General features: G+C 35.5%; 4 protein-coding genes and 1 long non-coding RNA gene across 6 annotated transcripts; 3 read left to right on the plus strand and 2 right to left on the minus strand.

Annotated features, from left to right (window-relative positions):
* Positions 1-2,115: 2,115 nt before the first annotated feature.
* On the minus strand, positions 2,116-2,640 carry LOC145577998 (uncharacterized). The gene has a single exon (XM_081635409.1). The coding sequence runs from the start codon at positions 2,638-2,640 to the stop codon at positions 2,116-2,118; it is 525 nt and encodes a 174-aa protein (XP_081491535.1).
* An 11,484-nt stretch (positions 2,641-14,124) lies between these two features.
* Positions 14,125-14,622, minus strand: LOC145577999 (uncharacterized). The gene has a single exon (XM_081635410.1). The coding sequence runs from the start codon at positions 14,620-14,622 to the stop codon at positions 14,125-14,127; it is 498 nt and encodes a 165-aa protein (XP_081491536.1).
* A 905-nt stretch (positions 14,623-15,527) lies between these two features.
* Positions 15,528-18,797, plus strand: LOC145579181 (uncharacterized). Of its 2 annotated transcripts, none has more exons than XR_014099080.1 (3): positions 15,528-15,714; positions 16,816-18,161; positions 18,315-18,797. It is a non-coding gene; the product is annotated as an uncharacterized LOC145579181 (long non-coding RNA). The 2 variants fall into 2 exon arrangements; XR_014099081.1 differs by having other exon boundaries at positions 15,554-15,714; positions 17,987-18,161.
* A 16,232-nt stretch (positions 18,798-35,029) lies between these two features.
* On the plus strand, positions 35,030-39,244 carry LOC145579182 (gamma-glutamylcyclotransferase 2-3-like). Its single transcript, XM_081636434.1, has 8 exons — positions 35,030-35,321; positions 35,477-35,553; positions 37,575-37,628; positions 37,736-37,792; positions 37,915-37,955; positions 38,076-38,147; positions 38,626-38,705; positions 38,818-39,244. Exons 1-8 carry the CDS (start codon positions 35,213-35,215, stop codon positions 38,919-38,921), a joined length of 594 nt encoding a protein of 197 aa, XP_081492560.1. The 5' UTR covers positions 35,030-35,212; the 3' UTR covers positions 38,922-39,244.
* Positions 39,245-59,563: 20,319 nt separating this feature from the next.
* On the plus strand, positions 59,564-62,611 carry LOC145578000 (protein FAR1-RELATED SEQUENCE 5-like). Its single transcript, XM_081635411.1, has 2 exons — positions 59,564-59,648; positions 61,920-62,611. The coding sequence occupies exons 1-2, from the start codon at positions 59,564-59,566 to the stop codon at positions 62,609-62,611; spliced, it is 777 nt and encodes a 258-aa protein (XP_081491537.1).
* The last annotated feature ends 9,478 nt before the right edge of the window (positions 62,612-72,089 follow it).

Genomic DNA, 72,089 nt, shown 5'->3' on the forward strand with positions numbered 1-72,089 from the left:
TCAAATTTTTTTTTAGTTCTCAATCGCTGCTAAAAGTTTAGTTAATTTGATGACTTGATTAAGCTACCTAAATCACAAAAAATTGTTTTAACCATAAAATTAATTAATAAAGACTAAAAAGGTATATAAAAAAATTAACAAATGTAAACGATTTATACAGATATAATACTTCCTCGTACTTGAATTTTTCAACCATTTTTGCCCAAATTTAATTCTCTGATTAAATTAGATCTGCATGTAAAAACAAAATTCAGTAAAATAAAACATAAACATATAATCATTAAGTATTCCAAATAAACACAATGTAAGCAATAATCAAAAATAAAAATAAGAATTAAACTAAGAATTACGCAGCCATAGATGACCTAAAACTGACACAAAACTCTCTTTGATTTGGTTTTGTATTGATATGAAATTTTATTGGTGTTGTAGGATGTGTCAATTTATAGTGGTCGGCATAAAAAAATATTAATTTAATTATTATTAAGGAAGATTTTTTTATTTCTTATCATAAACACTGCTGTCAAGATTATCTTAGTTATAAAAATTCTATATCTATAGATGATTTTTTTTTAAAAAAAAAATAGATAATTTTTAATTTTTTAGATAAATTAAATCCTTATAAATCGCTCTTCGTAAAAAGATAATTTTAGTTTTTTTTTAAATAATTTCGTGGGAAAATTCTTTAATCTCATTCGTCAGTTTTACCTAGGTGGCAAGTGAATTTTTTAATTTTAAAATAAAATAGATATCTAAATTTTAATTGGTCAAAAATATACCTTTGCTTATGTGGCGCGCCGAATGCTCTCCAAAAATGCCTACTTTATTTATATATATTAGATTAAGATTAAGTGATACTTTATATAAGTATCGGTATAACATAATGAGCTTATGTCCTTTTTAATCTTTTTTTTTTGTGTTTTGTTGATCTGTGTTTGTTTTATTTTTATTTAATTTTAAGTGCTTAATTCTTTCTTTTTTTTATTACACATGTATCATTATTCATAATGTAATAACTAGTTATTACATTAATTATACTACCTACGATTTTTATTAGTTGTAACTTTGGAATAATTTATATTTCACTAATAATGCCTCAAAGTTACAACTAATTAAAAATCAAAGGTGGTATATATATATATATATATATATATATATATATATATATATATATATATATATATTTCAAAGAATGTAGTATATATTGTTCCTCTAGAAAAAAAGTAAAAACTATATATATTATAAAGGTGCTTATTAATAAAAAAAAAAAAAACGAAATTACTTATTCAAGGGTTACTTATTTAAGGGGTTATTTAGTCGGTCAAGGGTTACTACTATAAGTAACTTATAACCAACCGAGTAACCCATGAATAACTAACTCCTAACTGACCAGATAACCCTTGAATAAATAACCCCATAATAAGTACCCTCGAAATATAAAAGTAATAACTGAAATTTGATTATTGATAAAATATTAATTGTGTTAACTTCCGACAATAAGTACACACAGTACTATGGAGTATATAAATACTATCTATTATTTATTAATGGGTCAAAAATTAAAGTAGTTCGGGACAAAAACACTACATTATCATGTAATTAGAGCGGACAACACGAATGTTTGGGTCAAGTTTAGATCTAGTTAATGTGGGTTACAAGTAACTGATGTAAGACCATGTTAATTACATTAGAAACGTTTGTTTTATATCATTTGATCTTGATAGTTGAGACCAACAAGAACCATATATGTATTAGAACATTTAGAATTGAAGTATAATTATGTTTTCTTACATTTAATAATCAAGTTAAAAAAAAAAACAAAAATTGTGTGAATATCATTTCACTCTATTTCAATTGAGTTCATTTCAGCTCCAATCAGTTTAGTTCAGTTCAGTTCAGCTCTAATCAGTTTAGTTCAGTTCAGCTCCTAATTTCCTTCATTCTCAAAAAAAATCTTCATTTCAACTCAGTTTAGTTTAGTTTAGTTCAGCTCCAATCAGTTCAGTTCAATTCAATTCAACTCCAATCAGTTCAGTTTAGTTAAGCTCAGTTCAGTAAATGTGAATAAGCCCATAGTCTTTTTTTTTTTTTGAGAATAAGTTAAATGCCATGTCATCAATCAATGGACAAAGTGTCCATAAGTACATAAGGAGCAATAGTAGGGGGGCAATGATACTCCCAAATTTGCTCATAATCAAACGGCACTAAATTAGCAACAGCATTCCTATCCCTTCTCACATGTGACCACTTAACAAAATCAAAGAAATTGCAAGACAATAAAACATCATCTAAAATAGAGTCTAAATCTGAAAAATAAGTAACTGCCTTGGAGAGGCGAGAGATAACAATTTGACTATCTGACTTGAGCACAACTTTCTTGAAACCATAGCGACGCGCCAATTTTATCCCAAAAAGAATAGCCTTGAACTCAGCTATCTCAGGGGGCCAGCCACCCCTACAACGTCGAGTACCTGCAAAGAGTGTCTTTCCCTCGCTGTCACGAATAATCGCTCCAAGACCAACCCAGCCACTTTCACTTAAACTTGCATCACAATTCACTTTCACAAAGTCTTCAGGTGGGGGATGCCAAATTTTCGGGCTCCTTGGCTTCTTCTTGCTGGGGAGTGAGTAAGTCTTCATAGCTGTTCCGGCTAGCTCCGGTACAGATAATCTTCGTGGGTTGGTAAAGGTTTACCTTCCAATTACGCACCTGCACAGTCAACACAAATAAGCTAACCCGGGGGTTATCCGGGGATAACCTCTCCGATGCTAAAGTCAGCAATCCGACAAGAAGAAAGAGTGAAGAGAGAGAAAGTGTTTTAGATGTGTAGAGAGAGAGAGAGAGAAAGATTGTACCTTTGGGTGAACATTTGCTTGGGTATATATAGAGAAATAACCAAGCTGGTGCCACCTATAACAATAGGTGGCAAACCGACCTCGTAAGCAGCAGGTGCCTACGTGGTCTCAAGCAGCTCTCCACGTGGCCGTTTGGAAAGGCCGTTATGGATATTCGAGCTTTCTTATTAATCAGTTGTTTCAGTGTTATTATAGGGCATTACCGGCTAATTAAGTATCACTACCGGCATTATCCCGTACAACTAGCCCCCCAAGTGAGGTCGTCGGTGAAACCGGCGTGCTCACTTGTAATTATGAGAAGGATCAAAATAAAATAAGGTACCGATAGTACTTTGAAATTAGAAATGTAAGGTTCGCCCCTTAAGTGAGTAAAGTACCGATAGTACTTTGGTCACTCAAAAACTGATTGAGATTTTGTAAAAAATCTCCGATTCGCCCCTTAAGTGAGAAAAGTACCGATAGTACTTTGGTCACTCAAAAACTGATTGAGACTTTGTAAAAAATCTCCGATTCGCCCCTTATGTGAGCAAAGTACCGATAGTACTTTGGTCATTATTATTTTGATGAAAAATTTAAAAACTTCAAAATCTCGTGGGCGGGAAAACTTTAAAATAAGTGGGGCACGTGTCATTCATCCTGCGTCTTAGGTTGCGAAAAGGCGTTTTTCCCCAGCCGTTGGATTGCATGCACAAACTGTCACTTCAACTGCCACTGTTCATGGGGGTATTTAAGCCTCGAAAATGAGCAATTTTCCTCATTTGCTCTTTGTTTCCAAAAAAATTTTCCGAAGTATTTTCTGCGAACACACTTAGGGTTTCGTTGATCAATTTGCATCATCAAGAGGAGAATAATTTCAATTGCTTGCTTGAAGATCCAAGTCTCTCAACTTTCTCACTTCAGTGTTTCTGTCAGTTCTGTCCTACGAAGTTCATTTGATTCTACGAGGTAAAAAGCCCTAACCTTTCGTTTATTTTGGTAACTTAGAGCGTCAATTGCCTGTTTCGCCTTAGTGTTGTGTCTGTGGTTGTATTTGTTAAGTTTATGCGTAAATTTGTTCAAAACTCGACTTCGGGTAAGGCCGGCGAGGCTGACCCGTTTGCACCCTTGTCCCCAGCTCCAGTGAAAGAAGCTGAAAACTCTTATCAGCCTACCTGGTCTAATATTTTAGAAGACGTTGAGATCATCTCAGTCTCCCCGATAAGCATTTGCCCTCAATTGGACTCTACTTTCGAGATTATTCAATACGGGTCAAACTTAGGCAAGTTAGGTCGTAAAACAACGGCAATGCCGAGAACCAAAAGAATTAGTTATCAACCTGAGGAATGTGAAACCTCTGAACACCGTGAAGGCAAAGAACCTGTGGTTGAGGAAAGCTCTGATGTCGGTGAGGAGCATATACAGTCTGTAGAGAGGTCTTTGGAGGATATGGGTGAGGAGAGTGTAGGCAACAGTGGAAATGAAGGTGTGGGTGAGAGTGGAGATGAGGGATCCGGTGAAGCCGGTAGTGGAGATGGCAGCCAGGATACCGAGGTAAGTGAGCAGAGAGTGAGAGTGAGGGAGGGTGAGGCCGCTGAAAGAAGCGATGCCGTCCTGAAAGAAGAGAATTTAGATGAAGGGTATGACTCTGAGAATGACGATCCAAAATACTGAGAACCTCTTGAACTAAAGGCCGAGTATAAGGTTGTGTCAACGAAAGTTGACCCAGAATGGCTTGCGAAGGTTACCGAGAAAGAGTATTGTCGTATTGGTGCTCACTTCTTCAACCTCCCTGACGGCTATGATTTGAAGTTACCCAAAGAGGGTCAAACTGCTCTTGACTGTCCTAACGGTCACATAGTTGTATATGCAAAACATCTCGAGTATGGCTTACGGTTCCCACTGCATCCTTTTATTGAGAAAATTTTTAGGGCTTGGAATGTATGTGTGGCGCAGCTAACGCCCATTGCTATCCGTAATCTTATCTCACTGGTGTGGGTAATGATATTCATGGACTTCCCTCTTACTTTAAACTTATTTCGCACTCTTAACTGGCTAAAGAGAGATAGTCAGTCACCAGGGTTTTGGTCATTGTTCACGGCCCGGGGTAAATGCACGGTCTGGCCGAAACTGACCAGTTGTAAAGGCTGGATGGAGAATTTCTATTTTCTAAGTGTCCCTGAAGAATACAGAGTTCGCAGGCGTTTCTATCCTGCTCATAGCATGTTTGATACTATTAGGCGTAGGAGGTTAGGTGAGATAGAGAAGTATGCTTGTAAGTTTTTTGATTGTACATATGTAAGGGCCGGTAGTAAGAATAAAGCTGTACCGGGGGTGTGGCTACCCAACTGTAATTATATCTTGGGTAACGCCCCTTTGTCTCATGTCGGTCTCTGCTGGACTGACGAATTTGGTATGGCTCTTCTCATGTTAACAGCTTTGTTTTATTTCCTCATTTTCGTCGTGATTATTACTATTTTTTATGTACATTGTTACCGTCTTCTTCTCTTTTTTTTTATTGTCGTTATTTTATACGTACGCACTTTTATTGAAATATCTCGATGCCTAGAACCAGTTATTTCAAAATAACTGACTGCTATGTCGGTATTTCGATATTTAGTGTATCTAAGTTTCACAATCCTGTTACTCGTATTCATTCCTTGTGTGCTTACTGTGGTGCAGGTATTAACAAGTTAGACTTCGCCAACTTGGGTTTACATCCTGACGGCAGGGTGAAATTTCAGTGCCCTCCTAACCTAAAACACAGTTACGATACACTTCCGGTGTACTGCACGCGTGCTCTTAGAGGGAAAAAAAGAAGACGACAAGATATGACTTCTAACGAGCAACGTAAAACCAGAATTCCTCGGACTCTTCCGGTCAGACGCGGCGGAGCAAACGTCCAAAAAAGATCTAGCGACCTCTCAAGTCATGACCAGAACAAAAAGCAAAAACAAGATGAGGCCGCTAAGAATCAGCAAAAGACGACAGAATCCTTCAAGGATCTGAACATTGTGAATTTGGAGGACGACGCTCCTACCGGTGTCAGAAGATTGAATATCACTCTGCGCAAGCCTATCGAGGCAAGTGTTGGTGCGGCAAAGAAGGTTGTAACGACTGACAAATCGGTAGCGGCCGAGGATTCTTCTCTGAGGGGCCGACAGACTAGGGTGTCGGGCAAGTCCGCTAACAGCAAGAATGCCTTTACAACCTGTGACGGCAGGGGACTATATCAAGGTTCCTCATGTGAAGGTCCCTGCCGAGGTTGTTGAGGAGTTCATAGTTCCTAGCGGCAATGCTGGTGAGCCGTGGCATCCCCGTATTAATGTAAACAGGGGGGAGTCTGTTATCTGTGATGACCCCAATACCGGCGGGAGCATGGGTTGGAGAGTGCTGAAGGACCTGGCCACACCTGCAGATAGGCCTGTTGACAAGCTTATCGCTCCTTGCGGCCAAATGATGAACGACATGCTCCGGGTACGATAGCCTTTATATATATGCATATTTTTATCTTGTTTTTTATTTTTATTATGTATATATGTATTATATATATGTATGTATCTATATTACTTTTATATATATTTTTTATTGTTTTCTTCTCCTCTTTTTTTTATATACGATAATTAACTCTCTTCTCCCTCCCTCTTTTTTATAGACTGTCAACTCGGCGGTGGAGGTGGTACATATGTACCGGTACTACCAACGCTGTCATGACCAGGCCGAGGCGAAATTTAAAAAATGCGAGGATGGCCGACAAGCTGCTATCAAAGAGAAGGATACCCTGACGGCTAAAGTCAAATCGTTGGAGAACAACATGATTGTCTTAAACACCAAGCTAGCCAATCAGGAATCCATGCAAAAAAGGATTACAGACCTCGAGCTGCAGCTAAAGACAGGGAAGGAGGCCAGAACGAAATTGGAGGAGAGCTTGAGAAAAGCTGAGGAGGACAAGCCTGGTATCAGGCGTCGAGCAGTCAACCGGTTCATGCAGTCTGATCATTACCGGAATTTGCTGGTGGACCGATACACTGGCGGATGGGTAGCTGCGCACCGTTGTGTCTGCAAGGCCGAGAGCTGGGATGCAGAAAAATGGCAGGCGGCTGAGAACGCCTATAGTGAAGATATGCACTTGTCCCCTACCAGCTATGAAGCAGACTACTTTGAAAACCCTCCTCCAATTGAAGTGATGAAGAACCTTGACCCACGCGATTTGCCGGAAGAGGAGTTTGCAGATGCTATTATCGCCAGTCTTGTCGGTGAGGACAAGGCTGCCGGCACTTCTGAAGCTGTCCCCCAAAAGGCTCCTGAGACAAAGAAAGATTAACGGGGCGGGCAGCTATCACCAGAATCGTGTGGGTCTTCTCTGTCTGTAATATCCAAGGCTCATTGTTGAGCAATTTACGTTTGTTTTTGTTAAGACAATTTTAAATTTTAGAAAATTTGTATTTTGGCCGATCTGACCCTTGTCTCTTTTTTTTGGGTGATGGCTGTCGAACTCTCATGCGTAAGCTATAACAACTTTTATTTTCTGTTGACTTAATCATTTATCTGCAATATTTGAATTTAGAAACTCGCATATTTTATTTGCGCAGAAGTAAACAGTTCTTCCGTTGCACTTGCCTTCTGAATGAATTTGCCGTTAATTTTGTTTCAAAGAAACTTACACGTTTTCTTTATTGTATTCATTCTAATGCCGTTAAGCACGTCTGTGATTTCTATAACTGTATTACATCTATATTGTAATTGTATTATAGGTGCATACTCGTTTATTTATTTATACACAAAACTTTATTAACGCTTTGCTACTTGAACTATTTCTAGTGTTAACAAATTATCGGCGTTTTCGTTTTGTCGAGATTTTTTCTTTTTTATTTCAACACATTGGCACACATTGGCACCTTAGGCATATGCCCCCGAATTCCGTAATTAATTTCCTTAGAAATTGATTTCGGTATTCCTTATCAGTCCTATATTGTCTGTATTTCATATATATGCAGCCTTTAGCAGGCCGAGTATTGACAGTGGATTAGACCGTCAATTTCAACTCGCCTTGAGGCGCAATAGTTATCCAACCCTCCGCCTCACTTAAATGAAAGAGACAGCTAGCTAGGCTGTTTGTCAAATCATATCGAAAGTAGGGGATGGCTCCATATGCTACAGTACATACTTTTTTATTAACGGCCTTGGCCAAACTTGTCCAAACAAAATACAGGCATGGAGGTTGCCTAAAATAAAAACTAACAGAAAAAAGCTAAACCATGACTACATGTCATGCCTATAACAAACACAAGAAACTAAAACACATTCTAATTGTAGTATTTCTTGAGGACACTTGTATTCCAGACATTTTTTAACGGTACGCCTTCTAAAGTCATCAACCGATATGATCCTTGGCGAACTGTTTCATACACTTGATAGGGCCCTTCCCAGTTTGCGGTGAGCTTGCCATCGGCATTCCCTCTACCCGTTGCGGCCGTTCGACGAAGGACCAAGTCTCCATCTTCCAGATGCCGATAATTTACTCTCTTGTTATATGCTTGACTCATACGATTTTTATATGCTGCCGACCTGATGGCAGCCGTAAGCCGCGTTTCAGGTAAGAAGTCTAGCTGCTGTCTTAGGAGCAAGTCATTCTGATCCTCACAGAAATGTTGAACACGAAAAGTGGGGAGTCCTACTTCAGCCGGAATAACGACTTCTGAGCCGAAAGCAAGGTTGAATGGCGACTCCCCAGTAGTTTCCCTTGTTGTCGTTCTATTTGCCCATAGTATTTCCGGGACCAGATCCGCCCACAAGCCCTTCGCATCTTCTACCTTCTTTTTCAGCGCCGTAAGTATCTGCTTATTTGCAGCTTCCGCTTGTCCATTTGACTGAGGATAGCAGACAGCCGCGTATGCAAATTTTACCTTGTATATGCTGAGGAAGTTCTTAACTGGGCTGCAATCAAATTGGGAGCCGTGATCAAACACCATTGCAACCGGTAGCCCAAATCGAGTGAATATACTCTTCCAGATGAACTTTCTGACTTCACTTGCTGTTATTTTTGCTACCGGTTCTGCCTCTATCCACTTGGTGAAGTAGTCAATCCCTACTATCAGGAATTTTCTGCTTCCTGTTGCTGACGTAAAAGGCCCAATAATGTCCATTCCCCATTGTGCAAACGGTATCGGATTTAGTATAGGCGTCAGATCGTTTGGCGGCTGGTTGATTGCCGGGCCAAATTTTTGACATTTGTCGCACTTTTTTGCGTACGCTAAGGTATCGGCATTCATTGTTGGCCAGTAGTATCCTCTTTTCATTGCTTCCAAGGACATTGACCGGCCTCCAGCATGATTCCCGCAATCCCCTTCATGGATCTCTTCTATCAGCCTAGCTGACTCATAGGCTGATATGCACCTTCGCAATGGTAACGAGAACCCCCTTTTATACAGCATTCCTTTGAACATGACAAACCAGACACTATCCTTCCTTATTTTCTGAGCTTCTATTTTGTCCGCCGGTAAGACATTATGCACCTTGTAGGCCAGTACGCCATCATACCATTCTCTGCCGTTAACCACGCAATTCACTTCCTTTGGAGTGTTGTCGGGGTCAATGCTTTTGCTTTCCAGAAGCTCCCCCATCACAGTGCGTTCTAGGTCATTGAAGCTTGAACTTGTCAGTTTTGCCAAGGCGTCTGCCTCTGTGTTTTTCGCTCTCGGCACCAATTGTATTTCAAATGATTCCAAGTTAGCCATTATCGCTTTCAACTTTGCCAGGTAGGCCATCATTGTTTGTTCCTTGGCCTCATAGGTGCCATCAAACTGACTTGCCACCAACTGTGAGTCAGTCGTGAGTTCTATCCGCTTTGCCTCAGCCGCGACACATAACTGTACTCCCGCAAGTGCTGCCTCATACTCAGCTTCGTTATTGGAGGCTTTAAACTTGAACTTGATAGCATACTCGAATATGTCCCCTTGCGGTGATATCATGACAATACCGGCTCCGGAGCCTGTTGATGCTGAGGAGCCGTCAACGGAAACCTTCCACACTCCATTATCTTCTTCTTCTTCAGTATAGGATGTTTCCACAATGAAATCAGACAACGCCTGAGCCTTTATTGACACTCGTGGCTTGTAAATTATAACATATTCCGACAACTCTACCGCCCATTTGAGCAATCTTCCTGACGTCTCCATTTTCTGTAGAGACTTCTCTAACGGCTGATTTGTCAATACTTCAATGGTATGTGCATCAAAATATGGCCTAAGTTTTCTTGCTGCTATTACCACTGCATATGCAATCTTCTCTATCAGAGGGTATCTTCTCTCGACCGCGTTCAGGACATGGCTCACAAAATAAATTGGCATTTGTGCCTTCTTTCGTTCTACTGTCAACACTGCTGCAACTGTCTTTGGAGATGCCGAGATGTATAATTGCAGGCTCTCTCCCTGTTCCGGCCGTGCTATGGTCGAAAGAGACCTTAGATGGTTTTTTACGACCTCTAACGCTTTTGCTTGCTCTTCCTCCCAAACGAATGTTTTATTTTGCCGGAGGACTACAAAGAATGGTAAGGCCTTATCAGCCGATTTGCTAATAAACCTTGTCAGCGCTGCCATGCGCCCAATAAGCTTCTGTATGTCCTTTATTGACTTGGGTTGTGGTAGGCTAAGTATAAATTCTATTTTGTCGGGATTTGCATCTATCCCCCTTTCACTAACCATAAACCCTAAGAATTTCCCTGAGCGAACTCCAAAGACACACTTTTCTGGATTGAGCTTCATTCGGTACTGACGCAAAGTTGCAAATGTTTCCCTTAAATCTGCGACATGGTCAGTGGCTAACCGGCTTTTTACGATGGAGTCGTCAACATAAACTTCTACGTTTCTTCCTTTCTGGTTTGCAAAGACTTTGTCTACCAGTTTCTGATATGTTACTCCGGCGTTTCGTAACCCAAACGGCATCGCCTTGTAGCAAAATACTCCGGCATCCGTAATAAATGTCGCTTTCGTTCTATCCGGCGCATACAAGCTGACCTGATGGTATCCCGAGAACGCGTCCATAAAGCTGAGCAGAGCATGGCCGGAAGTGGGTTCTACCAGCCTATCTATTCGGGGCAGTGGATAGCAATCCTTTGGGCAGGCTTTATTCAGGTCGGTAAAATCCACGCACATCCTCCATTTTCCTGACGGTTTCCTTACCATGACCACGTTTGCTAACCATTCAGGGTACGTGCAAGGCTCGATAAATCCCGCCGCTAGCAACTTGTTTATTTCTGCCTGTATTGCTTCTATCTTTTCTGTCGAGAAGTTTCGTTTTTTCTGCCTAACTGGCCTGGCATTTCTATCCACATTCAGCTTGTGTACTATAACATCTGGATGAATTCCTGGCATTTCATCTGCCGAGAAAGCAAACACGTCAGCGTTCTCCCGTAAAAGTTCCACCAGATGACAACGGGTATCAACATCCATATCTGACCCAACTCGTACGGTTCTTCCCGATACCCCAGGTTGCAATTCAATTTCTACCGTCTCCCCTCCCGGCGAAGGGCGGGGAACTGCTGCCGGGCGCGTATCAAAATTCTCCATTGCTAAGTCGTGTGCAGATACGGCTCGCCCCCTTTTCTGCGTTTCCTGGTTAGCCTGGGGTTGCTGGTTAGGTTGCTTTAAAGCTGTCACATAGCACTCCCTGGCCATTGTCTGACCTCCTCTAACGCGCTCTGTCTTTCCCAAATTTGAAACGTATACCATCGTCAAATGGTATGTCGAAACTACCCCTTGTACATCGTGGATCAGGGGTCTGCCGACAATAGCGTTGTACGCTGAGGGCACATCAATTATCAAAAATTCCGTCATAACATCTCTGGCCGCCATGCCTTCGCCGATCCTAACTTGTAAGGCTATACTTCCTTCCGGCCTAACTGTGGATCCGTTGAAACCGATAACAGGATATGATACCGGAGTGAGGTACTTCCGGCCTATTCTCATTGCATCAAATGCTTCTGCAAACAAGATGTTAGCGGAGCTCCCTCCATCGACCAACACTCGCTTGATGTTAGCTCCATTGACTGTCAGAATTAAAACCAATGGATCATTGTGAGGAAAAACCAAACCCTTGGCGTCTGCCTCCGAGAAGGTTACTGACGGCATGGAGGCAGGCCTTGGCCGTTCGTCTACACCCAGTGCATTCACTGTGTGCCGGTGCTCAGACAAACTCTTTTTCGCCCCGCTAACTGATCCCCCGTGCACCGGACCACCGGTAATAACCTCTACGGTGATCTTGTGTCCTGGCGCATTATTCCCTTGACGGTATTCTCCGTTGTGGTTGCGCCGGTAGGTGTCTTCTTGCATGGACGAGTCACTCTGCCTTCGATATTCACTTTGCCTGGGTTGCGGGGCTTGCTGCCGACTTGGGCCTGCTTGAGCCCGATACTGGGACAGGTGGCCCTTTCTAATGAGCTCTCAGCTGAGTACATTCTTCCGTATAATGGCCAATATCCCTGTGAAACATGCAATACTTTTTCGTGTCCCGTCCTTTGGTTATCATTGGTGCCGGTCGTGTCCATTCCTCTCTGTGCTGATTTATTGAGTATATTACGGCCCTAGGTGTGTTCAGTTGCGTGTAGCTGTTGTACCGGCCAAGACCTCTGGATGGCCTACCGACCCTTGGCTGGCTTGGTTGCTGTTGTGGTCTATTTATTCCGCCGGTATAGGCACTAGGCGCAACCCCATCATTCTGCCTTCGGGAGGGCTCTGGTGCCGCTATTTGACTACTGGTTTTCAACAACTCCTCGCTTTTGATGTATTCATAGGCCTTGCCAAAGGCCACGCCTAAATTTGGGAACGACTTCCTTGCCATGTATTTTTTGAAGTCACTATCCCCTAGACCGTTCATTAAGGCCATTACCGCTATTTCTTGCTGTAATTTCGGTATCGTGTTAGCCTCACCGTTAAATCTCCTTATGAAATCCCTAAGGGATTCATCCCTTCTTTGTCTGACCGACATAAGCTCTCCAGAAGTTCTCTGCCTTGCACTATTGCTAATATATTGGCCGGTAAACAGTTCGACCAAGGTATCGAAGCAATCAATCGATCCATTCTCCAGATTGGAAAACCAATCCGAGGCTGGCCCCGTAAGCGTTGTCGGGAACACCTTGCACCACACCGCATCGGTGTCGGTATAAAGCAACATATGGCTTTCAAACGCCGCTACATATCGCTTGGGATCTCCTTTGCCATCAAAGGTGCATGTCGGCATTTTTATCCTTTCCATTTGCTGATCTAGTACCTCCTGGGTGAAAGGTGATACTCTCGGCCTGACTATAGTCCTGGTCGTTCGTCTTAGCGGCCCACTATTGGTCTCGTGCTGCCGGGACCCTGAGTCCTCTATCTGCGTTCCATGAGTTGGTTGGCGCTCACTTGGAACAATTATTCCCCGATTTTGGGGCTGTGGCGGCGGTTGCTCGTCTGCCTGGTTGAATTGGCTCTCCAGATTCACAATCACGGGAATGGCCGGTGTATCGACTTGCCCCCTATTGGCTGCAGCTTCAGCCTCCTTTCTTTTCTGGGACATCGCCTTCATTACCCTTGTCGTTACCTTTAACTCTTCAGGGGTAAATTCCTCCATGGGGTCCGGTATCCGCGCGGGGCTTCGTTCAGGTGTTACCGGTGTGTTCACAGTATTCCTGTGGAGAAGATGAGTTTCATCCTCCACTTCAATCTCGAGTACTCTATTGACAGTTTTGTTCGCATTGACATTCAGAGTGTTACTATCATACTGACGGTTTTCGGTTTCTGCCGTCGGTATTATGTGTTCCTGGTTTTCTTCCATGACTGGCGAAGGTTATTTGGACGATAGAAGTTATTACTATCCCCTCCTTCTAGCGCCAACTGTTCCGGCTAGCTCCGGTACAGATAATCTTCGTGGGTTGGTAAAGGTTTACCGTCCAATTACGCACCTGCACAGTCAACACAGATAAGCTAACCCGGGGGTTATCCGGGGATAACCTCTCCGATGCTAAAGTCAGCAATCCGACAAGAAGAAAGAGTGAAGAGAGAGAAAGTGTTTTAGATGTGTAGAGAGAGAGAGAGAGAAAGATTGTACCTTTGGGTGAACATTTGCTTGGGTATATATAGAGAAATAACCAAGCTGGTGCCACCTATAACAATAGGTGGCAAACCGACCTCGTAAGCAGCAGGTGCCTACGTGGTCTCAAGCAGCTCTCCACGTGGCTGTTTGGAAAGGCCGTTATGGATATTCGAGCTTTCTTATTAATCAGTTGTTTCAGTGTTATTATAGGGCATTACCGGCTAATTAAGTATCACTACCGGCATTATCCCGTACAATAGCATACTTGTTGCAATCTTCCACAAGTCTCAAGACTCTATCACAAACAACCATATGAGGCACGACCTTATTGTTAAAAATAAAATCATTGCGCCTGCCCCATATATACCAAAGCAGAGCAGCTCCTCTCAAGACTTTCTTTTGATCCTTCGATTTCCAACTTGCCACCACATCCAGCGGGTCATCTTGCTCATCAGTGCACACAAGGTCTTCACAATCCCACTCGGTCCACAAATCCCTCACTGCTGATGTAAACAATGCGTGAGCAGCAGTTTCAGGGGCTGAAGTACACCACGGACAGTTCTCGAATTCGAGCATATGGCGCCTATGCAGCAGCGTCCTTGTGGGTAAAGAGTTCGTACAGACCCTCCAAAGGAAGTGTTTAACCTTTGGAGTTGTATCAATATTCCAGATGTCCACCCAAACATGATGAAAAGACTCAAAATTGCAAGATTTACCTAGCATATATGCAGTTTTGACCGAGTATACGCCATCTTTTGTGAAGGCCCAAGTCAATTTATCTTCCCGAGCTCGTTCACTCAGAGGGATTGCAAGAATGCAGGAACAAGCCCTTAGTCTAAGAAAGAGTTAAAGAGTAATTTAACTTTAATAATAGAGTTCATTGATCCAATACTATTTTAATAATCCCATAAAATTGATTAACAATATTGTTAGTGTAATATTAGGTTATTGTTGATCCATGTTTTAACAACCCCATTCTAATTATTTCATATAATAGTATAGTCTTCCGTCTAGCTTAATTTATATATATAGGTGCTTGTATTATCATTGTAATGTAATTTTGAAACTATGCTCATATCTATTACGGAGCACTAAATTATTTCAGATTATACTTACATTTATAAAATAGAACATTTAGATTTATTCATGTGTAGTGATCGAATGCTATTTTTGTTGTACACTATCTTTTTTTTTTTTTGATATAAAATTGTTCATAAATAAAAGTCATACGACATCTACAAAGAGATTTAGATCTACCAAATACATAATAATTGAATCAAATAAAAACATTCGTAAGCAAATTAAAGGTATGATCGTTGTTGCATATCGTACTATCTTATATTTATTCAGGGAGCAATTCGGATATAAAATTATAATTTTGCAAATAAAGTTCTAATCAAAAAAAATAAAATTAATTTTACAAAGCTACAAGTAAAATGTAGGAGGGAAATTTACTTCCATAATCAATAAAGAGTTTAACTTCGTTGAAAATTTTGTGTGAAATTCCACCTTCTAAAAGTAAAACTCATCAGACATTAGGCGGTAAAACTCCCTCCAAATCAATACTCAGTATAACTAATTTATAATCAAAATTAAAAACAAAAAACATTAAGAAAAGGGTGGTGAAGGGTGTAAAACACTTAAACACTAACAGCTTCCTCATCATGCGTTCTTCATCCTTCACTCCAATTTTTTTTTTTTTTTTCTTTTTTTTGGAAAGCCAGTTCTTCACTCCATCCTCTATTCTCTACCAATTTCAAGCTTTTAATCCAATTACTCTCTTTTAGACTCAAGTGGGAAATCTCAAATTCTCAGGTAAGTTCCTTCTCTCCTATATCAATTAGCGGTATTTATTTATTTATTTATTTATTTTTATTTTCTTATATATGTGTGATATCAAAATATCATTTCGGGTTTCAATGGGTTGTGAAATTTGTTTTCAATCTATCATCATCTGCCAATTAGCTGATTTCATAATGTAACTCGAGTTTCAATGGGTTTCAAATTATCATTTCGGGTTTCAATGGGTTTCAATGGACTATGCTGAATGTTGCGCTATTTATTGATAGTTATTTAATTTAGTTGGTGTTCAATATATTTTGCATTTTTTTGTGAGATTTGAGTTCGGATCTGATTTGGGTTTAATATTTGATTTTTTAAAAAAAATTATTATTATTATTATTTTTTCTGGGGCTATATATTGTTTATGCTAGCAACTGATTGTGTCCAATTGGTTGGAACGTCATATACCCTCTAATTTCTTCTTAGTATTTCAACCATCGATAAAAGTTCTAGTGAGAGCTGTGCAGCAGCTTATCATATAAGAGACCTATACATTGATTGAACCATGATGTGATAATTGGAAATTGTGTTGAATCTGTGAAGTTAACAGGATATACATACCCTTTCTTGAGAAAAATATGCATTTCTGTAGTATTGTTTATACTAGACACATAATATCTATACTTAATATTTTTGTAAAAGGTTTTATTTTTCCCTTCTTGTGGATGATAAATGGAAAAATGGACACATAATAGAAATTAGCTTAGACACTTTGGAGGGCCTGTAAGGGCTTCTTAGCAGTTTGAGAAAGGCTACATTATATGCATTTTCCCTCTGACGCGGTGTGTATGACTGTGGGAATGGTATTGAGTCTACTCTACATGCTACATTTGAATGTTTTGGATAATGAGTATCCCCCTGTCGGTTAGGGTGAAATGTACCAAACTTTTTTATTTGCTCTGTCTCAGATGTATGTCACTATGCTATGAATGAATGGACTCTAGTCCTTTAGTATGGCTCGCCTTACCTTGAGTTGCGTTCTGCTGTCTGGAACCAGCTTAATACCCTGTTCCATTCTTTGCCCCTAATATTCTTGTTCAGGGTGATTTTAATCAGCTTGATTCGTTATCTCAGAAGTTAGGTGGATCTAAGCGATTACAGGGTCACCACTCATTTTTGACACTTAGGCACCAGTGGAGCCTCAGTAACATACCATCTAAAGGGATGGCCTTTACCTGGTGTAATAACAGACAGGATGAGGATCGAGTCTATGAAAAATTGGATAGAGCAATGGCGTCTTGTGGATGGAAAAACCTGTTCCCCTGTGCTACGATTCTCAATCTTCCCATTTTTTCATCTGATCATAGCCCCATAGTCTTGGACACATAACCACAGATGCAAAAGAAAAGGAGCCCGATCAAAATGCACTCAGATTGTTAGGAGAGCATTAGGCGTTTGATTTTATGCTCTGGGAAAGTAAGTATTTTTCCATGTGGTCAACATTATAGTATCATATCTTTTTGGTTTTGCTTCATCAATGGGGATTTAGGAACTTTGTTAGTGCTCCTTATAAGTAGACAACAAAATTAGCTAACGTAGAAGAAAGTTGTAGATATGTTTGCTTTATTTGTTCTTTATTGTGTCATGGGCCAGTGTTTAGCCTGAAAATGTTGTGTTAACAATTGCAACATTGGACAGTGATCTGAAGTTTATAAATTATGTTGATGTTCTAGTGAAGTCACTGTTCCCCATTCTGAAATCGGATTTCTAGTATCATGTAACCAGAATTTTGGTTGCATAAGAGTTTTGCCTTGGAATTTCCAGTAATGACTAATGAGTGGTGTTTTTTTTTTGTTTGTTTGTTTGTTTGTTTGTTTGTTTGTTACTGATTTTGTCATTGTTCTGCAAATTGCAAAGACAGTTAATGAAATCTTTGATCAAAAGTATAAGTTCTTGATGTAGTACTTGTGATTTGGCTAATTACTTATTTTCATTTTGCTTTTGTTATGTAATTCATTAGGGTTCTTGAACTTAGTGCTGGGGTTACATTTTATATTGGTTGTGATTATTGTACTACTGCGTTGATGGCAACTGGGACAGAATCTATCTTATATTTGATGTGTATGTATTTAAATCATTGGATTAGAGTTGATTTACGAGTAATCATGATTTTTAAAAAAAAAATTATAGAGGATGTCTTGTTCTGTGTTTTAATTATGAATATGTAGCATGTTCACTTTAATATTAGAGACTCCTCCAACGGTTGTTGTTGGTGTGGTTACTTACGTCAAGACTCCTTGACCAGATGCTCAGTCTACAGAACAGATGTTGCTATGCTTTTGCTTTTGCTGCTATGCTTTTGCTGCATGTTGCTATGTTCCTGGTGCTGCTTTGCTCTACAGCTACTGCTGCTTTGCTCTCGCTGTTGCTGCTTTGCTCTTGCTGCTGTTGTAAATTTAGTTGCTGCTCAGTGGGTAAAGGTAATCTAATCGTCAACCTTCACATTTTACTTGCTTCCACATATTTGAGTTGCAGCATTCTAGATTGGTTAGATGTAAGTTGTTATGTCTGGACATGCATCAAGTTCTATGACTCTACACAAATTGATAATTAGTCGTTAATGATTGGAACAGGGTAAGCAGCTTGCTTGACAACAAGATAAAGATTGTTAGCTAATGGAATGGATTTCTACTAGTGATCGATCTGCCATTAATTTCATCGCTAAAGAGACGGATTTCTTGTTAACGTTTCATTTGAGAAAGAGGTTGCTAATTGGATTAAGAATGTGAGATGATAGCTTAAGGTGAAACAAGGCTATTTAGAGGGCGTTTGCAGAGTGTTGCTACATCTGCTTCTGCTTTGTTTCATATTTCAGAATATGTGTCGAGTATGACAGATGTGGCTGTATGGGAACATATGCGCTTGATGCTGTAGTTGTTTGTTTTGTTGTCCATACGATGCTACTACAACTGTTTTCTTGATTATTCCAATGTAATCAATGTCCATATGTTGCTGCTGTTTTCTTTTGTTATACAGGCTTCCAGCCTTGTTTGAAACTTCTATTTATTTGTAAAGAATTTACAATTTATAATTTACACAAGTTATATGAGAATAACCTCTTGTAAGTATATGTTATACTATCTACAATTCTGCATTTATAACTAAGCTTAAAAAATGAAAAAAAAAAAAAAAAATTTAAATATATATTTTAAGGCCACTTTTACGTTTTTTTTTTTAACCAAATTTTTTGTGCAAATCTTTTATATAATTTAATAATTTGTTTTTCTAACTTCTCACAAAATTCCTCCAAAACTCCAATCTTGCAATTTTGTGCACTTTTTTATTTTTATTTTTATTTTGCCAATAACCTCCAAATAACATTCTTTCTCAAAAAAAAAAAAAAAAGGCAAATAAAATATAGATAACCTATCACTTTCACTCCCACTATTTTCTTCTTTCTAACTATACATACTATGTATTCTGAACACTCTAGTTTTAATAATTAAAAGGTATGACATTTTTAATTTTTTTTTTTTTTTTTTTTTTTTTTGGTTTTTGGTTTTTGGTAAATGTCATACGATTATAATAGTGCATAATCAAGTTTCCATCAATTTTACTATAGATTTGTCATAAATATTAATTCATACAATCAATGCTCTTATAGTTAAAAACCTATGGATTTTGTAATAAAGAAAATGATTATATATCTCTTGGTCAAAAATAATTTTATATTTAACCATAAAAATAATAATTACTTCTATGTTGTAAGATTCATGGAATTAATCCTAGTTTATTTTCCTTAAACAACGTGATCGGTTTGTATCAATATATGTTTGCCAAAAAAATAAATTTTTATGTTACACAAGTGTTAGATTGAATGCCACGGCGAAAATAATACCTGTAACACAAGTGTTTGTTTGCCACGAGAATAATATTAGTTGTGGCTCAAGTGTCAATTTGCCACGGGAACATAATTAGCCGTGGGATAAGTGTTTATTTGCCACGGAAAAGAAATTTAGTCGTGGCACAAGTTTCAATTAGCCACGAATTTCCTTTTTCCCGTGGCATAATATTTTGTTGACTTATCAAGTTTTTTTGATGACTTTATTTTTCCTGTGGCTAGATCAAATTATACCACGAATTTAGAATTCCAGTGGCATAATTCGTGGCACAAGTGGTTAATTGTTATAGTGAATTGAATCGGAGTAGTTCGAAGTTCAATTTTTGTGTTTTGAAGTTCGATTTTCTTGATAATCATGTATTTTCAGAAAAAATTTTCTGTTTTTGTTCCAATTACGTTTGATCTGGTTAAATTTGTTGTAATTTAGTTTAAAATTGATTAGAAGTTAATTCAAAGTTGAATTAAAGGATTTATTTATTTTTTTTACAAATTTTGCATAAATTTAGATCAGTTTTATTTTATTATTTTTTTTTTCACAAATTTTGGTATAAATTTATATCAAATAAAGTTTTTTTAAAAGAATATTGGTAAAACTTTAGATCTGTTTATATTTTCGAATTTGAGTAATTTTAGTTCTATTGCTACTAATTTAGAGTAATTTTAGTGAATTTTGGAGTAATGGTTGATAATAGTTCAAAAAAATCAAATAAAAGTTGATACAAAATAATTAAAAGTCAACAAAATAAAATCATAAGTTTAAAGTAGTTTCCTTTGAGTTTCTGTAGTTTGATTTAATTTTGAGTAGATTATTTTTACAAGTAGATAAAAATGAGGAAGTATAAATGGAGTATTGTGAGACATAGTGAAATGTCTCACAACTATTAAAAAAATAAAAAGGTACAATGAAGAGATAGAAATGAGGAGAGAGATAAGAAGAGTGAAAAAGGTGGTGTGGGCCCCACTTCACGTGCAAAACGGACAAAATTTAACGGAATCACTACCATTGAGTCTATATTTTTTTTCCACTAAAATTCTAGTTGAATTTTTGTAAGTACTACTGAGACTACATTTTATACTAGTGAGAGTGCATTTTGTACAACTGAAGTTCCAGTGGTAATATTTGACAGCTAAATGTGACATCTCTAAAATGACGTCTAAAATACCTACATTACCCTTGCGAGACATAATTTCATTGTCTCACAACCCTCCGTTTGGAACACCTCATATAAAAATTGGCTAAAAGTAACTTTAAATTGATTAAAAGTTAATGAATCACTGTGTGATCTGTAGCTATTATGGCTTGTGTATAAATCAAGAAATTGATGTAACTTGTGTATTATGGCTTGTGTATTAATTAAACCTGTATGTAATTTGTCCAAAAAGTTATTAGGGATGGATAATTGCTAAACCTAGAGGTTGAATATAACTAAAACAATCTGCAAATTTTCAATGAATTTGCAGCAGAGACCAATAGGTCCTAATTTCTATCTAGAGCCACTATAGTTTCATTAAGTTATGATAGTCTCATTAGCTATTATGGCTTGTTTATTAATTAAAAAATTGATGTGGTTGAAGTGAATACTGGTTGTTTTGTTTCGAAATGTTGCATGTATGGAAATCATTTCAGTTGTTGTTATTATAATATTTGATTTAAAAGTATATATATCAGGAAATATAAAACCATAGAGTATAAATAAAGAAAGTATGATTCATTTTTGTTTTGAATTGCATGCATATTAAAATGACGAAAACTACAACGAAAAATGTTGCAAAAAAACCTCCAACACAACCTGGTGCAACAAAGGAATCTCCTACAGCAAAGAAAGCTGCTGCAAGGAAAAAAGCTCCTGCAGCCAAGAAAGCTCATGCGGAATAGAAGATATCTCCAAAGAAAGCTGCAAATGCAAAGCAATTTCCAATTAAAGGTATAAAATCTTGAAGTACAATAATTCATTTTATAAAGTAAATAGAAACAGTTATAAAGTAAAGCATTTATCTTTATAAGTCTATGTTAGCAATATAAATATAATGATGCATACTATTACATGATTGAATATAAAAGTAAATAATAAGTTTAATAAAGTAAAAATAAAAAAAAAGGGCTTATAAAGTAAACATATATATTTTTAAAGTAAGATAACATGTTCTGTATTTATATACTCATAATATTAACAGAAACTCATATATAAGTTTATAAAGTAAATGTTAAGTTTAATAAAGTAAACAAAAAAGCTTATAAAGTAAATATATATGTTTTTAAAGTTCTTTAACATGTTTTATATTTATAAACTCCTTGTATTAACATAAACTCATTGTGGAAATTAACTGTATTAGGTGCTAAGCTTCAAAGGATTTTAAAAAAGTAAATATTGATAAAGAGAAGGCTTAAGGAACTACAACCTTCGAAAGGTTTATAAAATTTTATTGTATTAGAATCTAAAGTTAGATTGATATGTTGTGAATTAAGTTGTTTGTTCTTGAATATTTTTAATTTTAAAAGTAAATGTTTTAATATCTCCTAGTTAAACAAATTATAGAAACCAAAAAAAGAACAAAAGATAGCAACTATGAACCAGAAAAATATACGAATGAAGAATCTGATGGATCATCAAAAGAAGACAAAAGCACAAAAGCTCATTTAAAGAAGAAAATGAAGTTTGACAGTTCAAATAAGGAGGTACAAGAAGTTATAGAGGTTAAAGAAGGAAGTGACAATGATGGTAATCTGGACATCAAGAAAACACACTGCATACCCAATGCAATATTTGATTTGATCAAGGATTTCAGTGAGAGACAGAGATTAAATGTAATAAGTGTTGGATTTGGAGGCTTGCTTGAATTGAAACTGACAAAAGTTTCAACAAAGATGCTTTCATGGCTTTGTCATCATTTCAATGAAAACAACTGTATGTTCAAGATTAATATGATGAAGGAGTTTTCTGTAAGTTCCTATGATGTTCAAGATGTTTTCATGCTTCTAAATGTAACAGAGAACAAGTTGACTTATCAGTTAAGGAAGCAACCTATAGCAAACATGGTGATTCATAAGGAATGGAAGAAGAAGCAAGGAATTCCAGATAGAGACGACATCTTTGTGAATAATTTGGAGAACAAAATAAAGAGTCTAAAGGAAGGAGGGAATGATTTTAAAAGATTCTTTGTGATGTATGTTTGCAGCACATTCTTGGCCCCTGTTACAAACAGAGTGATAGATTACAAGATAATCAGTTATGCGGACAATGTTAAATAAATATGTAACCTGGATTGGTGTGGTTATGTACTTAACAACTTGTGCAAAGCAGTGGGGAGCTTCAAGAACAACAAGCATAAGGAATCAAGAATAGGAATCAGTGGATGTGTCCTGATTCTTCAGATTGTGTACTTTCATCACCTTTCATTTAGAGGGAAGCCTGAACCAACAACATTGCCCTTGATCAAACATTGGACATATGAGAAAGTAAGAGAAAGAATTGCAAGTGAAGCAAAAGCATCATTTGGTCAAGAAGAAATCCAAAAAGATGTGTATCCGGTTTGTAAAAAAGGAGATCAACAAGCATACTTAGGTGATATTATTGAGACTGCATATAGGAATTTTGCTAACAGAGAGAGAAGATTAGTCTCTTTCAACCTTCCAGAAGGTGTTATGACAAACAGTGAGATACATGATACTGCACATGATGTGAGTAATTTTTTATAGCTTCCAAAGATTACTTGTTTATTGATTAGTTTGTTTTTTTTGTATTTACTTTAAAATGAAATGTATTTACTTTGATCTCATGCTTTTCTTTGGGAGTTTGATGTGAGATTGGTCACAATTTCATATATTATATTTATTTTCTCTGCTTCTAGTAGTAATAATGTTTAGTAAATGATAAACAAAAAGTAAATAAAATACACTGAAAAGTAAACAAAGTAACTTTAAAAGTAAATAGTATTTGTTATCAAAAATATTGTAATAATAAATTTTTGTTATTTATTTGAAGGAAATTGAAGAAGATCTCCTTTTATTGGCTAGAGACTCAACACTCTTTACAATGTTACATGCCGAATGTATAACCTTCTTAACAGAGAAGATTAAAAAGCAAAGATTGAATGTGACTGCATCGGATTCTCAATTTTTTGAAACACAAAGGCTGTTGGAAGACCATAAAGTACAAAGGGCTATGGATGAAATAGTAAAGCTTTACGATGATTTGAGAGATGTATCTCATGTGTTTCTGTCAACATGGGAGGAGCATCATAAAAATCTTAAAAATAATCCAGAAAATGATGGAGATAATCAAGAGGATGCAGATGATCCTTCAAATTTTGAACATAATGCTATCAATCTGGATGATGAAAATGAAGATTCTGAAAAAGAGGAGGAATAGGAAGATTCTGAAAAAGAGGAGGAAAAGGAAGAGGATGAAAACAAAGAGGAGAAGGAAGAAAATAAAGAGGAGATAAAGGAAGATGAGAGGGACAAATAGAAGAATGAAGAGGAACAAGAGAAGGAAGATGAAGTTGATAACCAGGAAGTTGATGGTGATCTTACTAATGTAGTAAGCTCGGTCACTGAGAGTATCCTAAATAATACCGTTGTTCAAGAAAATTAGTCAACACTTACAAAGAAAGCAACAGAAAAAACAATTGAAAGTAAGATGTTAACAAAAGAAAGTAAATATTGTATAAAAGTAAATTTTTTTTTTTGTATAAAAGTAAACTCAGATCAATTAAAAGTAGATAGTGTATGACTTCTTTGATATTAATTTTGTTGGTTTATTTCAGGTGATGGTGATAAACAACCGGTTGCAGAAGAAACCATTGTGCTTAAGGACATTCACCAAGAGATAGCTTCAAAGATAAACATCAATATAGATTGTGGAGAAAAAAGATGTTGAAATTGATTTCGTTTCAAAAACAATGAAAAGCAACAAATCAAGAATGAATGAAATGCCAGAGTTGTATCAAGTAGTGGTTGATTACTGCTTTGTGAAGCAGATTGCATTCAAACAGTAAGTTATTAAATTTTTTTAATTTTAAAAATATTCTATCTTCTTTACTTAATATTTAATTTACTTTAAATAATATTTTGTTTACTTTATAAACATTTAAATGTGCACAGTGAAGAGATTGTGAAATATAAAGTTCCTCTCATGATAGAAAGGGATGACACAGTATCCTTAGCTCCAATTGCCCCCCCCCCAAATGATAAAGTCCAACATAGTTCAATGTTAGTCATTTCTTTTGAATGATTCACGATCGAAAGAAGATCCATCATACTTTTTCTTTGGAATTGACCACAATGTAAGCATTAAATTAAATGTTTAGCTAAATACATAATTAAATGTATATGATCTAATTAAGTAATTTGTTTTATATCCTCATTAATACGCATAAACCTTTAGAACTGTCTTTCATGTCACAAGATCCTTTCCAGCCAACTCTAAATGAAAAACAAAAAGAATCTCCTTCAACCCACGCAGCAGAATTGAATTAGGCACGGTATGACTAGATGTGCCTCTGTGATGCAAAGGAGAAATTATGACAGCTCATTTGGTATGTTTAATTATTTATGTCAATTAAAATACATTATCAGGCATTATGATTTTGAATTTGTAGACTAATAAGTGAAATTTTAATGGCAGATCTTTATTCCAATCTGTCTGAGTGACCACTATACTTTGGTAGTGGTTAACTTGTTGAAACAGATAATTCAATACTTGGATAACAGGGATTATGATAATACGCATAAGCCTTTCTACAAAATTCTTGCATCTATTGTGGTAAGATTTTTTAATTTCTCAAAAGTAAATTATTATTAATATAAAGTAAATGACATTAATATTAAAGTAAATAAGTTTGTATTAAAAGCATACATTATAATGCCTGTAAAAAAAATAAGATAAAATATAAAGTAAAATATGTTCTCATTAAAGTAAATCATATGTTATTTAAAGTAAACTGTACTACAAATTTGTTTTACTTATATATTGCTTTACAAGTTATAGGTGGAGGAAATGTCAAACTTTCTGAAAAGAATTAATCATGAAAAAGCTGATGAAATACTAGATTATGAGTTTGATGAAATTAACTTGAAGTGGAAAACACCAAGATATACTCTTGATTGTGGTGTTTTTGCGATGATCCATATGCTGTGTTTTTCTAGAGACACTTTTGATTCTGACCTTGTTTTAGCAAATAGGAGAAAGGTGCATTGTGCAGAAATCTGTGTTGCACTTGCTTTGGAAGAGATAAACACTAAAAGAAAACATCTTATAGAAAAAGTTTCAAGGTTCAGAGTAGTTAGGAAACTTGAGAAGGAGAAAGGGGTGAAAGATGTGATATGTGTTTCTGATTTCTTGAAAGACACAAGTAATGGAAAATATGAGCTTGAAATGTCACCAAGTGATTGACTACTTAGCAATCAATGATGATGAAAACTTTCCAAACAAGAGGTATGTGTTATACTTGCAAAAAAATAAATACTCCTGTTGAATTATATATTAAATTGTTTGACATACATTTAATTTTAAATTTAATTTAACATTACAGCAAAGTAGTAGGTTGGTCTATAGATGCAATTGAAATAATAAGGGAAGATTGTAACACTTTGCTCAACGAATGGAAAGTTTCAACTAATCTGATCACTACTTGGGCAAATCATCTCAATAACAATGAAATGCAAAAAGACAAGTCTGAAAATGACAGGGTCAGATTCTTCTTTGGATTTGACTTCATGGTAAGTTTTTTACATTTACTTTTATAATATAAAATTATGCATTGAATAAATAGTTGAAATAATCTTAGGATTTTTTTTTTTTTTTTTTTTTTTTTTTTTTTTTTTTTTTTTTGCAGGATGCTTTAACTATGTGTTTGAATGCTCATGGGAAAAAGGGAGTAACAAGTCTGCAAAAACTATGGATTTATTGGAATAATTCACAATTATTGGACTTGGATACAACTCAATGTGTAAGACATAGAATAAATCTTTAAAGTAGAAAAGCATATGTTTACAGGAATAAAAAACACATTTAAAGTAAATATGTGTACGAAAATTTTATGTGCAGGTATTTATACCTCTGAAGAAGGAATATCATTATTTTCTTGTTGTCATAAACTTCAAAGATGAAACAATTGATCATTTGGACATCACTTTATACGAGAACACTAAAGAATATGAGCTTGTACAGAGTTTTATCTTAGAAACAGTAAAGCATCAATAGATTAACAAAGTGTCATTAAATTCATTTTTCAATGTATCATATTACATTAATATTCATTCCATTGCGGATCATACAAATACAGAAGTTGTTTAAAAAAAGAAAGCATCCAAAGGCAAATGATATATTGTCTTACAAGCTGAAAATAATTGAACTTCCATTCCAAAAAAAAAGAGAAGAAAATTACTCAGGAAGCTATCTAATGCTGCACATGAAGGTGTATGATGGTGTTAATGGAATAGGATTGGGAACCATAAAAGAAGTAAGTTACCATACTTATGTCTGAAGTCCTTAAATTCCTTAAGTTATATGGATTACTTAGAGCATAATTTATTAAAACTAAGTTAATTTTTTTTTTACAGGAATTTCAAAGATTGACTCACCATCATATAAAGACAATACTTGACCTACTTCTCAATGATAACACTCAAATGCAAGAGAAACTGTTGACAAATGTTGAAGATTGGGAAGAGAAGAAAGTAAAAACAGCATCTGAAGTGTAAATGATTTTAACAGATTTGAATATATCATAAGCATTAGAGTACTTTAAATTGTATAGTTTTAATACAAAACATTAGTTTGAAGGTTTAAATAGTATGTTTGTATGAATAATACATATTATTTCTGAGTTGAATTAGTAGAATTATTCTATGTGAAAATTAGTGATAGATATAGAAGTAGAAGAAATGAAGCAAAAGGTAAATGAAAATATTGTTAAAGTAACAGGAAATCAGTTAAAAGTAAAATAAGAAATTTTATAAAATAAAGTGTTTTCTGAAATATTGTGTTTGATTTTAAAGTAGAGAAAAGTACTATTTAAGTAAAAGAAATTACTCCAAAAGTAAATGAAATTATCATTAAAAATAAGGAACAAATTTAAGAGAATTTTTTTTTTATATTCTTTATTGAGTATTCTTATATTACGAAAGAGTTAACAAAACGTTTTGAAAAATAAATGAAATATCTGTTAAAGTAAAAGGAATATCTATTAAAGTAAAAAGATTATCTATAAAAGTTAAAAACAAATTGTTAAAAGTAAACAACAATTATTTGAAGTAATTGTTAAATAAATTTTACGTAAATGAGGTGTAAAATAAATTATACATAAAGTAGACTTGGCAATTCTAACCAGGCCTAATGACCCCACTAGTGGAAAAAATGCCATTAGCAACTGACAAAAAGTGACTTTTAACAACTGACATGTGGGGCTGCTATTGTGGGGGCTACTAATGTGAATATCATTAGCAACGGGCACTTGCCAATTGCTAATAGTAATTATTCGCAACTGGCATAATGATAGGCCAGCTGCTAATAGTGTTTATTTGCAACTGGCATAGTCATATGCCAACTGCTAATAGTTCTTATTTGCAACTGGCGTAGTACTAGGCCAGCTGCTAATAGTCTTATTTTATAATTAAAAAAAGACTATTAGCAGTTGTCTAAGGACTAAGTCAGTTGCGAATAGTCATTCCTCTAAATAAAAAAAAATGCATTTCTATATTAATACACAAACTATATATATACTATTGTAACAAAGATGTGAATTATGAATTATACATTAATTAAAAATTAATAAAATTAATTACAAATTAAAAAATTAATAACAAGCCTTCTAAAGAAACGCAACAGCAAATGCGTCTAGGAACAACGAAATTTATGAGCAGTAGAGAGCCGTAGCAGCACAACACAAACGCCTCAAGTGAACTAAATTAGCCCTTCAATCTCCTCTAATACAACCACAATAAACAACAATATATTAGAGATTTTTATCTAAAAAACACAACACAAATGAAATAGGAGAAATGCAGCAGAAAACAAAATAAAAAAAAAAGAGGAAATAAATGAGAGGTTTGTAATATTAAAATTCATATTAGTATCTATTTCAAGCTAGGAAATTAAATTTTTATAATTTCAGTTTACCTTTTAAAGGGCAGGATGCATTGGTTCGAGTTAGAAAAACTGAATTCAAATCAGGAAGCTGTGTTCCATGATCATATTGATGCAAGTGCCTAAAAGTTCAACCCAGTTTCTGGCTTCAGATTGGTTTACAACAAAACCCCGACCCAAATAACTCGACTCGTGATCGACCTAAAACAAGTGACCCGAAATGAAGTGAAATTGACCCGACTTTGATTTGAAACCCATAAGTAGACTTGACCCAACCTTGATTTGAAACCCAACCCAAAAAGACTTGACCCGAAACAACCCGACTCGAAATGACCCGACCCAAATGACCTGACTCGAAGTTGACCTAATACCCGAATTGATTCGACTTGAAGTTGACTCAAAGTGACCCAACTTTAATTTAAGTTATATAATTGACCCAAATAGACCAAAATTAATTTAATCGCAATCAAACTAACTTAATTTAACTGCAATCAAAATAACTTTTCTAGATTTCTTCATCCTTTTATCTATTGAGGTATAAGTTTTTTAAAATTCATCCATTAGATTAAAAAAACAGATTGAAAATTTAAAGACTATTCTATGGAGTTTGTCCATAAGATTAAATTTTTTTTTACTAAACCTTGAAATAAAAGTCACAATTCTCACAAGTCTAGAAAAAAAAAGCACAAATTAGAAATTCTATTACCCAATTCTATTATATAAAAAATAATATAAAAAAAACTAAATGAACTGTATTAAAGTAAATGAAATGTATTACAAAATTAAAAAGAAATTTCCTAAAGTTACTATAGTGAGCAATATTATAAAAATAATAATAATTAAAAAAGTATTTAAAAAAAAATTACTTTAAGTCATATTTATCATCAACTGCATCAATCCAATAATGAAGCCTACCTATCCTAGATGAACCTGATAAAAAATAAACAAAAAGTACATAAGTTGTAATAAAGTAAACAAAGATGACATAAAAGTAAATAACAGAATGTTAAAAGTAACATACCACAGAAACTACTTATTTGGACAGTTTCCCAATCATGAGAAACACCTGATTGCCCACATGCTCTGCAAGTTCTTCTTTTTTTGCTTTTTTCTTCAACAGCTACCTCTTTGGCACTCTTCAAGCGCTTGGAACTTCTAGCGGACCTTTGTTGAGGCATTGATTCAGAGGCAAAAGGTCTACATCAACAACATTAGATCCAACAAAAAGTTGAATATCAGCTTCTTTGCCTTCTTTGAAAGTAACACCTGATTTCAAAAAGTATATAAGTTGTAGTAATGTAAATAAAATCAAAATAAAAGTAAATAAAACAAAGTTAAAAGTAACAGACCTTCACCACTGTTCTTTTTCATCAACTCTTCCTCAAAAGAAGACAAATACTTAACAAAATCAGAAAGATTATCCTCAGAACCCTCTGCTTGACTAACACAAAAGAACATTTTTGCCCACACATCAGAGATTTAGTTGCTTCTTTTTGTCAAAGTTAGAAGCTTCATCCACGGATGTAGATTTCTCTTAACATCTTTTCTCCAACGATTCAAAATATAATGTTCAGGAATTTCATATACTAATTTACCTTTCATAATGATTATTATATGTCTGCACAGAACACCCTGACTCTCAAACATCTTGCAAGTGCAAGTACATTCTAATCTAGATAAATCAAATGTAACATCAAAATTTCTTTGACGTTCATATCTACAACAATGGAAAACTCCATTCCATCACCATAAGTAGACAGCTTTCAACACCACAAGAAAATCAAGCAGCCTCGCATTCTTGTTGAAATCGTAGAAAATAGAACGAGTGTAAACAGAACAAGCATGCTTCCATAACTTTAGTGGAGTGATTAGTTTAGGCATTTGCTTGTTTAGCCTATTTTGTTCATCTTGCTCATGCCTTTGTGCATCTAGAGCTGTTTTATATCGAAGGAGAAATTCAACACATGACACATGGGGATTGATGAAATTACAAAAGAAGTTTTTTTTTCACCCTCAGATCTAGAAGTAGATCTTAACAAACCACCCATAAATAAATCCCTAAAATAGGCAGAGATCCAGAGATGCTTGATCTTGAACATGTAAGCAAACCATTCATGAGCTACCGAATTATATTTTTCCATCACAGTATTCCAATCATCAACAAACTCATTAGGTTCAATTTCCCTATCCCAAACAACAGCACAAAGTTCTTTAAAAAAGTCAGTCTCATTACAGAAAGTTGTACCCACTTTATCAAGCACTTTCCTCATGATGTGCCACATGCACAATCAATGTTTTTTTTTTGGTAAAAACTTTATGTATTGCAATACCCATTGCAGGATCTTGGTCAGTCATAAGGCAAGAAGGCTCATTTCCCATACATTATAGAAAAGTCTGAAAAAGCCACACAAAGGACTCAACATCTTCTTTAGATAACAATGCTGCACAAAATGTGACACAACGTTTATGATGGTCAACTCCAGTAAAAGGGCAGAAAACTAAGGAGTATTTATTTGTATCATATGTGGTATCAAAAGAAATGGAATCCCCAAACAAGTGAAAGTACTTTCTTCCTATGGGATCAGCCCAAAAAAGCCCTTGTTAAATGCCTATTAACATCAACGCAATAGTCTAAATAATAACCACCATTACTGTTTTTGACTTTTTGTTGAAGATTTTCTATAAACATAGCCCCATCAGCTTCAGAAATATAAATTTTTAAGTCACGAGAAAAGTTTTTAAATTGATTTTTAGTGCCTCTCACATGTTTATAACCTCCACAATATTCTTTCATCATCCTGTAGGACATAACAACTCCAATGTTCAAATTGTGAATTGTCAAATATAAACTTCCTATGAACACAAGTTAAGCCACTATCAACTGGTTTAGTGACCTGTTTGGTAGTAGGAGTTGAAAAGGGATGACAATGGCTTTCATGAAAGAAATAAACCATATACTTTCCACCATCACAATACTTAAACTTAATCATAGCAGGACACTCAATCCTCTTCCTAAAAACAGCACCTTCAACATCTTTTTTATCTTTCTTATTATCATTGACAAAACCTTCTTTGTTTCAAACCAAATAAATTTATAAGTACAAGACCCTCTTCACCATCAGATTCAGGCAACTTCTTTTCTACCTTGCTAGTACTATGACGGACTTTGAATCCACATTCACTAGCGTAATTATAATAAAAATCAATTCCATCTTGAAGACAAATAAATTTCATTCCAAAAATAGGCTTATTTTTCATAGAGCAACCAAGAATAAACTCTTTACCACCTTTAGAATTATAAACAGTTCTAGGTAGTACAACATGAGAAGGAGTTTTTAAAATGCTTACATTAACATCTCCAGCTTGAACATCAGGAGAAGAGATCCCAACTGTTTCAGACACCATCCTGAAAAGTAGATGAATCCAAATTAAAAGTAGACAGAACATCACTAAAAGTAAAAGCAAAACAATTTAAAAATAAGGAAATAAAATATTTATAGAATGTTTCAGACATCATCCTGAAAAGTAGATGAATCCAAATTAAAGGTAGACAAAACATCACTAAAAGTAAAAGCAAAATAATTAAAAAAATAAGGAAATCAACAGGTCAAGCAAAAATCTTCTAGGAACACTAATTACTGCCATCAGATCCTCAAAAATGTTCAGTTATTTTAAAAAATGAACTCAAAACCCTTGCGCAAATGTTCAGATATCATCATTTGGCAGCTCAAATTGAATTAAATTCTAAGAAAAATTTTAATAGCTTGGAATACATCCATGAAGGAGAGAAACCCTGTTACAAATTACAATCCCAACTCAGATTCCATCCCAAAGAAACCCTATGATGAACAGTAAATAATAATAAATATAAAGTAAATAAAAACCATTTAAAAGTAAAAGTAAAACTAGAACAATACATCAAATAATCGAAATAGCAGTAGTGAACATAACATAATCAAATTTAAGTAAAACATTTTGAAAAATTGCACTACATTGTCATATGAAATCAAGAATAATAAAAGTTATTTAGAAAATAAAGCAAAAATCAATAAAGAATGTTCAAAAACAAACCAAAAACAAAAACAAAAGCCAAAACCCTAATTATATGAAAAATCGAAAACGAAAACCAAATTGATCAAAATAACAATAGAAATCAAACCAAAACCAATAATAATAGAAATCAACAACAAAATCAAAGCAAAACCCTTAATTATATGATAAATCAATAAAAAAAACATACACAAAACAAAAAAGATCTAAATATTACCTCCGAAGAATGTTCAAATCACAGCAAAAAAAAGGAAAATTGTAGAAGAACAACAAAGAAGTTGCAAAATCGAAGTAGAAAAACAATGAAATTGAAGAGAAAAATTGAAGAGAGAAGTCGAACGCTGAAATCGCCTTCAGCACCTACAGAGAGATCGAAGGTAGAGAGAGAATGTAAGAACGTAGAGAGAGAAAGTGAGAAAAAAGAGAAAGAGTTAGAACGAAGGTCATTCAACATCGGAAATAACAAAATTACCCTTAATGAGGCGGGTGAAGTGTAGACCGTCAGATCTAACGGGATGGACGACTGAGCTCAGTTCGCAGTTCACATTATTTGAAGGAGTTCGCACGAGATCTCATATATATATATATATATATATATATATATATATATATATATATATATATATATATATATATATATATATATATATATATATTAGATTGACGATTGGTCTCTTACACATTTCTTTTTTTCCTAATACATAGTGTTTTTTTAATCAATCTCCTACAATTTATTAGTGACTGTAGAGTTTGGATTTTTCACTCTTTATTAATTCTTTAATTTTTCAATAATGAATAAAAAAACGAACGCTAACATTTTTAAAATTTTATTATAGCTACGAAGTTAGTTAGAATATTTGACATCATGTCCTTCATTTTAGCTCAATTAATCTAACGAGAGGGATTTCGATTTGTTATATTTTGCTTAAAATATTTAGGAAAATTTGTCAATTGCAGTCATTTTGAAATTTGTATTTTGTATATTACAGCCATTAAAAAATAAATTGCAAATTGTAGCCCAAAAGTTCTTATAAATTGTAAATTACAACCCAATTCAATCTTTTCATCGGTTTGCGTGTTGAAAAATATTCGGTTAAGGTTGTAGGAGTCATTTTAGTCCTTAAGGACCCGAATTGAGCTCGAAATTAGCTTAGCAAAAAATAACGTAAGTGCCTCGTTTTGCGTAACAAAAATGTACTTCCTCCGTTTCTTTATAGTTGCAACACTTTCCTAAAATGGAAATGTCACAATAGTTGCAACACACTATAATTGGAAAGTATTTTATGTCAAAAGTTGTACTATTATCCTTATAATCTCATGGCCCACTAAATTATACTCTTAACTATCTCTCTCCTCCATTTTATTGTTTTAAATCACATGAGACCCACTTTTCTTAAATACTGTGAAAAAGGGTGTGTTGCAAGTATTAAAAAACGGAGGAAGTATTGATTTGTGGGCAACTAGTTTTTGCTGTATAAACGAGGCACTTACGTTAATTTTTTTGCCAATTTTGAGCTCAATTTGGACTCTTTAGAAAATGACCGTTAAAATCTTAATTGAACATTTTCCAACACACTAACCGATGAAAAAGTTGAATTAGGTTGCAATTTACAATTTATAACAACTTTCCAGCTGCAATTTGTAATTTTTTATTTTAATTTTTTTTAAATGGCTTCAATTTGCAGAATACTATTTTTAAATGGATGCAATTTGCAAATTTTCCAAATATTTATATTACACACTTACAAGTGAATCGACTAACCTAGTATAAAGTGTATAACTATATCCAAGATTACCTGAAGCCTAGTGGTTAGAAGCTTGAAACATTAATTTTTCATTGTGGGTCATGATTTTTTTCATTTTCATAAATTATGGCCTGCACAACATTAATTTTCATTTCAATAAAAATAATTTTATTTTAACAAAAATAATTTCATTTTAACAAAAATAATGTGAAGAATAAAGCCTAAGGGCTTGTTTTTCTTTCCTAGCTTAGGTCTTAAAACTCTATGCATCAATTTTCAATTTTATGGTTTTAAGCTAAGACTATTTGTTTTTATGCATTATGAAGCTTGGTCTTAACAACATTTGAAGTGGAGTCTTGAAAATTCAAGACTCAACTTAACACTCAATTAACTGTTTTTATTTTTAGTTATTTCTGATCTAATAAGTTTAATTTAGTTGATATAATGTTTTTACAATAGTTTGCCCAAATTTAATTATTCAACTTTAAACTTAAATAATTTTTTTTTAAAAAAAAAAAAAAAAAAAAACCTAGCACTCTTTAAAAAAAACAAAACAATTCAAGTACTCGCTTCGATTCTTCACTTTTTAAATTACAATCTCTCTCCTCTTAAGCTATACGAGTACAAAGAAGCACTTTACAAGTATACACTCAAGTTCAGATTTCTGAATGATAGAATATAATCTTTTTTTTTTTTTTTTATGACAAGGATAGAGTATATAATCTAATTGGTTAGGTACAAAAAACATGGTGTTATGGGTTTTTGGATACGGGTCATTGATATGGAAAGCAGGGTTCAACTACGATGAACGCCTTTCTGGGTTTATTAAGGGCTATCGCCGTGTTTTCTATCAAGGCATCTTTCATTTTTATTTTTTCCTTTGGAAATTATTTCACATTTATCTGGCTTTTTTTTTTTTTTTTTTTTTTTTTTTTTTTTTTTTTTAATATAATTCTGATAATTTTTTTGATATAATTTCTGATATTTTTTTGATGAATTGATTAATTTAGGAAGTACTGATCACAGAGGAACACCTGATTACCCAGGAAGAACTGTCACAATAGAGCCTGCTCCTGAAGAAATTTGTGTAAGTTCCCTCTAAAAATAACAAATTTAATTTCTTTATTTTTATTTTAAATTAGTTTGCTTTGATGAAATAATTAGTATTGATGATTCTTGCTACAGACAATGAGCAATCATATTCTTGATTTTAGATTAAAGCTTCTTGTTAATTACTGATTAAAATGAGTAATTTACTTACTAATTGTTGACATTAGTTTTTATGGTTGTGGAAAAGAATATTTAAAATACCATCAGTGGGTGCTATTATTTTGACTCTCATTGCGTAAAATTTTGTTACATCCACGAGATATAATTCCGTTTGGGATTAAGGATCTGGTATTATTGATATTGTTGTCGAGCCTAGATATTTTTTTTTTTGGTGTTCCACCGGTTTACCTTTTGGGCTAATCCAGATTCCGGGAATACTTCTCGGTGGTTAGTTCCAGTCCCCTCCCAATTGTTGTTGCGGGGGATCGAACACGAGTCCTCCCTACCAAGTGTAGTCTCAATCACTGTTGAGCTGAGCTATAATTCCATTTGAGATTAAGGATTTGGTATTGTTGTAACTGTTGTCGTCATAAATTGATGAATACGATCAAATCATGTAATGAACTTACTTGGAGCTGTGATTTTTACTGTACTTGAAAATTTGAAATTAACTCCTTCATTTTATTATTAATTTGGGATAGAAATAAATTAAAATTGGATACAAAGCTTAGAATTTTGTAAATGTTGGTTGGATCAATAGTGTCACTTTACCTTGTTCTTCTGAGTTGCTTTTAGTTCTTGCTAGATTTAGCAGATCGATACTTGTATTATTCTTGGTATGCATATCGTGGGCTGATTTCCTTCACAACAATCTCCATATTTTTGACTTGTTTAAGTCTAGTTTAATGATTACTATCTTCTATCTTTGTAACCTATTTTCCCATGAATGTATTGTTATATGTAATTGACTCACTTTGCTTGGTTAGCTGTACATTACATAATTAGTGCCTTAGCCTTGTACTTATATTTTGTGATAGTTTTTTATGAACTAGGGTGGCTAACGAACGCGATGCGTGCGCTATAGCTAGCAAGCTAGCAATATTCGGAAAGCTTTTTCGGTTTGGCCCTACATCACAAATTTTGTTGCTAGTAGCATTAATGAGGGAAAATATGTAAACAAATATTGTTAAGGGCATAAATGTTTGCACACTATTTTTAAGAGTTAAAAAAAGAGCTAATTAACATTAATGGGAGTAATTAAGTAAATAAACATTTTAAAGGGTATAATTGTCCAAGCAACACTATTCATAAGAGTTATTTCATACTTTTTAAAAGGTAGGGATATACAACATTATTTATTCTCACATTATTAATTTGTACACCATATAGTATGATCACAATCAAATCTGTTAAAAGTTTAAGGTTCTGCTGTACATTAAGTATGATTTCCCACCTGTTCATCTGGGTATAACACTATAACTGACCAAATTGAGGACACAAAATTCAACAGTTATGAAATCTTGCTGTTGATTGCAATTCTATAGCCACCAACGAAACTAGAGGTAAACTTTATATAGAGTAGCAATAAGTTTTAAAAAACCTTTGAAGGTTAATCTAATATGGAGTAGCAATTCAGGTTTAAAAAACCTTTGAGGGTTAATCTAATATAGAGTAGCAATTCAGTTTTAAAAAACCTTTAAAACCGCAAGAGCCCAGCCCAGGAGGAATGCATGGTTCCCAGCACTGAGAAGATGTTCTAGTCTGAAACACTTAGTCGATTATTGATGAGGATCATGAGAGACATTGATCTTGTTTAGTGCTAGATTAGGCCGTCCTCTTTCACAATGACCTTAACTTTTGACTTGGGAGGATTTTTTGAGCTAGAAGTGTATTTCTAACAATTTATTATAGCCGACATTCTGACTCTTTGCTTTTAATCCTTGTATAAAGTGCTATTTCTTACATCTTATGTATAGATGATTTGGAATTTTCCTGCTTTAATGCAATGTACAAATGTTATTACTTGGTAATTTATTCAACTCTATTTGTTCATGTTAGTATGGAGTTGCTTACAAGGTTTCCCAAAAGGAGGATATTGAAACTGCAATCTCGGTAATCTTTTACAAGCTAATGCAACCACCATATTTCCTCTTTCCCTAGAGTTCATGATCGATGCCACCATTTTAACAAAATCCCTTCTTTGGTGTAATGGCACGCAGTATTTGGAGGTGAGAGAGAAACAATATGACCAAAAGGTTTATTTGGATTTTTATACGGTTAGTAGTGAAATACTGAATGCTGAATTTATCTCTCTTAATCCATCTTGATCTCTACAAGTCTAATACTCTGCATCTCATGCACCATTGGTTGATGTACTGTTTTGAAATTACATGTTTAGGAATCAACCAGTTCAACACCAGCTGTGAGCGATGTGTTGGTGTAAGTGGCCAAATGACACGCTTTCTGATCACATTGAGTTTTTGTTGTTAAGTGTGTTAGATGGAACTCTGTTTCAATTAGACTGTTTGACTGATGTAGTGATATTTGTAAAAAATTCAGATATGTAGCCTCTTCGGATAAAAAGATGAATCAAAACTACTTGGGTCCTGCACCATTAGAGGAGTTAGCCAAGTATGTTTAAATCTCACCATGTTTTTTCCCCTCTTGCTCTTGCAAATGTCGCAATTTTTCTGTTCATTTTTTTTATTTCTTTTTTCTGGCAATTGTGCCTGTGGCAACTTGCATTGAGGATGGCAATCAATGTTTTAGGCAATGGGATGGAAAAGAATGCTAAAAACTTTGAATATTCGTTTCTTTGAACACACTGAATTTACCTAACATCTTCTAAGATGGTTTCCATAGTTGTTTTTCTCCCCTATGCAATGACGCAATGTTTGTAGCCTCTACATATCATACTTAGACTTTGTTTTTCATAAGTTCCAAACAAGTAACTTTGTACAATCCTTCTTGCCCCTCTGAAATTTTTGTGTCAAAATCTGATGTTTCCCCCATTGTCTCCACTCTCTAACCTAAACAAAACATGGATAGTAAGCTGTAGTTGACTTGCTTTACAGTGGTTGGTTGCTTATTGAAATTTCCTGTAATACAGGCAAGTTGTGCGTGCAGAAGGCCCCTCTGGGCCAAACAGAGACTATCTGTTTCAGCTTGAGAAAGCACTAATTGAACTCGGTATGCATACTCTGGACGTCTGTATTTGACATTTACTATGCTGATGTTCTATCTTGTTTTGCCTGTTATAATTTTAAATATATTTCCTCTCTTTTTGTTGCCAATCGGCCAGGATGCAAGGATGCACATGTAATGGATCTTGCTAGGGAAGTGAGATGCATTCTCTCAAAGGAGGTGAAGAGCTCAGAGGATGGCAATCTTTGTGAATTAAAATGAAAACATTGTTGCCTTGATTACCTTCTGCCAAGCCCCTCAAAACTAAATATTATTGCTTCAAATATTTGAAACATTATTCTCCCAGGCCTTCGCCTAGGAAGCCATTTAGACACGATATTTGTTAAAAGCACCTATTTGTTCCAAATATTTACAATTAGGGATTGGAGCTTTCTTTTTTAGTCAGCAATAGCATGTACTTGAGTATAGCACACTAGACTATCTTGAAAGTTGGGTAACATTCAGACTATTTGTACCTATAAACTACATGGATATTGTGTTGCTGGATATCATAATGTCGAAACTGTGGTTTGCTATTACATCTATACCAGCCTGTGTGACCAATAAATTTGATGTAGAAATCTCAAAGCCGAAGCATATCTTAACTTGGCAGATTACTCTACTGTACCAAATCCTTAATGTATATGACAAAATCTTCTATAAATATATACGTATTAGAACAATTATAACCAAATACACAACAATAATATCATCTTCTGAGATGCAGAATACAAAGCCTTTTCTAGTCATCTTCCTTTGACAAGGTTCCTAATCATCGACTTCTAGAATCAGATTTGTGAACTATATCAATCATGCCCTGGTTCCAAACCTAATTACAAGCTCTTTCTAATTTGTAGAAAACTATGAGCACTAAAAAAATTGATGCATAATACACATGAAGTTCCTTTTTCGTTGACCCAACAAGTTCATCGTCTAGAAATTATAAGTTTGATCTGGGTGACCTAAGAGCATCAACATTTAAGGGAAGTTAGGGTCCTCATTCACAAAATAAGTATTTCACACATATTTTTAGGGAGGTAATTCTGATGGGAAACCTCCTAAAAATTTCTTGTGGGCTCAATTTACATCAATGTTCCGCCAAAACCAACCATGCATTTATTTTATTTTATTTTTTTTATAAAAAAAATAATTAAAAACTACAAAGCAAAAGCATATCAACGAATATCAAGGACTATATGATCGATAATATTTTTTTTGTTGTTCACTCAACCGTAGCATTACCGTTTTTAACGAATAACTTTTTTAATTAATATTTTTAAAAATTACCTTTGATTATTTTTTTTATTCTCTATTTATAGAGATCAATATTGATGTATTTTCAACACTTCTAAAAAAACATTTATATGTCTCTTACTAAAAGTATTTCACCATAATCTTATTTGAGAATTATGGATTCCAATCATCCTAATCATGGAAATAGATATCAAAGAAATCCAAATTCCCAACAAAATCCAAGTTACCAATCAAACTCGAGTTCTCAACAAAATCCAAGTCATTACTATTATTTTAAAACGGGATGTTGGAAGGACACTTGTCCCTCATCCTGGTTTTCCTGTTTTAAAATAATTTTTTTTTTAATTACAAAAAAAAAAAAAAAAAAGATACATCTCTTTCATTGAAAATAATTTTTTTTTTTTTAAAAAAAATCATACATCTCTTTTATCCCAATCCCCTAATCATGCCTATTCAAAAAAATATTTTTTTTTTTAAAAGAAAAATCATTTTTCTTCTCCATTTCAATCCCCTAATCATGCCAATTCAAATTGTAATTTTTTTCATCAAAAAAATAATTATTAAAACAAATTTAGTGTTTTATATCAAAGGAAGTTAATCTTATTCCAATTCACTATGCATTCATATTTAAAGTTTTGCTTACGTATGATCAAAATTTATTTTCCACATTTAAAAGAATCGCTATGTTTGATTTGCAGAAAGGTCATTGTGGACCAAATGACTAATAATGACTGAAGTTCAAATTGGGCTACAAATTCTCTTTTGGTAAGCATGTTTCTTCTATTTTATGTATATTGCAGAATAATGAATTAGAAAAATAAATTAGTAGCCCTTATATGTATATATATTTTATTGTGGAGTACAAGATTTCTTCATAAATTGTCGAACAACATTTATAAATTGTAACTATAAAAGATGACAAATTGTTTAAATTTGACAGAATTTTAAGTGTATTGTACATTAAAAATGCTAACATAACACTATTGTTATAATATTGCCTATTATTACTGGTATAAGATTCGACAGTAATATATATACAAAGCTTAAGATGCAACCCGGTTCCATCCTTTTGAATCTCAAAAGTGAAGGAGTGCAAGAGCCAAAGTCTTCAAGGCCGCGCTCTCATGCCGCATGGACATCAAAGTCGGTGTTGAAGCCACCGTGAAGGCCTCTATTGACTGCCTCCCCCAACATGTGTCAAGTGGAGCGCATGGGAGCATCATCGAGCGCACGAAAGAAGTCTCCCCTGCTCCCAGGCACGGCCGCGCACGAGGGAGGAGCGGCCGCGCAAGGCAGTGGCTCGGCCGCGCAGATGGCTTCCCCCTGTTCCATACCCATTTTGTTGTGGCCACGCAATGGGATGAGAGGCCGCACCATTTGGGGTTCATATTGGACGTCTAACTAACTTCTCCTTAGTTAGTTTTACTATATATAGAATTCCTTCATTTTTAGAGAGAGAATGATTAGAGAATTGAATTAGAATTAGATTTTGATTAGAATTTTAGAGAGAGAAGCTCAAGATTTTTGGAGGTTTTGTTCTTAGATTTTAGAGAGAGAAACTTGGTAATTGATGATTGCTACAATTTGATCTTCATTCCTCTTTGATATTGATCAAGGTTTTGTAAGAATTCTTTCCTTTTCAATGCAATTTCATGTTTGATTTTTGATATATTGTTGAGTTTCATTTGTTTGTTTGATTTGATTGTTGATATCTGAATTACAATGTTGATGACGGAATCGATGATTACTTCTCTTATGCTTTTCAATTTTACCATGTGTAGTGAGTAGTTCCTTTTCTAGGGAAGTGGTGAAGCATGTATTAGTGATAATCTATAGCTAATTTGGGGTTTTTGATTGATTTGATGATGTGATTAAATTGGTTGATGAAATTTGTGCATGTGTTTTATTTGAAAAGGAGTAGCTAACCTTGATTTTCAAGATAGATTGCATAGTAGTTTTCAATGACACGAAAGATTGATTTGGAAGCTATTATTATCGATTGATCTTGATTTGCGATTTTCTTTTGAAGTCATTTGTAGAGACATCTAGCTTGACCCTAGGAAATAGCTCTTTGAGTGATTTTGATTGCAAATATCGTTTTTCCTGGCATTGCTTGATTGATCAAATTCCCAACAAATTAGCAAGTTTATCATGAGTGCATGTGGATCCTAAATTCCCTAGTGATTTGATATTTGAATTCTATTTGTTAGTTTTGATTGAGTTGATTCAATAACATAGCTTAGACCAACCCATTGTTTTGAGACTTCGGAATAGCTTAGCTTGAGACCTTAGCAAATACCGCATTCCCTTGGGTTCGATTCGGACTTACCCTATACCTAGGGTTGGGTTTGGTTTTATAAATTTTGTTTTGATCGGGGAATCTTAGTAATCAACGACCTAGGTTTCACCCGCGTCACACTCTTAGTACCCAACACAACACATGGCCGGTACTTTTAGTGATCTATAATTTGCCTCCTTGGTTGTGCATGAAACGTAAGTATGTAATGCTTTAACTGCTAATAACGGGGCTAGGCTACCTGGAAACAACATAAATATTTACCTTGCGCCACTTATTGACAATTTGAGAAAGATGTGGGATGAAGGGGTTTCTGTTTTTGATGCTCATAAGAACGAGATGTTCACAGTGTGTGCAGCCCTTATGTGGACCATGAATGACTTCCCTACATATGGCAACTTGTGTTGGTACAAGGTTATAGGAAAAAAAGCATGCCCCATATGTATTGATGACACACCAAGCATATACCTTTAGAATTCTCACAAAGATGTCTACGTGCGGACCCGAAGGTTCCTTAGGCGTGATTACCCATACCGTAGGCAGAAAAAGGATTTCGATGGGACAATGGAAGAGGGGACTGCGCCTAGGCTATTGACCGGTGATGAGGTTTATGCTCGAGTTAAGGGTATACGAACGATATTTGAAAAAAATAGAAAAAGTTGCGGTCTCAACTGCTCTCTTCAAAAAAGAATTAATCTTTTGGAAGCTTCCGTACTGGAAAGAACATGACGTTAGGCAATGTCTTGATGTGATGCATATAGAAAAGAATATGTGTGATGCTCTTGTGGGAACGCTGATGAATATTCAAGGCAAAACAAAGGATGGAAAGGGTGCACAGTTAGATTTGCAAGAGATAGGGGTTCGTCCACAATTGTAGGCTCAGGAAAAGGTTAGAAAGGGAAAGGTTAGAAAGGGAAAGGAATCGGAAAAGGAATATGAAAAATTTTCGAAAAAAGGGAAGGGGAAGAGCAAGAGAAAGGGAAAGGGAAAGCGAAAGGCCATGGATGCGTCACAGAAGAAAGATGAGGATAAAGGCAAGGATGAAAAGTTTTATTTACCTCCGGCTTGCTACACATTGTCAAGGGTAGAAAAACGGATGTTTTGTGCATGTCTGTACGGCATTAAGGTTCCATCAGGGTACGCATCTAACATGAAAATATTTGTATCCTTGAATGGAGAATTGAAGCTGACAAGTATGAAATCCCATGATTGTCACATAATGATGCAAGTATTCCTACCGATTGCAATACGTGGTATTTTACCGAAGCACGTGAGGGAAGCTATTACAAGCTTTTGTTCATTTTTCAATAAAATATGAATCAAAGTGCTTGATCCTTGTACACTTGATGCTTTGCAAGCAGATGTGGTTGTGAATTTGTACAAATTTGAGATGTATTTTCCACCCTAATTTTTTGACATAATGGTGCATCTGATTCTTCATTTGGTGCATGAGATTAAGTTGTGTAGTCCAGTGTTCATGAGGTGGTGCTATCCTTTTGAAAGACACATGGGTACATTGCAAAATAAAGTAAGGAATCAGGCTCACACGGAAGGAAGTATGATTCAAGGGACCGTGGGTGAGGAGATTGGTAACTTTGTGGCCGACTATATAGCCATTGCTGAACCTATTGGTCTTCCTACTTCTCGACATGATGGGAGATTTGATGGTCATGGCACATTTGGGTTGAAACGAATGTCACCTAACCGAGATCAATTCTTACAAGCACACCTTTATGTGTTGCACCATGCATTTTGTAGATGTTCACCTATATTTAGACGAGCACATGGCTAGTTTGCGTGATGAATTTCCATCGAAAGGTGAAAGGGCACTGATGCAATTGCATAATAAGAGGTTTGTCAATTTTTTTCGTGATCGAGTAATGGGTCGATTGGATGATAGTGATGTCACCGATACAATAAGGTGGCTTGCTTATGGTCCTAGGGATGATGTTCGCTCATTTGAGGGATATGACATCAATAGGTACACTTTTTGGACTGAGGGTCGGGATTTGAAATCTTCCTCGACCCACAAAAGTGGTGTAACGCTTGTGGCATCGTTAAGGGAGTTTGCAAGTGCTAAGGATAAATCACCTGTTGATGCAAAGTTGTCATACTACGGTCTAATTCAAGAAATATAGGATCTTGATTATTGTAACTTCACGGTTGCTCTTTTCAAGTGTAAGTGGGTTAATAATATCAGGCGTAACATCAAATATGATGACTTTACTCTTGTAGATCTTGGCCACTTGAATGATAGTGCATAGCCATTCATCCTTGCATCTCAAGCTAAGCAAGTGTTCTACGTAATTGACCCAGTCGATTCAAAATGGTCTACTGTGCTAGCCGGCAAAAGAAGAATCCTAGGAATTGGAGATGTTGAGGATGAGGAAGAATATGATGCATTTGATGATTCAGCAACCTTCATTGTTCCTAGACCTGTTGTACCAAATGACATAGACAACAAAGCAGATTATATGCGATCAGACCACAACAAAGGAATATTAGATTAAGGTACTATAGACACCAATTGTGTCTCCCAAAAAACCAAACCCAGTGATGAGTATCTTTCATGCCATTGAATATCGAGCAAGGTGAAATGTTGAAGAGTCTCATGAATTTTCATTTTTCTAACCTTTCTTTAAATGTTTTAAGCCAAAATCATTCATTTCGTGCCTTTAAGCCCAAAATAATTCATTTCGTGTCCCTTAAAATCATTAATTTCGTGTCCTTTTTATGCTTAACGTCCAAACCAGTTTATTTTGGTCCATAATCTTGGTTCAATAATTGTATAGTTGGATGGGGCTTGAAAAGACCTTTCCAACAATATATTAGCCCAATTCCGAGTTATAACAAGGAAGTTATGGCCAAAATACTAAACTAGGCCTAAAACGAGTTTTATGTGCGACCCAATGATCATGTGGAGGGTCCATTAATCTTAATTACATTCCTAAACCAATTAGGATTAATTAGAATCTTCTATAAGTTTCTAAAAGATCTTAATTATCCTTTTTGAAAAGATAAGATAAAAAATTTGAAATTGAATAAAACTTCTCTTTTTGAAAGTCCTAATTCTATTCGAATTGAATGACGTTTAAAGATAGTCAGATATTATTTTCATTCCACATAATTTTTATCCAAATCTTATATGGTTGGATAGCCCTTGAAATTATCTTTCCAATGATATATCATATAACTAATATATAAAGCTAAACTTTTAGCCAGGTCACGAGGCAGCGACACTTGGTGTTCCAACTTTTTGCCAAGTGTCACGCCATGTACGATAGATATAAATAGACTTCATAAGATAAAAAAGTTAGTTTAGAATTTTATTTGGATAGAATTTTAGGATAAAATTGTTAGTTTAGAGTTTTAATTTCAATCAAATACCAATATTTCAAATGTACAATTGAATTATAATTTTATTCGAAAAAATTATTAGATTATAATTCTAAAAAATTATCATATAAATTTATTTTTTATATCATAATATTTTGGAGCGAAGGAAGTAGTTCAAAGCGTAAAACATTTATAATATATACTAATCGGTTAAAATAATACACTTCACAATTTAATAGAATTTTATTACTATGTAAACCTGTCAATTAGGGTTGGGTCATGAGTCATCTCGGATTGGGTCACTTTAGGTTACCAGTTAAGAAATGTTCTACTCTTGCTCAAAGTTTTGGGTTCGGATCAACCTAACGGACTTTGAACATTTATTTTATTTAATTTATTTTTTGCTAATTTTTTATTTTTTTTAAATATATTGAATCGAACATTTCCATCAATAGATAGCAAATCGTCACAAAAGTGCATTAATTCCTATTTTTTTAAAGGAACTCCTAACTAATTTTGTATCAATGATATATTTTAAAATTTGGTATATAGATTAAAAATTTATCTTAAAATTCAATAAACAACCCGGGCATCGCACAGGGCACAAAACTAGTTATAATATTAATTTCGAGCTATAAAGAAAAAGATATAAAAGAAATACGAAACTCTATCCAAAATTGACACAGTCCCACTATTTCATCCATATCTTTTATTCTACAAATGATTTCAATCTGATTCAAATTGGGTTAGAAAGTAGACTTCAATAACTTTCCAACGACATATTATTTGTCTTATTCTGATGTTTGGATCAAAAGATATGATAAAAAATAATCGCGAAAACTGCTGTCAATCGAAAAAGTTTTATTTCGATTCGAATTCGGATTCTTTTCTATTCCTTCGACCCTCTTTTTTTTTCCCTTTAAATAGAGGTCATATCATCCCTTTTTCAATCACTAACAATCATCTACAAACATCTATTCTCTTCTCTCTCTAAGCTAAAGCTTATTCTTTCTTTCTCTTTCTTGATTCCTAAGTCTAGCCTTTTACAAAATACACCATTCCTCATTCAGTCGGCTCGAATATACGTAGCCAAGCTCGAAGTTGCCTTAAACCTAGATGTGAAAGGTTGATAGTTCTAAGGGTTTGGCCCCAAATCTACATTTCAATTATTATATTTTAATTGTTTGATTTAATATTTTCATTGAAGTTACTAACGTGTGTATTGTTCTGATATAAAGAGGTACGAGGCATCAAAGTAAGTATTTAGTTATTAATTATTCTTTTGATATATAAATCATGCTTAGATTGTTTTATTAATTCCTAGTATCATGTTAGGGTACCTTTATTGCTTTCTAGTATCATATTAGGAATAAAGCTTTGATCTTTATTGTTTAGTGACATGGTAGGTTTTGTTATTAATCTTGTTAGTATCATGCCTATGATCTTGCTAATAGTATTATGCTTTGATGAGATTGATTATGATGATGATGATTTGTTGTATCAATATTATTATGTTGCTTGATATTGTTGTTATTGCTTGATCACGCCCTCTCTTGCAGGTTTAAAGGGAATTTGTACTTGAAATCACGCTTAATAAGATAATTAATAATTTAATATAGGCTAATATGATTTTAATTCAAGTGATCGCCAATAATAGTTCTGTTTGTGCATTAATGTCAACCAACATAGATTAAACAGGTTTAGGATTAATATATTGATTGTATGTTAATTGGGAAGCGTACATGAATATGAGAAGAACAAAATAGAGGCCTATTTAGGGCAGGTTCAATCTCTTTTAGGTTGGATTTGTACCTTCATCTCCAAATGGAGTCATGGTTCAGGACCACTATGGAGTTAGCGATCTCTGTGATCGTGAATGGTTTACAAGTTCGTAAAACTTATTGGCGACTGTTTTGTTCTAGCTTCCTTCCCTTTGGATGCCACCATGCTAAATTGTATGATTACAGTGGGGCTCAAGTGTGGGATGCTTGAAATATTCCCTATAGTTTTTTGGCGACTCCATTGGGGAGGATTTCTATTTTAATTCCTAAAATTTATTTTGGCAATAATTTAGAATGAGTGGATGAGACTTGAAATGTTCTAAATATTCACGTGCGTAACTTTTATTAACATTGTTACATAAGCATAAAAAGGTCCGCATTTAAAAGACCATCCGTAATGAGTCAAAAACATAGGATTTTACACGTAGGAAATTTGGGAAATATATTTCACAACTAGAATCGAAAAAACGATACGAAAAATCGGAAAATCCCGAGAACACAAAAAGCTGCCGAGGCATGTAGGAATCGTCACGAGACAACAGTGTTCATCGTAATGCGATGGATTTATCGCGACGTGATACTTGTATCGTGGTGCGATAAGGCCATCTCCTTACGATGGATCCTGTTTTCTCGCGCTGCGTTCTTCCAATACCGAGCCAGAAATTTGTCTTCTTGTTTTGACCGATTCTAGAACTGTTTGGCCGATTTTACTTCCTGATTTAATTTTTTCATTCTTTTCTGAAACCCATATGTGTTCTACATATGGCTTTAGCCCTTGGGAATTCACGCTCCATCTACCAAATCGAACGCTCCGTGCAACGCAGGGTACATCCGAGTTTGTGAATTCACCAAACCATGGAAGTTAGTTTAACTTGCGGAGTCCTATCCATATGCGCCAACCCTTCCAAAGGTAAGGCTTCCGCGCGATGCATCTGGACTCATAACCATGGACCCTTCTTTGACTACCATAATCCTTGGACCTTAGAGAACTAGAGCCATGGTTAGGTTGCAAACTCATTGCATCATATTGTGACTATTTGACTACTTGTGCATTCTTGCTTGTGCATAACCTATGTATGATTAAACTAGCCATTTGTTTGACTTGTGATTATAAATAAGTTTTAAGAAACCAACCAATGACTAAAAAGGACTTTTCTCAAATAATTGATTAATTAATTTGAACGAATAAATATGTCTAACCCGGATTTTTATTCTTGTATCCTGCACAAGCGTTAACTTGTTTTGGTCATAACCGGAGCTCTAGAAAGTGTTACATGTCGTGCGACCTATGGATCTGTAGCCCCAGATTGTATCTTTCATTTGATGTTGGTGTTGTCCAATTTGGAGTCACAGATCAAAAGTTATGACTGAAATACTACAGCCTGTCCAGTTTAGTGCATATACATAAGGTCTTAACTTAGTATTTGTTCGAGTCTAATCATATGTCTAGTCACATGGTCATAAAACGAGTCTTGAACATATCACTTTCACTCATAATTCTTAGCACACACTTTGTACATAATTTTTTCACACCATGACCATGTCTTAGGTCCATGTATGAGTCGTCTTTTCCGTCATTTGAGTTGAGGGTCCATTCTATTTCTGAATTCTTCCATATCTCTCCATCTACATCACTACACATCTCACACTTTCCTTCTTTTACACTTTCCACATTCATACACCACTTTCATTTTACATGCTTTCTCCATATATATCATTCCCCTCATATTATATGATCTTTCCCCATCTATGCATGGTGAATCGAGTTTGAGCTTAATAATTAACAATAAGTATCCATGACTTCCCTTTCCACAACACTTGGTCAAGGAGGGAAGGGCGATTAATCAAGGACAACACTTTCGTTCAAGTTCTACTCTTCGATAAACCCATTAGACACAGAAAAAAGTTCGTAATAATGGCTTCCCAACAAGAAGTTGATGAGTTGAGGCAAAACATGAATAATCTGACTAAGATGATAAAGACTCTCGCTCTTCAAGTCAACGATCCTGGCAAGCAATTACAACTTGAGAGCATAGAAGAGAGCCTTAGCAAGATTTCTAATGACTATAAGTTTTAGGGGATTAGCTCACAAGGGGTCTTAGTGGACAAGGAATTTCTTCTACAGAAGTTCAATGCCAATGACATCCCTAAGTTCAAGCCAACTGATAACCCTTACTTTCACTTGAGAGCTTTCGAGACCATAATGAATATTAAGGCAGTCGATAAAAAGGCCTTTCCCTCGCTATTCTCACTATCTCTTGAAACCGTTTGTCAACAATGGTTTTTCTCCCTATATAAGGAGAAGATTGCCTCTTGGGAAACCAGTACAAATGCTTTCATAGAAAGGTACAAGTGCAATATCCATGTGGACACTGACCACAGAGAACTCGAGATGTTAAAGCAAAAAGAAAACGAAGGGTTCACCTCTTTCTTCAACAAGTGGAGGGAAACTTTCACTAAAATGGTTGAGTCCCTACTGAAAAGGAATCTGTAAGGATGTTCATTAAGAACCTCCAAGACAAGTACCAAAAGCACTTGAAATATCAATGCAATTTAAATACTTTCAAAACTGTCTATGACATAGGTATTGATATTGAAGACGATCTTGCAAAACAGAAAGCTGCTAACCATAGTAACAACAGTGGCTGGAATGGAAAGAAGAACGACAATCCTTCTTCTTTCGTAAACACTTACTCTAGCAACAATGTTAGTACCTTTGACCTTAATGAAGTCTTAGCCATGGATAATCAAGGACATAAAAAGCAACTGAGGAAAGAGTTCACCCCTATTGGGATGAGCTACGATACTACCTTCGATCGACTTCATGCAAAGGGACTCATTACTCCCATCAAACCTATTCAAGATCCTGCACCTGAAAAGAGGTTGCCTAGTTGGAACCAAAACGCACACTGCAAGTACCATCAAGGTAGGGGACATACTACCGAGAGTTGTTGGAAGCTAAAAGAGGTCATCCAATACTTGATTGATAATAACAAGCTTCCCATACCTCTAGCTGGCAAGAAGACCGAGTGATGATAAAGCACAAAGCATGAGGCGAGCTTCAATGACAAGATTTCATGATTTATTTTCTTATTTTTGATTCCCCTTCCTCATTAAGTCTAGCATAGGCACCCTTCATTTTCTTTAGATTTACTTCTTAGAGTTTGAATTTTACTCTTTCCATTTTAATAAAATGAGAATTTATTTCTTTACATATGATCATTGCATTGCCAAAAAAAAAAAAAAAAAAATGCATCGAGTTAAGCATAAAGTACACTAATGATTTGAGGCACCTCTTGTAGCCACATCATATCACCTCCACCCTTTCAAATATATAATTCCTATATTGATAAACATTTTGAGCCTCGTCTAACGATAGACCTTTCTTTTTTCAACCCACATCTACCTAACCCTGGGATGGGATGGTGTGCAACTTATGCAAGTTCTAAATACAAAAGCTTAAGTGATTTTACGTAGATCTCAAAAATTCAAAAAAAGCAAAAAGCAATAAAAGTGTGAAAAAGGGAAAGTGTTCCAATGTCTTTGATATGAACATATCTTTGATATAACACCTCTCAGATTGCGTCTCTTATCGAGTGCTCGGTACCGCGCTTGAGAAACATAAATGCCAAGCGAGTGATAGACCGCATGATGGGGATTACCCACACTTATAAAAAAAGGATTCGAATATGAAAAAATGCAAAAGAAAAAAAAAAGACAAAAGTAATAATAAACAATAGAAAGTGAAAGGTGAGAAACCTCAAGCATACAAATACCAAGATTTAAACGTAAGGTTGCACACCTTGGGGGCTTATTTTAGGTCTTGAGCTTTTATCCTTTCTTCTTCAACCTTTAGCTTAACCTCGTTACAACCCTTCAAAAGACCTTTTTGAGGTATACACACACTTGTGCAAGGTTCGGCTAGAGCTACGTTCGGCCTGATTCCTAACAGATACGTAGGTAACCTCACATTGGGGTGCGGCCGTAATAAAAATGCATTCATTCACATTCACATTCATACATGATCATATCAAGGGATCTCCAATGCTCATCCCTATCCATTTAGAGCTAGACTTGGGGGCTTGATCCCTACTTCATTAGCCTACCCAGCCTAAGAGTCACCATTATTTGGCTCTTTTCAAAATATATTTCCAAACCCTTAGCCTTTGCGGCCTAACCGTAGTTTCACTCTCACACACGTCACACATACATGGCTAAATGATCCTTCCTTTAGGGACCTTTTGTCATGAAATTTTGATTCAACTTTGAAGCATGCCTCATCATCTTAGAATCGTTCGTTACTCAAATTATCATTGCATCACAAATTATGAAGTACTTAGCCTCCATGCTTAGTTACCCAAATACTTTCATCATCGAGTCATCAACTGAGATAGTCTAGTATGTTACAATCCTTGCACCATAAGATTAGGGCTGGCAAAAACTGACCCGACCCGAAAACCCGACCCGAACCCGACACGAAAAAAGCGGGTTAGGGTTGAGTTTTTCGACCCGAAAACTTAAATGGGTTGACACGAACCCGAACCCGAAATTAAATGGGTTAGGTTAAGGTTGAAAATCTCAACCCGAAAACGACCCACTTAACCCGAAAAAAAATTCAGGTCAAAATCAGGTCGGGTCAACCCTAACCCGACCTGATGACCCGAACTAGTTTAAGTTAAAAAAAAGCGTAAAAAGGCTTATGAAACCCCAGCCCAGCGCAATTCCTAAAGAGGCTTCTAATGACAAAACCCTCAAATCTAATTGTTCCCCTCATTTTTTCATCAGCCGTTTTCCTTGGCTTCACTTCTCTCAATCTCTCTTAATTTTCTCTCTCCTCAAAAACCCTAAATCCCTTCACCATTGTTGAATCAAAGTTCTTTACTATTGTTGAATTCGACTACTTCACTATCTTCTCACTCTCATATGGTATTGTACTATTTTTTTCATGCTTTTTGTTCATAATTTATGAATTTATGTGAATTGATTTTGTTATTTTGTTAGTATACGAATAGATCTTGCTAATTTATGGATTTATGCGAAATTTCTGGCTAGTTTAAGTAATTATGTGAATTTATCTTGCTAATTTGTGTTGATTTTTGTTGTTTATTTACAAGTATACAAATAGATCTTGCTAATTTATGGATTTATGCGAATAATTCATGCTAGTTTATGTTTTATGTGAATTTTTGTGTTGATTTTTGTTGTTTATTTGCAAGTTTACGACTTGATGTTGCTAGTTTATGGATTTTTGTTGTTTATGATACATAGTATCGATTTCTTTGCTAGTTTATGTATTTTTGTTGTTTATTTTTGCTAATAAATTAATAATGTGCTAATTTGTGACTGTTGAGTGTTGGCAGGAAGTAATTATGTCCACCACTCTATGGATCCTCAATTGGAAATGCTTTGTGGATCAATTATGAAGCTTGAGATGCAGAACAAGAACGGATACGCCATATACAATCCTCTAATTAATGTTATTTGAGAACTTAAATATTTGAACTTGTTTGGTTTGTAATTTGTTAGTACACTCTTGGTTTGGAATTGATAATTAGGTACCATACTTAGATTATGCTATTTGATTTTGGACTATTTGTTAAGTTTGATTGTTTGAAGCACTGAATGTTTGTGGTTTGAAACTTTGAAAATTTTGGCAGTTCACTTGTTTAGGTCAGTTTCACACTTTCAGGTCATATTCAGGTTAATTTCAGGTTGAAATAACCTTATTTAAACCCAAACAAAAAATCATGTCAAATAAGGTCATTTTCAGGTTGACCCGAACCCGAAAAAATCAGGTTCAGGTTGAGGTTTTCAACCCGAAATGTTAAACGGATCAGGTTCAGGTCAGGGGGTAGCTGACCCGAAATCAGCTGACCCGAACACGAACCTGACCGGTTGCCAGCCCTACATAAGATACAACATCAACACATATATTCGATTAAGCTCATTCAACATGGATCATCACTTGATTCAATTCTTCGCATCCTCTTTCCTTTTAAGGAAGATCCTACACTTTACTTCTTTCATTTCATGTCTTTCTTTTTCGGGACAAAGCCGGTACCCTCCACAAAAATGACGGAAATTTTGTGTTTTTTCTGCATTTCGAGTTGCACGAGCACAATCACAATACAATGAACACACGAGTCATGTACATTGAGTCATGTCATATCACATTGAGTTAATTTGCACCTTGAGTCATGACAAGTCATACGTGTCAAAACATATTGATTCGAGTTGATTTAAAGAACATTAAGTCACACAATGAGTCAAATAGCACCAAGGCTTAGGTCAACCCTAAGAAAAGCACCGGTAAAGTCCTATAGTCCAAAAATATAGATGCAGGTACAGTAAGAGGCAATTTGATTAAGCGCAAATGAATAAAAGACGACATTAACAACAGTAAAGCTAAACGAGAAGAAAAAGCTCTGACTTTGATTCAAGCACATTGCAGCATAAATAACGCAGCACGATGCTCCCTGACACAGCGCGATACACTATGACGCAGCGTGATAGACCTGTCGCTGCGCGATGGCTCTGATTTCGCCTGCTTTAGCCTTTGATGGTCTCAAAACTTGGTTGGTTGGTCCGTGACTAGTCCATTTGAGGCTCTTGATGAGAATTTGATCCTTTTGAGCACTTAATGGATATTTGATTAGTAATCGGCCCGATTATAGTCTTGATTGATGATCGGCTTGATGACAATCATACTGAACACCTTTGAAAAGACACCTTTGATTATTAATCAAACCGATTACAACTTGATTGATGATTGGCCTGATGACAATCAAATTATCGATTGGATATTGATTAAGCAGATTTGAAAAATGATTAAGATGATCATAGAGAATTCCTAGGATAGAAGATTTCTACAAAAATCAATTTAAAGACTTTAAGAATCTTAAATATGGTTCTTAAGATGAATTTTCCAAAGACGGAAAAGTCAATTACTTCTAAGAGTAAAGACAAGAAGATTTGAAGACTCAAGATGAAGAAGCCTTCGACATGAGACTCTAAGATTAAAGGGTCTCTCGCTTTGGTTTGAGAAGGACGGTTCGAGATGAAGCGGTCTTCGGTAGCTTTCTCTATGATTGGTAAGGTTATCATTTGATTTGAGAAGGGCGGTTCGAGATGAAGCGATCTTCGACAGCTTTCGCTAAGATTGTGGGGGTTGTCACCTAGACTTGAGAAGATAGCACGAGATGGGCGATTTTCGACGGCTTTTGCTAAGATTGTGGGGGTTGTCACCTAGATTTGAGAAGATGTCACGAGATGGGAGATCTTCGACGACGTTCGCTAATATTATGGAGGTTGTCACCCAGATTTGAGAAGAACGGTTCGTGATGAGGTGGTCTTCGATGACATTCGCTGTGATTGTGAAGGTTGTCATCTTGATTCGAGAAAATAGCTCGTGATGTAGTAGACTTCGACGATGTTCCCTGGGATGTGGAAGATTGTCACAGCAAAACTACACCAAAGCATTAGCACAATGCACAAAACGAAGCATCAGCAAACTGAGGATCACAAGGCAACGAGGTCTTCGACGACTTTCAATAGGATGTGAAGATTGTCAATCAAATGATCGAGTCAAGGTATAAATGAGATTTTGAAAATATCTACAAGCAGCAGTCTTCGACGATGTCCTGAAGCACAGAGGAGATTGTTTGCAACGGCGAGGCACTGCCGTGGCGAAGCACGACCACAACAACTAAAGATGGCGAGGTACGGTCACCTTCGACGATGTCCCAAGGTACTGAGGAGATTGTCTACAGCGGCGAGGCACTGCCGTGGCGAGGTACAACCACAAAACTGAAAACTGGCGAAGCATGGTCACCTTCGACGGTGTTCCCTAGGATGTTGAAGATTCTCACAATAAATGAAGATAACGAGGCACTGTTACCTTCAAATGGCATTTACGAGGCACTGTGGAGGTCAACATGAAAAAAATGCAGCAACAAATCGGTTACTCCAAAGAAGTGTGCTCGACGGTGCAAGATACGCGTTTCTAAACTAACGCTAGTTTGCAGGTATTGGCGTTACAATAATGATTTATTAGGATCGGAAAACGTTTTGAATCATTTTCCGTCCCTATCGCTACTTTGAATTTTGTTTTCGAAACTTATGTTTCTCCAAACTCAATCAAAGTGGGGGCTTCTGTAGACACCAAATTGTGTCTCCCCAAAAACCAAACCCAGTGATGAGTATCTTTCCCGTCATTGAATATCGAACAAGGTGAAATGTTGAAGAGTCTCATGAATTTCTCCTTTTCTAAAAGGTTTTAAGTCAAAATCATTCATTCCGTGCCTTTAACCCTAAAATAATTCATTTCGTGTCCTTTTTATAAAACGTCCAATCTAGTTTATTTTGGTCCATAATTTGGGTTCAGTTATTTAATAGTTGGATGGGGTTGAAAAGAGCTTTCAACGATATATTATAAGCCCAATTCCGAGTTATAACGAGGAAGTTATGGCCAAAATATTAAACTGGGCCTAAAACGAGTTTTATGTGCGACCCAATGATCAAGTGGAAGGTCCATTAATCTTAATTATATTCCTAAACCAATTAGGATTAATTAGAAGCTTCTATAAGTTTCTAAATGATCGTAATTATGCTTTATGAAAAGATAAGATAAAGAATTTGAAATTGAATAAAACTTCTCTTTTTGAAAGTCCTTATTCTATTCAAATTGAATGACGTTCAAAGACAGTCAGCTATTATTTTCGTGCCTCCTAATTTTTATCCAAATATTAGATGATTAGATAGATCATTAAATTATTATATCCAATGATATATCATAATATTAATTCCAAGCTATAACGAAAAAAGATATAAAAGAACTACGAAACTCTATCCAAAACTGATACTTTCCCACTATTTCATCCATATCTTTTATTTTACAAAATATTTTAATCTGATTTTGACTGGGTTAGAAATTAGACTTCAAGAGATTTCCAACGACATATTATTTGTCTTATTCCGATTTCTGGATCAAAAGATACGATAAAAACAAAAATCACAAAAACTGTTGTCAATCGAAAGAGTTTTATTCCGATTCGAATTCGGATTCTTTTTTATTCCTTCAAGCCTCTTTTTTCCCTATAAATAGAGGTCATATCACCCTTTTTTCAATCATCAACAAGCTTTATCACCAACAATCATTAACAACAACCAACAATCATCAATCTTCTCTATGTCTCTCTAAGCTAAAGGTTATTCTTTCTCTCTCTCTTTCTAGATTTTCAATACCTTTTCATATATATACACCATGCGTCCTTTACGTGACTCGAATGAACCTAACCAAGCTCGAAGTTGCCTTAGACCTCGACGTGAAAGGTTGATAGTTCTGAGGGTTTGGTCCCAAATCTAATTTCAATTAATATTATTTTTATTGTTTGATTTAATATTTTCCTTGAAATTACTAATGTGTGTATTCTTTTGATAGAAAGAGGTAGGAGGCATCAAATTAAGTAATTTGATTACTTAATTATTCTTTTGATATAGAAATAATGCTAAGACTATTTTAATTCCTAGTATCATGTTTAAGGAATTGATTAATATTTCTAATATCATGTATGTTCCTAGTATCATGTTAGGGATAAAGCTTTGATCTTTATTGTTTAGTGATATGCTAGGATTTGTTATTAATCATGTTAGTATCATGTCTAGGATCTTGCTAATTATGCTTTGATGAGATTGAAATTACTATTATGATGATGATTGTTGTAATTATATGTTGCTTATTATTATTGTTATTGCTTGATCACGTCCTCTCTTGTAGGTTTAAAGGGAATTTGTACTTGAAATCACGTTTAATAAGATAATTAATAATTTAAATTAGGCTTATATGATTTTAATTCAACAGATCGCCAATGATAGATTTTTTTATGCATTAATAATCAACGAACATAGATTAAACAGGGTTAAGGTTAATTTATTGATTTTATGTTAATTGGAAAGCACACATGAATATGAGAAGAACAAAGTAGAGGCCTATTTAGGGCAGGTTCAATCTCTTTTAGGTTGGATTTGTACCTTCATCCCCAAACATCCAGTCATGGTTTAGGACAACTATGGAGTTAGCGATCTCTGTGATCGTGAATGGTTTACAAGTTCCTAAAACTTGTTGGCGACTCTTTTACTCTAGCTTCCTTCCCTTTGGAAGCCACCATGCTTAAATGTATTATCTCAGTGGGGCTCAAGTTTGGGATGCTTGAAATATTCCTTATAGGTATTATAATTAAATGTTAGTAATGGCTTTAGAGTATATTTAGTATATTTAACATGTTTGTAGGTTGAAATACAAGGTTATAGAAGCATAAGTAGGCGAAAATGGCATAAATGAGCTTCTAACTTACCTAAATCCTTTGTTTTCTATATAAACTAACATTTAAACATTCAACAACTCATATTCATTACATTTAACATGTTTGTAGTTTGAAATTGCCTAAGAGTATTAATTTTCATGCAAATACAAGGTTATAGGAGCATAAGTAGGCGAAAATGGCATAAATGAGCTTCTAACTTACCCAAATCCTTTATTTTCTACATAAACTAACATTTAATTAGTCTAAAAACTCATATTTATTATATTTAACATGTTTTTATTTTGAAATTGCCTAAGAGTATTCATTTTCATGCAAATACAAAGGTTATAGGAGCATAAGTAGGCGAAAAAGGCATAAATGCGTCCTAAAACTTAGTAAAATGCCGTTTTGATGTGATTTCAAGCCTTAGACACCTAAGACTAGGTAATATTGACAATTTATGAGAAAGAAATAGTTCATTTGATAAGAAATGTAGAAAATGGGCAAAGCAGAAGTCATATAGGTCATAATTGGGCCATTTAGGATGAAAAAGCATCTTAAAACTTAATAAAATGCTCTTTTTATGTGATTTCAAGCCTTAGACACCTAATACTAGGTAATATTGATATGTTATGAGAAAGAAAGAAATCATTTGGTAAGAAATGTAGAAAATGGGCAAAGTAGAAGTCATATAGGCCTTATTTGGGCCATTTTAATTTGGATAAAATGCGTCCTAAAACCTAGTAAAATGCTCTTTTGATGTGATTTCAAGCCTTAGACACCTTAGACTAGGTAATATTGACATGTTATGAGAAAGGACTAGTTCATTTGATAAGAAATGTAGAAAATGGGCAAGGTAGAAGTCATATAGGCCATATTTGGGCCATTTAGGATGAAAAAGCGTCTTAAAACTTAATAAAATGCTCTTTTGATGTGATTTCAAGCTTTAGACACCTACGAATAGGTAATATTGACATGTTATGAGAAATAAATAGTTCATTTGATAAGAAATGTAGAAAATGGGCAAAGTAGAAGTCATATAGGCCATAATTGGGCCATTTAGGATGAAAATGTATTTATACATGTTTAACCTAAGTAATTAATTCTAACATAATTTATATGTATTCCTAGTTTTGCAAGGTACAAAAGGATGGTCCGTTGACAAGCAAGGAACTTAATGAAGTTTGAGATGTTGGCGTCTTTAATCACCTTTAATTTGTAAATGTCACTTCTATTTGAATTTATATTTTGTTAACCTTTTAATAACATTATTAATTAATTAGTAATTGTTTGTATATATATGACACTTTTTATTTTTGTATTGCATTTGGGATTATTAATATCTATGTATTATTGTTCTTATTTTAATTTAGAAATTATTCTTATTATAATTATTATTAATTATAATTATTATAATAATATTTATAATTACTATAATTAACAATAGTTATAATACTAATTATGATTATTATTGTTAATATCAATTATAATGGTAGAATTAATGTCCGATGTACAGATTTTTTTAATATATATTTAATATTATATATATATATATATATATATATATATATATATATATATATATATATATATATATATATATATATATATATATATATATATATATATATATATATATATATATATATATATATATATATATATATATATATATATATATATATATATTAGCACCGGTTAACCGGTGCCAATTCTAAGAATCGCCACCGGTTTGAACTGGTTGCATTTTTTGAAGATATGACATCCCTCAAGTGAACACCAGTTCAAAACCGGTGGCATAGGGGGGTTTTGAACCGGTGGCATTCTATATTTTTCTACTAGTGACAAGTAGAGCCACATCGCACAACTCCTATAGGAGACAACAGTAGCACTAGAATGTCGTTTGATTACAAAAATCAAAAGCAATCACTCGCTGATGATGAAGATGAATTTCAAGCTCAAGACATCGAGTTAATTAGTGGTAATAAATGGAGGAAAAAGGACAGGTGGGTTGCAAAGAAGATAAACACTTGGTTTCCGCTTACTTTAATTGTTCTAGTGATTTGGAGGAAGCAACAAATTGACAAAAGGGAGTATTATAGCCTGAAATCAATAAGTCCTATGATGTTGTAATTGCTAAACAAACTGAATGTCTTACACAAAGAATCATGAAAGCTCTTTAAAGGCGTAAGGTTCAAATCAAAGAATTACTCTAGGTTTCACATGAAGTTCCTTTTCCATTGACCTTACATGAAAAAAAGATGCATAAATACACAGGAAGTTCCTTTTTTTGTTGACCCTATAAGTTAATCGTCTAGAAATTATAGGTTCGATTCTAGGTGAATGAATGAAGGTATGAAATTGTAAAATAGGGAGGTTAATGAATTTAGATATGGAATTGTAAAATGGGAAGGTATATGATAAAGGTAGTGGAAAATGATGTGGCCTAATAAGGTGAGGATAGAGAAATTATGGGGAGTCTCAAGAATGGGAAGGGTATGCTCTTACGTACATCAAGTTTTTCTTGACTCATAATTGCCCCTTGTATAAAATTAAAGCTTGTTAAAAACTTTCTTCTTTGGATCTTGCTAACGAACGCCCCCCGCCTTAAATAAGCAATTAAAATATTTCCAGAAGTAGTATTTATTTGGGAATGCACGCCAAAATCACGCATCGATCAATGTAACTAATGTTCATTTTAATTTAATGTTTTTATTTTAAATTAACTTATCTAACGCCCAAGGGGCGCTTGTGTTATTGAACTTAATTAAACATCAAACGCCATCAACCACTCAAATTGCCTGCACAGAAGAGCACGTTAACTGGCCTCGGGGGTGTGTTCGACAAAACCCCTTTGATGCCCAAGTTAGGACGTGAGATTGAGAACTCAAATAGAGAAATCCATGCTTGCAATAAATGTAGATCTTTTTGTAGATACCTTGAGAGCTATATAATTCGTTTATTATACCATTGGAGAATGTGGACCTTAGCAATGGGATGATTGGGAGACACATAGCAAATGGGCTGCCACAAATGAGCTTATTGGGCTTGTGGCAGCTGACTAGGCTTTAGGCATGAAAAAGGGTCTTTTGAGGACTTTTGGACTTAAGGTCTTTGTAGCCTATTAGGCTTGTGGACCATTAAATGAAACGGCCTAAATAGGCATATTTGAACCGAAACATGTACCATGATAAAGTGTTCAGAAGAATTTATACATTGAAGTGGATAACTCGATCTCGAGGGCCCTTTATAAAAGCCCAGCTCCTATTCTGTACACCTGTGTGTACCTTCCTCTAGGTACACCCATTTAAATTTGCAATAAAAAAAAAGCATGTGCCTTACGCATGATACCTGGAGCTCCCTTTCTTCTTCTTTATTTTGACACTCAATTTCATAATTTTGTTCTTCATAATTTTGCAGACAATTTACTCGAAAATTAACAACAATAATGGCATAATTGATTGCAACTCCAATACCAACTCTAATATAAAAAATTGAAGATCAATCTGAGCAATAACCAAGTATCTATTGAGCAATTTTTTTTGCACTTTTTTTTTGCAATTTTGTTTTTTGCGAATTCATGAATGTTAGTTGTTAATTTGAGCAAATTCATCTTTTAATTTATGTTTATTACCGCGAAATTCTATGTATTTTAGCAATAATGAACTTAAATGAGCATAAATTGATCGAGATTATTCATTAAAATTCGAATGAGCATAATTTAATTATTCAACATAATGGTTTTAATTGTAATGCAATTGAGCAAATAATGAATTGTACTGCGATTGAGCAAATAGAGGTTAATAATCTAGTGCATGCATGCGGGTTTTAATTGTACTACAATTGAGAAAACAGAGGTTAATTATCATGTTAGAGGCATTATTATTGATTTTCATATGAGCAAATAAAAACATATGGGCAAACCTGAATGAACAAATTTAGGTGAAATTGATATTTTTTATTGTTAGAGGCAGTAGTAATGAATAAATCAGTGTTGTATCTGATTTGATCAAATAGTGTTGCATCTGACTTATTAATCAGTGTTGAATAAATCAGCAAGTGATCAAATTATGAGATGACTTAATAAACCAGAATCTGATTCTCTGTGTTTTATCAAAGACAGTTTTGCTCATTTTTCTAATGATCAAATAATGTTATTGAAAAATTGCTAAGTCAATAGATATTCTTAGCAAGCTAATTAGATAATTTTGCTCATTTTTGTAACAAGCTAACAAAGTAGATATTGCTGTAGAATTTGCATCATTGGAAAACATACACAAAAAAGCTAAAGAATCAGAGCTACTTGGTTTAAAAGTCAATATAGTAAAAGAAGAATTCAAGGTATACAATGAGTATGCTTTCAAAAAAGGATTTGGGGTTAGATATTCCAGTTTAAAGAGGAGTGAAGCAAATGCTGAAGTTAAAGGGCAAGAATTTTGTTGCAATAAAGAAGGTCTACAGAAGGAAAATAAGGAGAAGAATAAGGAGAAGAAATACAACAAACTAATTAGAAGAACTAATTGCAAGGCTATGATATATTTTAAAATAGATAATAATGGTGCATGGGAAGTAGTTAGGCATAAGACAGAACATAACCATAGTTTCTTTCCTCCAGAACAGGTACATCATGTGTTGTCCCAAAAAGGGATAACAAATGAAGAAGTACAGTACCTTGTGCATATGAAGAGAAGAGGTGTAGGTGTTGCAGAAGCTTACAAGTGTTTAAGGGTAGAAGCTACAAGTTCCCCTACACTTCGTTTTAGATTAGAGAATGCATATAATGCTATTGCTAGAGCAATGAGGAAACAATTTGATGGTTGTGATGCAAACACGCTCATTAGTATATTTAAGCAAAGACAAGCTAATGAAGAGGATTTTTATTGGGATTTTGAAGTTGACCTTGATTCATCTTTAACGAGTTTTTTTGGAGGGATAAGAAAATGAAAGAGGATTACATGGTTTTTGGAGACTTAGTGGTACATGACACCACATATAGGACAAATACGTATATCCTTATTTGTTGTCCATTTGTGGGAATGAATAGTCATGGACACAATTGTATGTTTGGTTGTGGATTTATCTTGAATGAAAGAACTTGCTCTTTTGTATGGTTGTTCACCACTTTTTTGAAGTCAGTGGAAGGTCTATACCAGAAAACTTTCATGACAGATCAATCATTTGCCATGAATTCGGCCATACAAACTGTGTTCCCTAGAGTTACACACAGATTGTGCATATGGCACATAGGTGAAGATTCTAGAGCACATATCAGAGACATAAGACAAAAGGATGGGTTTATGGATGTCTTTGATCGAGTGCTGAAAAAATGTCAGACTCCATTAGAATTTAAATACTTTTGGAACAAGTAAGCTTACATTAAGCACTTTCTTTTTACACTTTCTTTTACTCTTCTCCTAGGTACTGCTTATTTTAAAGCTTCTACTCATTTTACAGCTTCTGTTTAAGCAAAAAAAAAGTGTACATGATGACAACAGATTTATGTGTTGTTTTTATAACATATAATCAGGGCTTCTGCTCAATACCATAGTTTCTGTTCATTTATGTGTTGTTTTTATGTGCTGTTTTTATAACATATAATCAGATATAATGCTGAATAATACCATAGCTTCTCCTCATTTTACAACAGATAATCAGGACTTCCTTTTACTGTTTTTATGTGCTGAATTTTATATGTTGTTAATGTAGGATGACAACAGCTTTTAAATGCAATGATAATGCATGGCTAAATAGATTATATTAGCTTAAACACAAGTAGAGCAGGACTTATACAAAAGATGTTTTTTCTGGAGGCATATTATCATCACAAAGAAGCGAATCTACATATATTGCCTTAAGTCATAGACTTCATAAAAGCAGTCGTTTACATGACCTTTACAATAATTTTTGTCAAGTCATTGGGAAATGGAGAAGTAAAGAAGGAAAAGACGACGAGATTTGTTGGGAAGGGTATCCACATACAAATAGCAGTACCTGTAGGGAATGTTTCAAGCATCCTACACTTGAGCCCCACTGTGATCATACACTTAAGCATGGTGGCATCCAAAGGGAAGGAAGCTAGAGTAAAAGAGTCGCCAACAAGTTTTAGGAACTTGTAAACCGTTCACAGGGTGAAGGTTACACCCCTTCACGATCCATGAGATCGCTAACTCCATAGTGGTCCTGAACCATGATTGGATATTCAGGGATGAAGGTACAAATCCAACCTAAAAGAGATTGAACCTGCCCTAAAAAGGCCTCTACTTTATTCTTCTCATATTCATGTTCGCTTTTTGACTAACATACAACCAATATATTAATCCTAAACCTGTTTATCTACGTTGGTTGAATATTAATGCACAAACAAAACTATTATTGGCGATCACTTGAATTATAATCACATTAGCCTAAATAAAATTATTAATTATCTTATTAAGCGTGATTACTAGTAAAAATTCCTTTTAAACCAGCAAGAGAGGGCGTGATCAAGCAATAACAACGATAATATATATCAAGCAACATAATAACAACAATCATCATCATAATAACAATAAATAAAGCTTAATAATAATAGCAAGATCCTAGGCATGATACTAATAAGATTAATAACAAATCCTAGCATGTCACTAAATATTAAAAATCAAATCTTTATCCCTAACACGATACTAACATGACAGAAGAAAGAATAATAGGAAGCAACCTAAGCATGATACTAGAAAGCAATAAAATCATCCTAACATGATACTAGGAATTAAAATAATATAAGCATGCCTTTCTAAAGGAATAAAGCAATTAAATTACTTACTTCGATGCCTCGTATCTCTTTCTAATAACGAAATACACACGTTAGTGACTTCAAGGAAAATATTAAATCAAACAATTAAATCAAATAATTAAAATAAAGATTTGGGACCAAACCCTCAGAAATTATCAACCTTTCACGTCTAGGGCGAAGGCAACTTTGAACTTGGCTAGGTGTGTCTAGAACTTATGAATGAGGAATTTCGTATTAGGGAAGGTTAGAAAGAGGGAGAAGAATAAGCTATTGCTGGAGAAGAATAAGCTATTGCTTGAGAGAATTAAAGATGATTGATGATTGTTGATGATTCTGAGTGAATGAAAAAGGGGAAAATACAACCCTATTTACAAAGAAAATAGTCTGGAAACGATAGAAAAGAATCAGAATTTGAATCGGAATAAAACTAACCCCTGTCGCCAGCGACAGAGCCCAGCGTGAAACGACAGGCATCACGCATGGCGACAGGATCTGTCGTTTAGCGACTAACTTGTCGTTTGGCGCTAATTAAAAGATAAAAATGCTCTTTTGTATGGAATCCTCTTCTTAACATAACTAAGTAATTAAACTCCGTGTTTATCAATTTTAAATCAGCTTTTATCAAAATAAAACACTTGTATTATTTCAAATCAAATTCATTATTTTTCAAAAGATAATTATTAATCTTAACTTTATTTGAACTCAAAAATAACCTTCTAGACTACTCTAGAAGATTAGAATCAATCCTAATAATTTTAGGAATAATAATTAATGGGCCCTCTACTAGATCATTGGGCCATAAAACCATTTCAGACCCAATTTAGTACTTTGGCCATAACTTCCTCATCATTCATCGGAATTGGACTTATAATATATCATTGGAAACCTCTTTGCGAACTCTACCCAACTACACTTTTATTGGACCCATGTCATGAACCAAGATAAATTGGACTAGCTATTTTCATAAATACAGAGGATTTTCCACTTCAAGAAAACAGCGTAATTGCGATCGAAAAATCCATCGGAAACTATGAAAAATCCGTCGGAAATCAATTTTCCGACGGAATTCTGTCGGAAGCGTTCGTCGGAATACCTTTTGTAGGAAATTGACCATATTCCGACGGAATTTCCGTCGGAAACTTCAATTCCGACGGAAATAATTTTGTCGGAATGTAGTTTGACCTTAATCAAAATTCCGTCACAATATTCCGACATTTTCTGACGAAAAAATTTCGTCGGAAATTTAATTTTTCGACGGAAATATTCCGTCGGAAATTGTTTTTCCGACGGAATATTTCCATCGCAAATTTGCGAGGGACTTCTCCGTCGTTATCTTTCGACGGATATTGTTTCCGTCGTTCACCAATGCAGTTTGCGACGGAATTATTTCATCGGAAGGACTTTCAATACCGTCGGTAATATTTGAAAAAAATAAAGTTCCAAATCTGAATTTTTGTTTTTAATAAACTGACACTAACACCTGAACACCTGCATAAGTTGCTGTTTAAAAAAAATTAATTAACGACCTAAGAAATTATATTTATTTACATATTTATTTATAAAAGATACTCTGAACTAATTTGGTATCCATACCAAACAAAAGCTATGCTAGAGTGAAGCTAAGCTAAACAATCGTCGGGGTACCCTGGCCTGCTCCACCACTACCCGGGTCGTCCCTAGGGTCTCGATGCTGAGGATGAATGGTGGAACATGTGTCATTGTTGGTGAAACGACTCATCATCTCATCCATACTCTCCTTGTATCTCCTCTCCATTTCGGCCATTTTGGAGTCAATTCGGCATTGCGTCTCAACTTCCATTTGAGTTTGGAGAGCTTGCACCCTATGCTCCATCTGATCTTGCATCTGAGAAATGATAGACGACGTGTATTGTTATGAAGAACTGGAAAATCGACCCATCCGATTGCCATAGTAGAGCTCTGCACTTTGGCCAAGTCCCTTCACACGACCCTTCTTATTACGCCCACCCACCATCTCCCAGTACAACTCATTTGGACTCTTCCGAATCCCCTGACTCCTTGCTTCTTCGAGCTTCTTCTGGTAGGTCTCCTACAAAATATACATGATATTAAAAAAAAAATTGTTAAAAAAACAACCAACAATATAAGGTAACGGTTCTCATTCTTGAACATTCAAGCAAATTTAGCCAACAATGTTTTCTACCTTGCCTATTTTCTATGTTTTCAATCAAATGAACTCATTCTTTCTCCTAACATGTCAATATCAAATACTTTTAGGTGTCTATGGCTAGAAATCAAGAGAAATGAGCACATAAGTCACTTTACGACCTTTATTCATCCAAATTCAATCAATTTTGGCCTATATGGCTTCTACCTTGCCTTTTTTCTATGTTTTCAATCAAATGAACTCATTCTTTCTCCTAACATGCCAATATCAAGTACTTTTAGGTGTCTATGGCTATAAATCAAGAGAAATGAGCACATAAGTTAATTTACGACCCTTATTCATCCAAATTCAATCAATTTTGGCCTATATGGCTTCTACCTTGCCTATTTTCTATGTTTTCAATCAAATGAACTCATTCTTTCTCCTAACATGCCAATATCAAGTACTTTTAGGTGTCTATGGCTAGAAATCAAGGGAAATGAGCACATAAGTCACTTTACGACCCTTATTCATCCAAATTCAATCAATTTTGGCCTATATGGCTTCTACCTTGCCTATTTTCTATGTTTTCAATCAAATGAACTCATTCTTTCTCCTAACATGCGAACATCAAGTACTTTTAGGTGTCTATGTCTAGAAATCAAGAGAAATGAGCACATAAGTCACTTTATGACCCTTATTCATCCAAATTCAATCAATTTTGACCTAAATAGCACATTCAAAGGCACTAAGCTACCTTTAGAAGTCTTCTTGTATCAGTCGTTGCCACACACCCTACATGTAGATAACTGAGCATCATCTTTCCAAAACAACATACATCCTTTCGGGCATGCATGAATCTTTTCATGTGGCAGCTCTAACCCCTTAACAATTTTCTTGACCTCATAGAATGTCTCGGCCATGTGGTTGTTGTTAGGTATCGCTTCATTAACCAAAGAAGCAAACCCATCAACACATCTATGCGGCAAATTATACTCGCACTTTAGGCTAGTAATTTTAGAAGCCATCTTTAACACAAACAATGAACTCCCTTCGTACAACGGTTGTTTAGAAGCCCTTAACAAATCAAAAAAAATGCTTAGCTTGTGCATAAATTCCGACGGAAAAATTTTCCGTCGTAAACTTTCCGACGGAAAATTCATCGAAATACATAAATTCCGTCGAAATATTGCGACGAAAAAAAATCCGTCGGAAATTTTGTACTTTGCGACGGAATTATTCGTCCGTCGCAAGATATCCGTCGCTATTTTGCCTATTTCTAGTAGTGTTCGAAAACAGAAAGAAAGATTTCATTAAAAATAACCGCATCACAAGACTTTTCACACTTTCATTTTTATTCGATAATCAAGCGACGTGAAAAGTACTCATCATTGGGTTTGGTTTTTGGGGAGACACAATTGGGTTTCTAAAGAAGCCCCCACTTTGACTGAATTTGGAGAAACGCAAGTTTCGAAAACAAAAGTCAAAGTAACGATAGGGACGAAGAATTATTCAGAACGTTCTACGATCCTAAATCATTATTTGCAACGCCGATACCTGCAAACAAGCGTTAGTTAAACAGATAAAAGAGTTAAGAAACGCGTATCTTACACCGTCGAGTATACGCCTCTGAGGGAACCGATTTTGTTGCTGCATTTTGTAGTGACGACCTCCACAGTGCCTCGTGAACGCCATCGTCAAAGACCGTTGCCTGTAGTTATCCTCGATTGTTGGTGACAACTCTCCACATCCTAGAGAACGTCGTCGAAGGTGACTGCTTGTAGCCATCTTCAGCTTTGCTGTGACAATGTTCCACATCCTAGGGAATATCGTCGAAGTTGACTGCTTGTAGCCATCTTCAGTTTTGACAATTTTCTCATCCTAGAGAATATCGTCGAAGACCACTGCTTGTAGTTGTCTTCAGTCTTGGAATGACAATCTTCCTCATCTAAGTGAAAGTCGTCAAAGATCTTGTTGCCTTGTGATCCTCTATCTGCTGATCCTTTGCTTGAATGCTTGTTGTGTTGATGCGTTGCTGTAATTGCTCAACGTGATTACTTGCTGTGCCAGTGCCTCGACGCGTTTCGTAACGGGTCGGTGCTTTGGCGCTTATGCTTTCTTGTGAACCATTACCTTGGTGCTTGCGATTAACCAATACTTAGGCGCTTAAGCTAAGTGAGATGATCGTTGCCAGGTCGATCAATTAATGCAATTATAATCGAGCCAACTACTAATCATGTCAATTTTCTTATAGGGGCTAACTAGCGTACCAAGGAACCCAAAACCGCTACATTAGCTCTGCATAAACCATTATGGGGGGCATAGGCTTTGTCGCTAAGCCAGCGCGCGCTGCTACACGCTGTCGCTGCATGCAGGAGCTGTCACGACGCGATAGGAATTACGCATCGCGTGATATATGTCGTTTGGCGTTAGAGTCGGGTTTTCGAAATAAAAACCCCTTTCTTCTCCATTTCGCCGTGGCTGCTTGCATTTGCTTGGTTTTGCTCAAAAGTTCGAATTGCTCATTCTCACTCGTTTCTCAACTGAATTCGCTCAAGTTTTTTGCAAATCGAAGATTTTAATCTCTAGTCTCCCCATCCATGTAAATTTTACTTAAACTCACCTCGGTTTTTGCCGAATTTTGCATGCTTTTGTTCACGAATTTTCGAAAAAATTCAAAACTTATGTTGCTTAGTTCGCCTTGTTTGTTGAATCTTATGCCATGAAGTTGTTTTTTTTATGCTTGTATATTGTCTTGGGAGTGTTTTGAGACTTGTTTGACTCGATTTGGCGGAGAAACGAACATTTTTCCACTGTTGAGCCCTTTGAGTTCGTGAGAACAATGTGGCTCGTTCTTGATGTTTTTGCTAGCTATTCATGCTTAATTTGTCACAATATTTGTCATAGTATTGTAAGAAATCATTTGATTGCTTGAAAATGCTATCTCTGCTCTATTTTAGTACTACGTACTCTGTTTTTGTTCAAACATAGTATCATGCGGCTAGGCAAACCTTAGATACTACAGACCCTTTGATTTACTGTTGTTTTGCATAATTTAGTATGTCTCGACGTCGTGGCTCTAGCTCTCATTCTCGCGAGGCTCACCGGGAGGATGAACCCGTTGACGAGGGAGCTTCCACTAGCCTAGGGGAGTTCCCTGAGTGGGATGAGTGCACTCTTTACTTCGCGCTCGAGTTTCACATCTCGGAGCGGGTGCGACTCGGGATGACCGGCGATCAGGTTTGTTGTCATGGCTATGGGACCTTCACTTTCGCGACCAACAATGAGTTGCGCGAGCTATGGGAGTCTTGTGGTCCGACTCCTCTGCTTCAGGCTACTCGAGCCATGTACTCTTTCGTGTCGAGCCGTTCTCTGGTTCGAGCTTTGGTGGAATTCTTTTGGGACACCACCAACACTTTTCACTTTCCTTGGGGTGAGATGACTATCACTCCCCTCGACTTCTCTCTCATCACCGGACTGGAATTCCGGCCAGCTACGGTTTCATTTAGCAGTGACATCATGGTTTTCTCTCCGGAGGTAGAGGAACTGATTGGCCCTATAGCTGTTCGAGCTCGTGGCGAGGCTCGGCCGACGCAAATCAGTGCTCGGTGCATTCGTCGGACCATGCTGACGGAGGCCTTTCAGGATGGTGCGACTACCCTAGAGCAACGGGTGCGCATCTTTGCTTTGATTCTTTTGTCGGGGACCTTCTCCCTTGACAGGGTAGTCGTGTGCTACTCTACTATATGCCTGCTCTTCACGACCTTTGTATGGTCGGATCATATGACTGGGCAAACTTGGCCTATGATGACTTCCTGCTTGGATTGCGACTCGCTTGTCGCCACCGCAGATTTGATGGAGAAGTCACACTTTCCAGTTTCTGGGGACTCGTAGAGATATCCTTTATTTGCTTTAACCGAAGTTCATCTTAGGTTTTGTGCTAGCACTCGCTGACGCTTCCATGTTCATAGGTCTGGTTCTACGAGTATTTCCCTTCTTTTTCACCAGCGAGGCCTTTGCCTCGAGGGCTCCCCATTGCTGCCAGTTGGGGAGGCCGTTATAACGACCAAACTGCTACTTCTCGTGTTCGAGAGCTAATTCTCTCAGTAAGTTTTCTTAACACTTTTTGTTTGTATTACCCTTAGTAGGATTTGAGCTTATGGATGTTCGTTTTGTAGGAGCCTGATGTTCAGTTTCGGCCGTGGGATGATTTTGTTTTTCTTGCACTGGCCGTCCAATACACTGCCCAGCGTCGGTATTTTCAGGGAACATATGACGTCGTAGTATACCTGGGTGAGCGAGTTGCGATTCAGCACTCTTCAGAGTCCCTTGTTGTTCCTTCTTTCCCTTCACGCCATATGTTTGATAAGACTAGGCTGAGAGCTCGGGCGGCTAGGACACCAGCGGGTACAGATTGGTGGAGTCATACCCATCCGAACCGAAGTTATGGGGATAAGCTTTTGCCGCGTTTGGCCCCACCACCTTGCTTGCCAGAGAGGCAGAGGTATCTTTTGTATTCTTTTATTTATTCCTTTGGTAGCCCCCTAGCAAATTCTAACCACTTTTATTTTGGAAGGATTCGACTAGAGAGTTCGTGCCTCCGCCGGTATCCATAATCTACCAGGGCACTTTTGGTCCTGTTAAGGAGATGATTCCCCTGACTCCTGGGCCATGGCGCTTCATAGAGGAGTTCATCCCTTGACACCAAACTTCGGCAAGTCACTTTATTTGTTACCTTATTTGCACATATGTTCTGATTATCTCTAACTTTGTGACTTTGACAATTTTCACGTGAGGTGCTGACGAGGATGGCGAGAGGCATGAACGCCTTCTGTTATCAGCTCGTGAAGTTGAGCCACCGAGCTATGTGTCGTCGCGGTAATGACGGCATGGAGGTATTTCTCTTGACCTTCTCTTATGTTTATATTTGTCTTTCTGTACTTGACTTAGTCTGTTTTTTCTATTTCAGCCTATTCTTCCGACGCAGACTCGTACGAGACCCGAGGCTAGGAGGGAAAGATTGGGGTCTAATTCGAGGCGTCGTCGTACCTCGGCTGGGAGATAGGGCGGTCGAGCAGAGTCAGACCGTACTACCAGACTAGAGGGTTCTGGCTCTTCGTCCGAGGGTGCATTAGGGAGGCCGACCGACCTAGGAGGCACGACGTCAGCTCCTTTAGCGGCTGGTGGGACGTACGAGGTTAGCTCGTCTTCGCAGCAGCCATAGCAGCCTCAGCATTTGGGAGCGCAACAACAGGGTGAGCCTGGATGGGCTGGCCCTACTCTCTCGATCCCAGCTACCACCGATCAGGCTGCAGGCGAGGATCATACTCCACGGACTATACAGTTTTTTGATTTTTTCGGAGTTCCTCTTCATCTGCGTCCTTCGCCGTCATAGATGTCCTGTACTTTTATTTATTTTGACTTTGTAGGACTTTGCTCATTTGACTCATCATTTTGTATATATATCTATGATTATTTAGCCTTGCATTTTTTATTTTTCATTTTGTGTGAGCGTGTGAAAATTA

The sequence above is a fragment of the Chenopodium album genome, chromosome 14, assembly GCF_948465745.1.
Source record: "Chenopodium album chromosome 14, dcCheAlbu1.1, whole genome shotgun sequence".
NCBI lineage: Eukaryota > Viridiplantae > Streptophyta > Magnoliopsida > Caryophyllales > Amaranthaceae > Chenopodium > Chenopodium album.

What these genes read in the sequence shown, in the direction of transcription:
- LOC145579182 (XM_081636434.1), top strand. Translation starts at nt 35,213, where the DNA reads ATGGTGTTATGGGTTTTTGGATACGGGTCATTGATATGGAAAGCAGGG. An exon ending in TTTATTTGGATTTTTATACG is followed by an intron (nt 37,793 to 37,914) that starts GTTAGTAGTGAA and finishes TTACATGTTTAG; the next exon opens with GAATCAACCAGTTCAACACC. An exon ending in GCTGTGAGCGATGTGTTGGT is followed by an intron (nt 37,956 to 38,075) that starts GTAAGTGGCCAA and finishes TAAAAAATTCAG; the next exon opens with ATATGTAGCCTCTTCGGATA.
- LOC145577999 (XM_081635410.1), bottom strand. Translation starts at nt 14,622, where the DNA reads ATGCTAGGTAAATCTTGCAATTTTGAGTCTTTTCATCATGTTTGGGTG.
- LOC145577998 (XM_081635409.1), bottom strand. Translation starts at nt 2,640, where the DNA reads ATGAAGACTTACTCACTCCCCAGCAAGAAGAAGCCAAGGAGCCCGAAA.
- LOC145578000 (XM_081635411.1), top strand. Translation starts at nt 59,564, where the DNA reads ATGTCGTTTGATTACAAAAATCAAAAGCAATCACTCGCTGATGATGAA. An exon ending in AGACATCGAGTTAATTAGTG is followed by an intron (nt 59,649 to 61,919) that starts GTAATAAATGGA and finishes ATATTGCTGTAG; the next exon opens with AATTTGCATCATTGGAAAAC.